This window comes from Podarcis melisellensis, assembly GCF_964234715.1.
Source record: "Podarcis melisellensis genome assembly, chromosome: 3".
In the NCBI taxonomy this organism is placed as follows: domain Eukaryota; kingdom Metazoa; phylum Chordata; class Lepidosauria; order Squamata; family Lacertidae; genus Podarcis; species Podarcis melisellensis.
In genome coordinates, this window is record NC_138530.1 from 80518584 (window position 1) to 80582608 (window position 64025).

Below are 64025 nucleotides of genomic sequence, written 5' to 3' on the forward strand. Positions count from 1 at the left end.
CAGCCACTTTCTCAAGACCATTTGCTGTGCAGTACTTATTGATTCATATTCCAGCCACCATTTCCCCACAGAACTGGTTGAAACTGGTTGAACAGCAAAGAAGATGGGCATATTTAGCTTGTGGAAGCGTCTTCACAATCAGCTATTTTTGTTCCACAGTACAGTTCAGTTAATTTACAGCAGGCACCCCCAACCTTCAGCCCTCCAGATGTTTTGGACTACAATTCCCATAATCCCTGACCACTGGTCCTATTAGCTAGGGATCATGGGAGTTGTAGGCCAAAACATCTGGAGGGCTGAAAGTTGGGGATGCCTGATCTACAGTATTCACATAATGTACAGATATTCTTTGGGAGATGGAAGTGGAGATGGAAATTAAGGAGGAAAAAACAACCCCAAATGTAACATTTTATTTTCTAGTTGCCTCCAATCACATCATTTTTGGATGGTTACCCAAAGAGGCCCTAAACCGCACAGCATGAGACTGTCTTTAAAAAGAAAATCACAGGGTTTGCTTACATTACCAAATATCATTTGATAACAACTCCTGAACAAAGTTCTACCCAAGTTATTCATAGAATTATGGAGTTGGAAGGGACCCAGTTATTTGTCTCCCATTTTTCAGACTAGAATGCCCCACACTAAAATGCCTTTACAATTTAACAAAGCCTGGAACTATATAGTCTAAATAGGAATGCAGGGATCTGTAGGGAAGAGTATTGTAGTCTCTGCCACCTAATGATGGGGGGAGCAATCCTCTGTGGGATGGGGGAGTAGGAATGATGGGCAGGTCATCTGTCACTTCCAAACCCTTGCCAGCTCACGCTGGCCAGGATGGGAGTAGGGCACTGCTTTCCATTTTTCTCACCTAGCAGATCTTTGCCTTTTAATTTCCTTCCCCCACAACTGAAACCAACAGGGAAAATAATTAACTGTGACAGCTCCAGGCTGGTAAAGGTAGCAGGCCCAACTTTGGGGGCTGTTACAGATGGACGGCCATCTGCCATGTATGATTGAGATTCCTGCATTGCAGGGGTAGGTCTAGATTATGGGTAGACAAACTAAGGCCCGGGGGCCAGATCCAGCCCAATCGCCTTCTAAATCCGGCTGTGGACGGTCCGGGAATCAGCATGTTTTTACGTGAGTAGAATGTGTCCTTTTATTTAAAGTGCATCTCTGGGTTATTTGTGGGGCATAGGAATTTGTTCATTTTTTTTTTCAAAATATAGTCCGCCCCCCACAAGGTCTGAGGGATAGTGGACCAGTCCCCTGCTGAAAAAGTTTGCAGACCCCTGGTCTAGATGGTCCTTGTGGTCCCTTACAACTCCACAATTCTGCGGTTCTATTGTTCAGCTGCCAAGGTCCACAGTTGTGCCACAACCACAGATATTTAGGTGGAACTGCACATCATACATTGTTTCTGTCCTTCCCAATCCAGCTTCAGCATGTTTTCAGAACCATTTCAATTATGTTTCCATTCTAATGTCTGTTGAAGGAGTTCAACAATGGGGGTGGGGGAATAAATCTCACTCTGTGGTTCTACCAGAGTAGACAACTCAAAGCTATTATTCACTCACTGATGAAAAATTGTTTAAATTCTTCACGAAAGCATGACAGTAATTGATCATTTGTCCTCGCCCACATTCGTAATGCATTGTACTGTTCCGCACTGTAACACAGTTTCTACATATGATTGGCAGAGCATCCAACCAGCTTCACTTTTTTTCTAACAGGTTCACACAAAATCGTTCACATATAAATCTTAATTCTGAAATACGGTCATGGGGATGGGCTACAAGAAGAGAAGGAGATGAAACATCTGGAGATGAAACGCCCCACATCCCCAGAGAGAATATAATGGACAGATAGAACAGATAGAGAAAAGCAAATACAAGATGATTTCCATCTCTCTACCTCCCTTTGGAGCACAATTGCTAGCCATCAGCTTAACAGAACATTTGTAGCTTCTCACAGATACAGTGGTGCCCCGCAAGACGAATGCCTCGCAAGACGGAAAACTCACTAGATGAAAGGGTTTTCCGTTTTATGAGCTGCTTCGCAAGACAAATTTCCCTATGGGCTTGCTTCGCAAGACGAAAACGTCTTGCAAGTTTGTTTCCTTTTTCTTAACACCGTTAATACAGTTGCGACTTGACTTCGAGGAGCAACTCATAGAACGCAGTGAACATAGTAGCCTTTTTTGAGGTTTTTAAAGACTTTGGTGATTTTTGAAGCTTTTCCAAAACTTCTTTTGCAGCCATTTGGTAAGTTAAGCTTTTAAAACTATTTTGGGGGGGGTTTGGATTTTGGGTTGGGGTGTTTGGAATTCAAGGACTTGGTGTTGGGGAGGGGTTTGCAAGAATCTGGAAGCTTGTGGTTTTTTCTGCATTTTTATGATTTTCTGTGACCATTGGGCCCCTCTGCTGTTTTTTTAAAAAAATTCTGGGTTTGAATTTTGAAATGCTCTTTACAGTATGTGTGACTTTAAAGAGCACTTAATAAACTCTTGTTGTACCCAATTTGGCTTTGTTTGGACATTTTTTGACCACAGGAACGCATTAATTGATTTTCAATGCATTCCTATGGGATTTCGTGCTTCGCAAGACGAAAAATTCGCTAGACGAAAAAATTTGTAGAACGAATTAATTTCGTCTTGCGAGGCACCACTGTACAGGGCAGGTCCATATCGTACATTTAAAGCAGTGTTAGAAAGCCAGGCAACAAATGGCACCTTAAACCTGGGTTACGTTCGCCACAACAGAATTTCTATTCACCAGAGGGTTGGACTGGATGACCCTGGGGTTCCCGTCCAACACTACGATTCTACAATCTCAACTACATTGCTTGACCATAGCTTGCTCTAACATCAATTCACATGTCCCAGTATGCAAGAAGGAGAAACACACACAGTGGAAATGGAAATGGTATTAACTATAGACTAACTGTGGTTGCCAACTTGGTGCCCAGAAATCTCTACTGAGTCATGATAGGAATGTTTTGCTCCTTACACAGGTCCTAACACCTGGGGCATTTTGAACACTGATTTAAAGCACTTAACTTTCCCAAAAAAATCCTGAGAGTTGTGATTTCCCCATTCATAGAGCATTATTTCCCAGTACCTTCAACAAACTGCAGTTTCTAAAATTCTTTGGGGAAAGTCATGGCTATAAATGTGTGTTGCTTGTGCTTTAAATATACTGTGTGAAACTTTCCATAAATCAGCAGCATCAATCCACAGGAAAAATAAAAGGAAAAAATCCAGAGCATTTTAAAAAAGAAAGAAAACAGCCCCCAACACTTTGTGCTTTCAGCTCCTTTTTAAATGCCATTTTGCTTGTACAACTTTTTCTGTCTGACAGAACATAAATGGGGGAGCAGGAGCTTCTCTCTCAAGAAAGAGCTGCAAAAGGAAAATGCCACTGAAAAAGCACTGGTGTACACAAAAGGCACAATATCATATGAGGTTTGAAGCAAGATAGAAATCTCAGAAATAACTGAATCAAGCAGAACAAGACATGGATCAGGCCACTTCATAAAAATACAGCACCTCTTCTACAGAGCCTCTGGTTATTTTCCTGTTGTTTCTGCTTTAATATTTCATATTCTTGACATTTGTTTCAAGGAACACCTTACCTTCAACAGTTCAATCAGCAACGAAAATGCTAAAAGCAGTCCCAGTGGTGACTTTCTGTACTACAGAAATCCCAAGAGTGAAATAACACACACAAAGATCCAACAATATGTTTTGCAGCCAATTCTGGAATTAGCAGTAAACTGGATGAGGAACAACAAACTGTCCAGACAAGACAGAGATACTGCTAGTGGGCCAGATTGCACCCTGCCTACATAATCTAGCTTTTATTTTGAGGGGAGCTATTTGATCCAGTCATATTTTTGGGTGTTCAAATTACACCTGGGACACAACGCTTTTCCCACCAGCTATGGCTGGTCCTGGACACAGCTAGCCAGGTGGCAGCTAGCCATGCTCTGATAACTTCCTATCTGCACTACTATAATACTAGATACATGGCGCTGCCCTTGAAACTTCAATTGGTGCAGTGTGTGTGTGTGTGTGTGTGTGTGTGTGTGTACACACTATTCCTCACCAATCTTAAAGCAACTGCATTGGCTTCCATTCTGTAACCTAAATGACTAGAAGACCCGGTTATCTGCACAAACCTGCCCATGTATTAAGATCTTCCTCCAAACTCCATGTCCAGGTTTCCCTAACTTCCTTCACAGGTAGATGGTACCAGTGATGTTCTCCCTAAGGAAGCTCACCTTGTGCCAACTCTGATGTCTTTCTGGCGCCTGATGGAGACCCTTTTATATGCTTGTGTTTTTAAAAAGCATTTTTTAAAAAACTCTTATCTTTTGTTCCCCTTCCCATTTTAGTAAAAAAGCTGCCGTTCTTCCAATTTGTCTTTAATTTTATCATGTTTCACTCTCTTTTTAGGGACTGAAAAGCTGTCTGCGAAAGGTTCTATAGCTAAATAAATATCCTTTCTACCAGCTGCCTCGACTAGAGAAATTGGTGATCAGCAGCCACAGCGGGTCATCAGCAAAAGTCTGTGGCTGCAAAGCAATCGCGGCGGCGATACCAGAGCGGGGAGGGAGGCAGAGAGAGAGAGAGAAAAAGAACCCCCTCCCCTCCTCCATTTACACGTTCCCAGCTGGGTATTGATTCTCCCAGTCACAGCTGCACTCCCGCTTCCAGGCAAACCGGACTCTTTATCTCACAGTCGTGGGTTCGAGCCCCGCGTTGGCAAAGAGAGTCCTGCATTGCAGGGGATGGGCTAGATGACGCTTGTGGTCCCTCCTAATTCTACGATTCTAGCACGGTTCCGATTCCAGACGGCACCTCCACCCCTGCCGCGTCTTTCTACGGAGATACGGAGCCACTGGTCAATTCCACACGGTCCCTTTACAATAAGGGCACGGAGCGATTCAACGCTTGGCGGCTGAGACACGCGCGCAGCGGTGGAATCGATCCGCCAACAGGGCTTGCTTCGGAGTAAAAACGTGGTTACGGTGCGGCTAAAGAGGAAGGAGAGCAGAGGGTCCCCTCCGAATTAAATAGTCTTCTGAACCCACCTGCAGCCATCCCATCAAAACATACACTCCCTTGAGTTTGCTAGGAGAGGAAGCCGCGGGAGAAATGCCCGAAGCTCGCCGTGTCCCGCCCCCCACTTCATAAATCCCCTTACCTGTCCAGGGCTCCTTCCTCCGCTCCAGACGAGCGGGCAAGCCGCTTTCATTCATAAGAAGAAGCGCGCCGCAGTGAAGCAAAGGCAGGAAAGCTCCTCCCCCTCAGCCAGCCTCGTGAATGAATGCTCTCAAGCTCCGCCCACGTCGGGAAAAAAAAGAAGGCTCTGGTCACGTGGCATCGAATTCCGAAAAGGACAGGGGCCATTGGAGGAGAAGTAGAGCGGGTGGTAGCCTATTGGATTTTACCTCTGCAAACTGTGGGTGGTGATTATATTGCAAACTATTTCTTATTTTAATCAAACCTGCCTCTAGAAAGCTAGCGCATCAGGGAGATAAGGTTTAATACCTCTCATTTGTTCTTGTTTATTTTATTCATATGCAGACCACTTTTTGCCTGCCCTTCACCTGGAAGGATCCAGCGTTGGTACAAACTGAAATTAACGCATGCAATCTCATAAATAAAAATAGCATCTGCGTTCTATCAGCTGCCCTGGCTGCCAGTGTATTTTCAGGCCCAATTCAAAGTGCTGGTGTTAATTTTCAAAGCCCTAATCAGGCCTGGGCTATTAGATGAGCCACTTGCACTCATACTATAATGCCCACGCACTGGGATCTCAGTCTGAGAGCTTTGCCGTGTGTCCAGCTCCTAGACCTTTGAGAGACAGGACCTTTTCTGTGGTAGCTTCATGCCTTTGGAACTCCTTCCTTGTAGAGCTGCATGTGGTTGCACTTCTGGGTTTCCAGAAGGTTAAAGACATTTCACTTGGCCTTCTTTGAGCAAATCTTGTCTCACGCACTGCCTGGAGGCTGAAATATGTGCTTCTGAAACAATTGTTTTCTCTGTGCCAATGTTTATTAAAAAGCATAGCTCATCTTAGAATGCATCTGATGAAGTAGATCCCAGTCCCCAGATCCTTATGCTATAATAAACATGTCACCCTTTAAGATCCCACAAGATTCCATAGCAACCAGTTGCAAGGGGTCTGGATGTACCTGTTGTGCACTGATTAATGTGAATGGATCTGTCTCCATGGTTTTACCTGGAAGCAAGAATTTGAGAAAAGAAGCTGAGCCCCTTTAATGATTGGTGGTGCTCCCTGAATGCTCAATTCACATTTAGGTTGGAGTGTCCTGGGCCTGTGCTCTGCAGTGCGTGTTGTTTGCAAAAGAGGCAGATTAAAGATCATTGGATAAAAGTTCAGTTATCCTTTGAGATCAACTAAACCATGATGTCCTTATTTCTTTTCGAAACCCGATGCCAAAGTTCCCTTTCAATTCCCAGCAGCAGTTTTTGGAGGGCTCTTAAGTACAGTGGGGCTATTGGGTTTCCTCACTACCATTACCTGATTGCTTGCTAGGAAAGGAGGCTACTGGTGGGTAAGTGATCTGGCTGAAAGTGTCTGCCATCCTTTGCCTCCTCTTGGCCAGAGGAAAAAGGCAGACAAGCAAGCTGTTGGCAAGGAGGAGGAGGAGAAGGAACAATGGAGAAAAAGGAAGCCATCAAACCGTAGATCAATCAACCTCAGTAGAATACAAAACATTCCAAAGGGACATTTTAAAACTAACGTGTGGCAGCAAAAGTTATGAGGTTGTTTTCATATTATTAAAACTATTTGCATTGCTAAAGATACCAAACTAAAAAAGAATACAGAAAAAGTTTTAAGACATTACAAAAGTGTTCTAAAGAGATGATAAAAGGTATGTTGAAAAAAACACAAGCATACGCTTATGCACACATTAAACAAACAAAAATTATGTTCTGTTATAGAGGGATTCATAGATAGGCCCATCAATGACGGTTTGCGTTTGGATTTATTTGTTAGCAGCCATAAGATTCTCCACAGAGCTCCGTCCTGAATGTAGCTGATCAAAATCCAACTAGTCATCGTCGTAGTTTTTCTAAATGTAAGTGTATAATGAATATATAATAATAATTACAAAGCAATACATTTCTTAGCTGGCAAGCAGTATTACAAAAAAAGACTCAGACTGCAAGAGAACAGGCTATGGGGGCATAGCTGTCAACTTTTCCCTTTTCTTGTGAGGAATCCTATTTGGAATAAGGGAATTTCCCTTAAAAAAAAGGGAAACGACAGCTATGTATGGGGGTCTCTTCTGCCCATTTCCCCCCAAATCTAAGCTTTACACCAAGCCACATGAAGTGATTAGACATGGCTTGCCCGAGATTTCAAAGCCTTTCCATGTATGTGGATAGGCCCTCTTTGTGAGAACAAAAGCTTTGGAAGAGCTATCTTGTTTAACACAATTACCCCGTGTAATCACGTAAGACTTAATTTCTCCATTGTTGGAACTCTCTTTTGTCAATTACCATCAGATCACTAGACCAGCAGTATTAAAGTGAGATTGACACTCAAAAGCTCCCAAGTGTCTCGGATCCAGTTATAAGAAAAACCATTAGAAATAACCTAAAATGGAACACGTCTAGCTATCATTTCTCATTTGCTGCAATCAATCATCAGCCAGACGTCAAACCAATTTGTTCTCTTTCTTTTTTGTCTCTCTGGAACCAAAAACTCAGAAACAAATCATACAAGATAACATCATCAGATAAAAAGTCCCTGTTTGTGCTGGATGTTACCTGTGTTAAAGAACACTTAATGGGTTATTATTACATGCTGCTTCAGTGAAGCGTTCGGTCAAAAGTGCAAAATGGAGTGGGTGGATGTAGACAGCCCTGAGGGGGATCTTTGCCACCAGGCCCTATAAAGTCTTGGTGTTGGCTGGTGAGAAAGTGCTGGCTGCTTAAGTGACTATGTCCTGGCCTGAAGTGCTTCCCTGGCTGTTTTGGATTATGTAGCACCTGCTTCTGACACCCAAACCTAGCTACTTGGAACCCATTCGTTGCTGAGGCCTAAAGATGTACAAAGGCAGAAAACCCAGCTTCATGGAAGCTGTGTGTACATTTTGGATTAGTGCATTGTTCAGTAAGGGATTTCTTTGAAGACTTGACGTGTGTTTCAGCTAGTATAAAATGCTGCCGCTAGACTGGGCTCGACATTTTAAATCAAATTCTTGTCAGTCCATTGGCAACCAGTCCACTTCTAAACACAATTTGAAGTGCTGTCCCCACCGCCTCCCAGCCCCGAGTAGGTCAAGACCAAATACCTCAAAGCGCTGTTGACTGCGCTTCAGCCTCTTGGATTGCCTGTGGGCAGCCTTCAACTGCTCTGTTGTTGAGATGAGAAAAGCCAAGGCAGAGATTTCTTAGTAGTGGGACCGTGTTTCTAGAATGCACTCCATAGAGATATTTGCTTTGATGTTGACTTCATATTTTCAGCACTCAGTAAAGATATCTGCATTTTTCCAGCGATGGGATGGAGAACCTGTGGCCCTTGAGATATTGCTAAACTACAGCTCCCATAGTCCTTTAGCATAATAGGCCATTCTGGCTAGGGCTGACTTGAGTTGCACTTCAATATTTGGAGAGACACATGTTCCTTCTCTCTGGCTCTGGGTCTTTTCCTTTTAATGTCTGGTGTATTGTGTGTTTTTTATATTCTGCTGGAAGCCACCCAGTGTGTCTGGAACAACCCAATCAGATGAGCGGGGTACTAGAAATTTATTTATTTATTTATTTATTTATTTATTTATTTATTTATTTATTTTTCCTGCTGTTTGTTTCTAGTCTTACACAATTCTAAATCTACCCGTTATCTTCTGCTGTTTTTAATATTTTATTATGGGTTGACTGTTTTTAGGCTATTACTTTCAGTTGTTAGATGCTCTGATAACCCTTTGTGACTGAAGAAGGGAAGTAAAAACAGGCTAGGGCATGTAGAACATCCCCCAACTTCGAACCCTGGCATCTCCAGGTAGGATGGGCGTGAACTCCAACCTGGAACCCTGATAGCCATTACAAACCGCTTGAAAAACAGGAATGGGTTGCCGGAAGCTACAGGAATAGCCTCCTGGCAGCTGCCTCAGTGCTGCTTGAGATGAGAGTGAAGGGAGTGGGAAAGATGATGGCAAGGTCTGAACTCTTTTACCTCACTGGTAAAGAAACTCTGGCATTATCACCAGTGGGCCCACCCAGTCCTGACCTCCCCACCCCTCATCCTCCCAGTAATGCTGCTGCTGGGATCCTGTTAAATATATGCATTAAATAAAGTAAGGTATTGGAGGCTGCCTCTCTGGATTTCTGTTCAGGTACAGCACATTACAGCTTGCTAGGCACATTCATCCTCCCAAGTGATTTTGAGGTAGCCACCCCCATCCCCACATGAATGACAATAGTTCAAAGCTGATTCTTCTGAAAAGCCAGTCAGTGCCTTCCTATGCACCTAGAATTTTATTATTGGGCCTATGAAGCAAATAAATTCTACTCCGGCTCCCTGAAGTCTTTGTCCATGCCTAGGCATCTGCACCATTTCACACTGTGCAGGAATTATTCACGAGCAGAACTCAGCTGCTTACGCAAGCAGAAAAGTTCCTGAATATTAAAACACACCAGTAACCATTTCAAAAGGGAAATTGTCCATTAAAACCAAATCCATAAACTGCTACATTTTCCCCAAAAGAGCCCAACAACTCTTTGCACCAGACACAATCCAATTTAATTCTACACAACTCCTTCTCCACTCCATCACAAGACTCTTATCACCTGCTGCAAAAGGGCTTTTTTTCATGATCCGTCACCTGTTTGTTTTGCGTAATATCCAGTATGATCACAAGTTCTGATTTTCTTAAAAGCTTGCACATTGCGTTCTGATGCTTTATTTGTTGTTGTTTAGTCGTTTAGTCGTGCCCGACTCTTCGTGACTCCATGGACCAGAGCATGCCAGGCACTCCTGTCTTCCACTGCCTCCCACAGTTTGGTCAGACTCATGTTTGTAGCTTCGAAGACACTATCCAACCATCTCGTCCTCGATGCTTTATTAGTTGATTCTAATAAAGGCAGAACGCTCCTGTTCCCAGCTGAAAGAGGAACACTTATTGTAGAGGATAACTGTATATGAGTGGAAAACAACAATGGCCTTTCCTTCATACATGCTTTAAGGTTTTTTACATTGTAGAGAAGAGACACATTTGGAAACCGAGTAGATTATGCTCTAAGGCTGAACTCTCTTGGTAAAAATGACATGTGCTCCCACCCACTAATAAACAAATCAGTACACTGAACACAGAGGGGCTTTCTTACTTGTAGTATTGGACTTCGGTTTAGCTAGCTAAGCAGGCATACGGCTATTAAAAGACAACAGAAAATGATATTATGCCCTAACCTAGCTCTACATGTCCTTCCATTTTTTTATTATTTTGCAAGCATTCATCCTCAGCCTTTTAAAGCATAAAGAAAAAAAATCATAGGGGGGAGAGAATGAAGACCGACTCCAGTGAACTGCGGAGGAAGGTTTACAGCTTGTGTACATCATCACAAATTACAAATGCCATTTCGCTAACCTTCCCACAGCATTTATTATGCTGTTGAGATCACTTGCTTCCAGCCAGCAACAGAAATAGGAACTGCCTTTGTTCAGGTTTTATTGAAGCTAGCGCAGCCCTCCGAAATTGCATGTGGTTTGGTCCCTACAAGTAATAATTATTTGCTTGAAGCATGTTGCCCTGGGCATTAGAGCTTGGGGGGTGGGGAGAGGACCTGTTCTGTCCTGGATGCCAAAACCAAGCATATTTCTTCCTACAGCAGCAGAGTAGGAGCTGTGCAGGTTGCTTAACTTAGAGCTGGCATTCAGAGGGAGCTCAGATGGTCCACTAGGACAACAATTGTAGAGCTGCACTGGAGGTGGCCTGATTTCTCCTCTTCTTAATTCCTCCACCCTTCCATGGCTTCTCAGGGACTCATCAACTTTCCCCATGTCATGGCACATGGGCTTTTCTGTGAGAGCATCATTTGTGGTTGCTTTTTAAAGGGCGGTGTAGCACTAGTGCGCAGAGTAAGGCTGTGTCGACATTACCGTTTGCTCCCACCACTGATGTTCAAAGCTGTGTACACATGACGTCAATCACAATCCATAGGGATCCTGCAGTTCCTTGAGAAATATTCCTTTCCCTCAAACCGGCTTCCATCTAATTTGAAAACTCAAGCCAGAGTTCTGCTGAGGTGCCTGAGCAGATGACTGTTTCCGTGAACAGGAGTTTGGGGTAATGCAACTTGAAATGCTAAGGTTGCCTAAGATTTGGGGTGGGTTTTTTAAAAGTTGGGTGAAACAAGTAAGGCTTTATCCTAAGTTTCACTGGTTGGCCAACAGACAGGAGGATGAAAGTCTGGAGAGGGAGGAAGGCAAGAGAAACCAGATGAGACAATAACAATGCCCTTGCACCTTCTGCTGGTAACTAATGAAAGACAGGCTGGTTTTCTTTGTTTTTAAACAGTAGTTCTTGAAGTAAATAATTTTCCATTTGTTGCCTTCTGTAATGGGGCAATCTCTTTACCAGAGTACTCTCTGCCGATTTTCTCCAACCTTTCTCTCCCAATTTTATTTAAAGGATAAATTAATGTTTCTTGTGTTCACACTTCTAATACTTTAGGAAGGTTTCACCAGGGGAAACTTCTAAACCAGTCAATAAATTATGAACTTTCTACTAACATTTTCCGGTCTGTTGATTCCCTATCATGCAATTTTAAAAGGCCCTCAAATTCCCTCTTGCAGGAACAGAAAACCCCTTTAAAATGCTCTCTCAATTATTCAAGGGTGGGGGGTGGAAACAAATATCATCTTGGAAGCTGCTGGCATCTAAAAAATAAATGTTTTAGCATATTGCCTGTTTCTGACACGGCCCTGTGAACAAGTCTATTCTGATTCTGTTCTAAGCGATGCTCTCACATGAAGATCAACCTGGTGTTGCTTCATTCAGTGCCGTTATCTGGTTTTGCCTGTTCCCATGAAGAGGAAGTTCTGATCAACCTTGCTTTCCAAGTGCAGAACAAAAAAACAGAACGGAACATGATTATTTTCCAGCGGTTTGCTTTCCCTTGGTTTAAGTATGCCCGTGTTACTATGGCAACACTCTTAACAGGGGACGCCACAGCTAGATGTTTTGCTTGTAGTAATTACACACACACACACACATACACACAAAGAGAGCATGATTCAGGATTTGGGACTGTCAGACATCGAGGATGGTAAGAAGAGATCTACTGAATCAGACAAAAGACCCATTCAGTGGCCAGGGAGATGCCTTCAGCAATCCCACAAGGAAAGCAAGCAGGCCCTTCTTAATCCTCTGTCTGTTTGCTCCTCAGCACTTGCTATTCAATGGTAGACTGCCTCTCACCGTGAAGATTTCCCTTAGCTGTTCAATGCTGACAGCCCTTGCCAATAACCTATTCCCCATTAATTTACCTAATGCCCTGTTAAAGATATTTAAACCAGTGTTCTCCCCCTACTGTACAGCAGCAAACTTCACAGGTTCATTACAGAGGCAAAGATAAACCCATCTTAAGCATTGACCTCAGAAAGGAAAAGCTAAAAGAAGATCACATACTTTCTACAATTCCTAAAAATATACAGAAATTGATATTAGGCATAGTAAGGCTGAGAATCCAAGCTTTCACTTTAAAAACAAACAAAACCAAGTTTATTACCTTTATGACAAGATGGAAAGCATGCAGGTAATGTATGATGAAGTGTCACAGATGAGTGGGAAAAGTTTAGCAAGATTTCTAATGATTAGGAAGCTGGGCCCTAAATAGCTCCTTTTGCCTGCACCATGATTGTTAGCATAATTAAGCAAAATCCCTGGTGCAGAAAGTAATGGTATGTACTTTTCATTGGGGCCGATAGGGCTGCCACTTCTGAACATCATACAATCCCAACAAGAGATATTTTTTCCTCTGTATTTACTCCCATCCAGGTATTATTATCAGAATTGAATATCTGTGATGATCCCTGGACTATCTGCTTTTTGTATCACTACAGCTAATCCGCTTATGTAGTTTACCAAGAGAAAGCAGTGATCGTTTATTCTCTTTACATGAGCAGAGCTTTGTTCCAAGTGATCCGAGATTATATGTGCACGTTTAATCAAGCAAGTCTCTTATGGGCTAACATACCTTCCACCAGAGGTAAATCATCACTACACACACACACACACACACACACACACACACACACACCTTTAAAAGACAAAAGTGAGCTAAGCTTCCTTTTGATTTTCTATTATATGTGGTATGCTGTGTCTCCATATTTAGGGTACAATTTCTTCAGCTCTAAAGCCAGATGCCATCACTTAAAATTCCAATGAAGGCATTTACCTTGGTGATTTTCAAGGTAGTGTCTTTAAATGATTGTTGCTTGTCTGAAAAGCAGAAAGAAGTTAATCTTGTAGACCTATGTTGAAAACTGCATATTGTATTAATACAGGTTGAGGCAGCAGTGTGACGCAGCAGCAAAAAAAGCTAATGCCATTATAGGCTGCATCAACAGAAGTATAATGGCCAGATCAAGGGAAATAATAGTACTGCTCAATTCTGCCTTGGTCAGACCACACATGGAGTACTGTGTCCAATTGTGGGCACCACAGTTTATGGAGGATATTGACAAGCTGAGATGTGTGCAGAGAGGGGTGACCAAGATGATCAAGGTCGGGAACAGTTAAGGGAGTTGGATGTTTACCCTGGATAAGAGGATGTTGTGAGGAGATACAATAGCCATCTTCAAATATCTAAAGAGCTGTCACATGAAAGATGGAGCAAGCTTGGTTTCCCCTGCTCCGGAGGGTAGGATCTGAACCAATGGCTTCAAGTGACAAGAACGGCGATTCCAACTAAACAGCAAGAAGAACTTTCTGGTGCTAAGAGCTCTTTCACAGTGGAACGGACTTCTTCAAGAGGTGGTGGACTCTCCTTCCTTGGAGGTTTCTAAGCAGAGGTTAAGTGGCCATCTGTCATGGATGTTTCAGCGGAGATTTCTGCATTGCAGGGGGTTGGGGCTCTACAATTCTATGCTTCTAGGTTAATAGTAGTTATGAGCATGGATAGCCACTTGAACTATGTGCTGATGATATTAAACTACCTGGGGAACGGGTGGGTGGAGGGTCAGTGGATGTTAGTGGGGAGGAGGCTGGTGTTTTTGAGTTCTGTACATTTTTGTGGTTGTTCTGAAATGCAATAAAATTATATTTAAAATAATAATGAACAAATTGATGTATTTAAACGCAACCATCTTGTTTTTATTAACATGATACAAAAAGTGATTTAGTATATAAAACCAATATTTTGCGTATAAATTATAAGAACACTCGTTATTTACAATACTACAGCGTTACGACACCTGTAAGATTGTTTTCCTGAGTTAACTGTATAACATATAACTTCATACTATATTGCTGAGACTTTGGAAAGTGGTGAAGTTATAATTTAAAATAAGGTCTCAAGTGCCTATATAGACATAGTAACCAGTGCAAAGGGATGCTACTAAATCGTACTTGATGGAGGACAGAGTTCATATCTGTGCAATACATACACGTGCTAGTTTACTTACCCCTTAAAATATTCTGGTTAAGTTTGATATAGTAACAAAAATAAATACAATTTCAAAACAGCAGAATATAAAAGAACCCACTCTCACCTAAATATGATAAGAGTTCAAGTAATCACATTAAAAAGAACAAGATATTCATGCATAATATTTTCTTGGATTTTTTTAAAAAACAATGTTTTTGAAGTGCACAACCTAGGGTCTTAATGCTGCATATTTAAGCTGTAAAACAGTGTATTTCTTTAGAGGAATACCCAAGATCTTGCAGAAACCTGGAATGAAACAAACACATATACACAAAATAATGTACAGAGGGAAAGCAAGAATATTAAAGTAGCATTACAATTTATTTATTTTTTTAAAATGTAGATTATTCCTATTATAAAACTGGGATTTGTTTGTTGATGCTACAAAACCTATGACCAACTTTCCCCCCTGGTGCTGTTGGGCCCGCCCTCACTTAAATATAGTGCACCCACCTCACAAAACACCAGTTCCACTAATTCCTACAAACTACCCCAGATTATCTTGTAGGGTACTTGTGTGAGGGAAAACGCAATAATTTCGAGTCTCAGGCAGGATTTGATCCAATAAACAAGAAAGATTTTATTAAACAAAGGAAGTTTATGACACAAAGTGGGTAAAACATAGGATACTTCAGATTATAATGCTATTTCACTTAAGTTCTTTCTCAGTTGTTGCACAGCTGTTGCCACTTAATACTTTGGTTCTTAAACAAGGTGGTATTTTCTGTCAGTTGCACCCTCCTTAGACAGCCCTACTCCTGAGGTACTCCAGGTAACAGACCCAAGGGATCACCACACCCCTCTTAACTGGTTTGAGAGACTTCTCTTTTGGTTGAAGAATCTCTCCCCTCCTGACTGGAATGAAACCTAAGTAGACTGTATCCTCACAGTTTCTACTTCTCCTGGCTCAGCCTCAGCCTCCCAGTTAATTCCTGGCTTATTACTCTTACAGGACACCACACACTGTCCTTCACACTAAGCTCAGAGTCTCCTTTCTCTAGCTTGTGATATATTCCTTAAAGTGGATGTTTCTACCCAGAACCAACTCTCTCTATCCTCTCACTCCCTACCTCCCACCCTATTCTCCCAACCTACAAACTGTCTCTCAAAATCCTCTCCTTTTCAACTCCCTCTCCTGGAACCCTGGCCAATCAGAGGCTGCCATCCGGTTACCGTTTGCTGGCAGGGGAAAAGAAAAAGAGAACACTTGGGGACAAAACCTGCCCAGCAAAACAAACTTTTCAGTCACACCAACCCACCCTTAAAATTAGCCCACAGAAAAGCAGTATTAAAACTAACAAGTGGTATCCAATTTTAGTCCGGGCAGATCCACTGAAAACAATGGATTATTCTACCCTAGGTGGCTCTCACCAAGTTTCCCACATATGTAAATTCTTTACTGCTTTATATTTGGAAATTTTTAAATAAAATATCAATTATAAAAATTAAGGGCGAGGAGAGCATATGAAGTATACAACATGTAACAGATCAATATTTCCTCTTTTACTTACTGTATTCCTTGCTCCATGAAAGGTGGTGGACCACAGATGCATATGAGCACCTTAGAATCACATTTACTTCTTTTCACAAATTGGGAAAGAAGAGAGGAAGAAATTTTTCCTTCTTTGCCTTTCCAGCCTTTCTTTGGCTCTGAGAGGACAAACTGAACCTCAAATCTGAAAGACAGAATGATTAAGTCACAGAATATGCACACTTTATTCAGCCATAAACTGGAACGAGCGAAAAATAAATAAAATTGGATATTATTTGTATGTCAGCATATCAGGTCTTGTATGGTTCTGCAACACGGAGTTTGATCTAGAGTGAAGGCTAAAATCTGTTCCCTTCTGGTCTTCATTGCATTTGGGAAGTATGAAAATTACAGTGACTTCAGGATTTCTCCTACTCTTATTTTAACAGTTCTCCTTTCTAACTGGCCTCTTTTATTGCATATTCATTAATAATGCTTTAATGTTCTGATTAAATTGTTATTGTGTATTTTAATTGTGTATGTATTTTTTCATTGATTTCATAGCCATTTGGAAACCATTTTGGCATAAGTGGCATGCAATAATGATAACAGTGATGATATTGTTCTGGAATTTAGGGGACGAAAATATTATGAACTACAGCAGCAGCTCTGAACAATGAAAGGCATATTGAGATGATGGGAAATCACCACTATAGGCAGAAACAAGATTTCTATATTTTCCGTCAAAATCAATTTCCTTGTGATTTTTTCCCCATTAAAATAATAAAGGAAGCCACTTCCCCCTACAGTGTGTAACTAACGTGGCAGATAAACAACTGAATAAAAGCTTTTTACATAGCCCCTTCTGTAACAAAAATAGTGAATGGTTTGGATATCAAGCAGTGATCTGATGTTGGTCCCGCAGAGATGAAGAACTTTGCTTTAAGCAAGATGAATAATTATTCAACACAACCGTACCCACAGCCCAAAGCACTTCATTAATATTTCAAAAAGTAATTTGGATGACTAACAAATGAATGCCTTGTACGCTACACTACTGCAAATTCAAACCAAGCTTAAATGCAAGACAAGGGGTGCAAGCAATGAATGATGTAAACAGGGGAGATGAGTAACAGGAGGTTTGTGAACTTTAGACAATATGATCATCACCGTATTAAATTCCTTTCTGTGTACCTCTCCCTACATAGAATATATATTGTTCAAAGCTAACCTGTACTGCCCAATAAAGGTGCATTTCTATGTATTTTGTGCTTGCAGGAATAACATACTTCTCTGCATTGCTAGAACTGAGCAGGCACCTACTGCAAGGGAAGTGGGGGGGGGGGGAGTCTCCATCCTTCTCAAGAACAATCAAGTTACCATCTTTCCCCCAATATCCAGTTCCAGGGTCTCCCCAGTTACCTTGCATCATTCAGGGCTAGTTGCTCCAGCTGATTTCTCCAAAGTATGTCATCTTCCGTCTTGTTGAAGAACATAAATTTCACTGCCCTTAAAAAGAAATTAGGGCTTCAATACTTAAAATCACAGCTGTTAGAAATATTGTACCCATGCAGGAGACACTGAATAATACAACAAGTATTCCTCAGTAAGAACTCCCAACAGCTTTTAACAATGCCACTTTGTGTAATTTAATAGCAGCGAAAGACTCATGTAAGTTTACTTATGTATAGTGGGGTTGGAAGAGATGATTCTGGCCCCTCTGTAGCCCTAATTTGCTTTGCCCTCCTTATCAAACTCACTCCAAGCATGCCATAGCTGTACTAAGACCACTGCTCACCTTTGTATTTACATAACATATCTGCCCTTTGTCTGGATGGGTTAGAACAAAAAATACAATCAAATATTATAATCACTTAAAAAGCATCCGTTAACTACATTATGCGGTCCAGGCATATTATATACCAGGAGTGTCCAACTGGTCGACCACGATCGATAGGTCGGTCCCTGGGTGATACTGGTCGATTGTGGTAGATCGCTTGCTCATTTCTGGCCCCTCCCCCCTCGCTATGTTGTGCATTTGTGCAGGATCGCTAAAACGGAAGATGGAGTTATCGCCGCCCAGCTCCGTTTTTGGTGCGCGTACTTTGGCATTCCCGAATTAAGGAGCGCAAATTCTGTGCCTCTCCTAAAAAAAACAACTCAACAACTTTGAGCTCCCCCACGCCCCGAAATGGGTAGATCACTACCATTTTTTCTCCCTGGGAGTAGATCGCAGTTTCTTGGGAGTTGGATGTCCCTGTTATATACAAGGGGTGTGACCAAAAAAATGCACATTTTTAGTTGGTGTTATAAAGCAGGCCTAGGGCTACCTATCATTTTGAAATTGCCCAGTATCTCTTTTTCTCCATTGTCTTAGTGGAGAAATCACATTAGTGCAGAAATCACTGATCCTCAATACACAAATTAAAGAAGAGGTCCCGTCTAGAAGGGTGATGGAAAAATTGGGATCCCACGATTATACAGAAACTCCTACATTCTATGAGGATGCTCTCATTTCAATGACATACTGGTAGTCACAGGAAATCCATGGTAGAAATGGAATCAGCTAGACCTCTGGCAGTTTAATTACCATGAAGAAATCAAACTGACCCCACATTAAAACCTGCTTGTAGGAAACTGTGCACATGTGATTTGAGAAACTTTACAACCACAACCAGGGAAGCCAACACTCTTGCCAAGTAACATTAGCAGAAGCCTTACAGTACAATCCTATACATGCCTACTCAAAATTAAGTCTGATTTCAATACGGATTGGTCCAGGGACAGTGGGTGTAAAACCCCACCTGCAGATATTGCTAAAATGAGGTAGTAAGAAATACTGCAACACAAACGTTATGAGCAATTTGTATTGCTCAAAAAGACTGTTTTGTTTCTATCATCAAATACCTGTGCAGTGATTTGAAACAATCTTGCTGCTAAGCACATAACCAGAGCAAGAACTACTTAAAATGACTTTTTCTTGTCATTTATAATGCTTGCACATAGTCATAAGCAGAGAAGATACCTGAGGCTGTTGCTACTGGTCAGAGCATAGCTGAGCAGCTTAACCATTGGGGTGAATCCTGTGCCTCCTGCCAATAAAAGCAGATCCTCTACATCTTCCATTTGCGATTTCATGAAGTTACCTTCAGGATTACTCACAGAAATATACTCCCCTGTAGAAGAAGAAGAAGAAGAAGAAGAAGAAGAAGAAGAAGAAGAAGAAGAAGAAGAAGAAGATGATGATGATACAGTGCAGTGAATCTTGGAGAGAATGAAATAAGGGCACTCTCAACATCCACCCATTAAAAGAAACCTAAGGGTGCATTAGCTCACATTTTATACAACTATAAAAGCAGTGGGCAGGATTCAACTTATGAGTCCTGTCCATGGAAGCCCTACACAAAGACCTCTGTTTGCACAACAGGGTTTGACTCAGGGCAGTTGGGAGAATCTCTGTAACAGCACCTTTGGGGGTAGGAGAGGAAAGAGGGTTGTTTTGTTTGGTAAGCCAAAATGCTTGCCCTGATGGAAGGGTTGCCTTAGTGAGGCATTGAATTTCTTCTAGTATAAAACAATCATTCATCAGGAAAAGATTGAAAAACAAAACACTTTAAAATATATATAAATTATATTTTATTAATTTTTCAAGAAAACAAACTATATTTTTGAAATGAATGGTTTGCAACCAGATTTTTTATAGACCACCGTACGATGCTTAACAGTTTTCCCCCTTTTTTCCATTTTCTATTAAATGTATTTTCATATCATTAAAAAAAATAAAAATGGAATCTTTCACAAGATTTATAGCAACAAACACTGTTTTAGAATATCCCAAAAGAGCGCGAGAAAAAGAAAGAAAGCAAACACTTACCTATTTGTAGGGCATCAAGTACTGGTGTGAATAGTCCACTTGGGTAAATTTTGATTATGAAAAATATATGCAACTGATCATCATGACAGGGGTTTTTGAATGTAGACACCAAGAAAGATGGCACTGGTGTATATGGCTTCACTATCTCTGTGCCTGAGGAGAAGAAGAAGAAAATTCAACATTTAGTATTCACAGAAACAATCCCTTTTAGTAGAGTCAACCGTCAATGTCAAATCACATTTTCTTACAAATAATGCAATTACTTCCTGCTAAATGTGGAAGTCATATGGACCAGAAGCCCTAACCCCTTTTCTAGATAAACTGAGTGTTCAACATACCTGACCACGTGTGTATAAATGGGCTGAACAAAGAAGTTTTGAATACCATCTGAGCGACTTTTTAAAAAGAAAAAGCATCTTACTGGTATTTATGAAAAGAAGTCATGCTGTGAGCTGACTTAGTAATTATGAGCTGATGGGCTGAGTTTCAGCGCTGATGTATTTTATCCTGGTACTTGTAACAAATGCAGCTTTTAAGGTTGGCTATTATCTTTGTCTAGTTGCTAAAACCTATTTTTTTAGACTGTGGAAAGGCACAATGCTCAACGAAAATAGAATATCACCTTTCTTTCCGTTCAGAACTGCTTGCCATTTTCTCCTTGTAGCTTCTCCACTCGCACACTTCAATCCAGCGGGAGCCACTGATAACAGAGTTGGGGGAGCTATTTTTGTTGATTCCCCCTTCCCACAGTAATCCCTCCTGAACACCCCCAATGCATTCTGGAGGTTGGGGGACCCTCTCAAATAGTGTGGTAGGTGGCATGGGGGGATGTCTGTAGGAGAAATAAGGAATTTGCAAAAATGGCTTCTTCCCCTCTTCTGCATAATAAAGCCCTCTATGAGCAGAGGAACACAACTGGGTATTATCCTATTTTATGCAAGATTAACTGGCTGGACATTGCAAGTTCTTTCTGGTGAGGTGTAAAGTAGTGGACATCTTCATACATAAAACACTGCTAAATGAACCTTTATAAAATAGAGTTTTAATTCCACAGTATATGGTTCCCTTTCAACATTTGAGACATCCGAGCATTACCTATTTAATTAGGGTGGAACGTGTTTTTCATTTAAGAAGGTAAGTGATAAACTTGTGTGATCATTTGTGTGCCTTTCCTTTTTAAAACAACACCACCACAACAGAATTAGAATATATTCTAGGAAATAACAAAGGATCTTTCTTTGCATTACCTGTAATAGTTTGTCTGAGGTAAACATGGTGCCCAACAGGGACCAGGAGATGAGTTCCCAGCGGTAATGCTAAACAGAAGAGTTGGGTGTCATGACTGACATTTGTCTTTGACAGCAATCTGCATTTTCTGTAATACAGACCTTAAAAATACAGAAACGGTAATTAATTCAATTCAGGCCACTCAAATGTTCACATTCCATGAATCTAAAGAGATACAGTACTTCTGTGTGCATAACTCTTCTTCCATGACTGGAACAAAATCCTCAGATCCTCAAACCAAAGTCATGCAAAATATCTACTCATGCCTTTATCACTTGAAAAGTCAACAACTTATGCTTCAACCATTAGTGGTATTAAAATTAGTTATTAATACAGCAACAACAGATTCCTGCTAATATGACAATTTCAGCTATCATATCTGGTCCCATGTAAAGGCTATGGCATTTCTGAATCATTGCATTTTTTGTTTCCAAATACATCAAATAAGAATCGGAAACATAACTGAGATACTTTGCACTCTGCATAATTTTTTTAGGCAGCTGAGGAGAAGAGGGGATATAGAGAGGTTTTATTATCATGGACAGTACATTTTGCAGGTACAATGAAAACACAAAGCCATCATATTATACACAGCTATACACAATGCTTTTGCTAAAACTATAATACATCCTTAAACATAGTCATTCTGACTATGCTGCAGACCTTGAACAGCAATCTGATTTTGTCTCCTAAAGTCTGGGTGTGCTGAAAAACAGTCATGAGTATGGCAGCAAAACTAATTACCTCTCTCTGTGCGTTTGACAAAGGAGTTATGACTTTCCAATGGCTGTCCAAGTTTTTTCCAAGACAGAATTTCTTTCTTATTCAGGACAAATTCCACCTTTCCCACTTTTTCAGAGACCTGTACTAAAAATACACAGAGTGTTGTTCTATACTAATACATACATGTCATTTTGTACAAAAAATGTAATTACAGCGTTCACAACCTGCCTCTGTTCAATTTATTATTAAAGAGAGAGGGAGGGAGTAAAGCCCTTGGGAGACCCACTGAAAGAAATGGTCTTTCGTTTCAATGAGTCTTCTCCGCGGATGGTAGTTGGATATTCTCCAGACACAATAAAATTGCAGGGCAGCAGCTGAAAGAATGAAACACAGCTACTTTGCTGAAATTAAACAGATTTGGTCTAGTCAGTGCCTGAACTCCTTATGTACCAATATTGCCATGAGCTGCTTGATAGAGAGAGATGGAATAGAAATATAAGCAGTAATAGTCAGAATGTGAAAAGCATTTGATTAAATACCACATTTTGCAGTTTTTATCTGAATGAGAGGATAGCAGATGCATGCTCAACAAGACATTTTTACATATGGCAAGCAAGCAAATAAATAAATAAATAAGGGACAAATTATATTCAAAGGACAACAGATCGTTGTTACAGGACCCAACATAGAGTAGCCTGAATCAAAAATAACAGCAATATAAGGAAGCTTTTGGCTGGTTCCTTCTTAACAGCAGCGCTCATGCAGAATGACAAACTGTTTCTAAAGTAAAGTGAATTTCAAAAGTAGTTTGCAATATGGCACAGGGGTCTTTAATGCAACATTAAAGGGTTTTTTAAAAAAATCAACAGAAAACACTTGTATGAGCAGAAAAGCATTTCTTTCAAACTGTTCATTGGTAAAAAAAACTCTCAAGAGACTCAAAAGACATTAAGATACAGTCAATCAAGAATCTTGACAGCTATGAAATGCATTACAATGAATAAGATAACTAACATAAAATGTAAGCTTTGCAAAGAAGCTGATGCAAGATGATACTCTCAGTTCTTAAGTTAACATGCTGCTACAGTAAGCTAAACCAGTTTAACTTCAATGGTGCACCATGTGCATCTAACATTGTTTTCATATAGGCATGCATCAAATTGTGGTGAACCATGCACAGCGCACTAAGATTATAGTCCAATCATATGAATTGCTATGCCAACAAATACTAAGGCTCTGAAGTCTTGATTAGCACAAGAGTTAACATGATATTAGAACAGGGAAAGTATTTCACATGACGGCACTCTACTATAGATTAGCCTTATTTAAGTTTCTCAACCAGTCATCTGGAAGGTAGGGGCAACTCTCAACTTACGCTTCTGCGGATGGCACTTAAAGTAAAAAATGGCATATAGTCAAAACACACTGGGTTCAACAGCAGGTGGGATTCCAGATGCCCATCCCCCTTTTACCCCTTTTTAACTTTTTGGCCATGAGCAAAAAGCTGAATGCGCGTAAGTTAAATGTACGCAAGTTGCGAGTTACCTGTACTTAATATACAGCACAATAAATACATAGAAATACAAGAAATATGTTACATTTCTTGCATGATGTAAGATTTCGGAAACAGCACTAGTAGTAATATTACTGAAAAAAGTGATCAGATACTGAATATACTAACAAGTCAGAGCAAAAAAGGCACTGTAAGAGGATGTACTTGCTTACCTTTCATATCTTCATGAACTGCATAACTCAGTTCTAAAACAGAAGTATATATTCTGATTTAATAAAAACCAAGTGTCTACATTGATTATTATGAGTATCAATAATCATTAAATGTACAGGTGTCGGGAAAATGCAAAGCTTTAGAGCTTTGGATTTCATCATTTAAATAAAGTTATGAGGTTCTCTACAATGGAAAACCCAAATAATTAGCTATACCACAAAGTTCCATTACATTAATATATAGGCATGGCTTGGCAGTACATATTCAAGTCTTGGATGTGCATGCTCCCTTCTCCCCCTTTCCTTGCCAGGCGGCAATTCCCTCCCTTTGCACTAAGCATAGTTTGCTTTGAAACTGAAATTGGAAATACGCAACAGAATATTTTGGTTTGGTGGCAAATAGGAAGTGAGAGAAGAAACTGCAGCACCAGAGGGAAGGAGGAATTGCATGTTTGTAGTGGCAAATTATTGCTTGCTGTTATACTTCAATTGAGCCTCATAATGCAACCGATTTACTAATCACCTTATAAACCACTGTCTCAGGCTGATTTACACATAAATTAAAAACAGAAAAACAACAGATACATTTAAAACAAAACTAAAACTTTTACAAATGGAGACTCGTGATAAAACTAGTCATAAATCAAGGATCCACGTATCTGGTGTGTGCACACAGCTGGAGCTTCAAAGCTCAATTTTAGAAAGTGTGCATTACATGCACAGTGTCTCCAACATTTCCAGTAGAGGCTGGGGAAAGCTTGGAAAGCCTCTATCACTCAGTAGAGACGATTCTGAGCTAGATGGAGCATCCTACACTTGCACTCAGTTGCTCTGTTTTACCAAGTTCAATATCTGACAATTTAATGGTGCCCTTTAATGGTGCCCAAAGTCTATCACTTGAATTTTCTGCTGGAGAGGAAAGATGCTTTTAAAAATGAACACTAGCTACTCTTAAGGAACAGAACAACTGCATGCAGGAATGAAACTCCAACTGAATGCACAAGTCTCTCCCTCAACATATTTCACATCTTTGGAGTCTAGCCTTAACATAGAGATACCAGCCTTTCCCAACCCTGTGCTCTCTAAGCATTGTTGGACTACAACTCCCATCAACCCTGACCTCCAGCTATGCCTACCAAGTACAAAACATTCATGGGGTGCCATGGCTTGAGTACAATACACTCTTATCACTGCGGGATTTTAATGCAGCTGAGCTGCATTTACATATGAGTGTATATGTGCATCCATTACATGTATATAATTACATGTGCACCTCTGCAATGAAGAATTTGCCAGTAAAGTCCTTACCGAGATGTAAAAGATACGAGTAGTCTTTCACAATCAGCTCTCCTCTCAGTTTGCGTTCTTGAAGATCAGCTATCACCAATTCACTGTTCATATCCTTACAGAGGAAGGAAAATGAAGGTTTTTCAAAGTGGTTGTTAAAATTGAAGTGTTTTTTATTATAATAGTGCACCATCAATGCGCAAAGCACTTTACAAAGTAACAAGAGTTCTCCACAGTGGAGAGTTTTCAATCTGAACCTATCAAGAGGAGCCAAGAAAGAAGACAGGAAGGAGGAGGTGGTGAGGGTAAATGGTTGAAGAAGGCACTTCACTTCCACATACTTAAGCTTGGTTTTGGTACAGAAGGAGGGCAGAGGGAGGAGGAGGAGGAGGAGGAAGAAGAAGAAGAAGTAGAAGAAGAAGAAGAAGAAGAAGAGGAGGAGGAGGAGGAGGAGGAGGAGGAGGAGGAGGAGGAGGAGGAGGAGAAGAAGAAGAAGAAGAAGAAGAAGAAGAAGAAGAAGAAGAAGAAGAAGAAGAAGAAGAAGAAGAAGAAGAAGAAGAGTAGTAGTAGTAGTAGTAGTAGTAGTTTGGATTTGATATCCCGCTTTATCACTACCCGAAGGAGTCTCAAAGCGGCTAACATTCTCCCTTCCCTTCCTCCCCCACAACAAACACTCTGTGAGGTGAGTGGGGCTGAGAAGCTTCAGAGAAGTGTGACTGGCCCAAGGTCACCCAGCAGCTGCATGTGGAGGAGCGGGGAAATGAACCCGGTTCACCAGATTACGAGACAACCGCTCTTAACCACTACACCGCAGTGGCAAGTGAGACCATAGAGGTGTTCTTGGAGGCAGTTTCAAGCATATGGAGAAGCAAGAAACAACTCTGGACAGCTGTTCATGAGGGAGCTGGAGGAGCAAAGCCAAGGTGACTTGAGTTCAAATTCCCAAGCTAGCCACGAAATGTACAGAGTGGCCTTGATCTAGTCACTATTTCTCAGTCTATCCTACCTCACAGGGTTGTTATGAGGATGAAATGTGGGGGGAGAACAAGTACGTTGCTTTGAGCTCTTTGGGGCAAAGACTGGATACAAATGGAGCTACTAAATGATATATTGGAAAAACAAGTATAGAGTTTTCAAAATTCTTTAATATAAAAAGCAATTCTCTACCTTTTGTTTAGTGTATATGACCACGGTGATGGAACCATCTGTCTGGAACCAATCATAACTGAAATATTAGGGGGGAAAACCTATTAATCTTTTTGAAACAATGCATGTATATATCTGCCTCTGTCTTCATTTGTTTGCTGAAGAAATATGCCTAAAAGCACTTGAAAACATTCCACTAACTAACGAAGCTTGTGAGCAAAACTCTGGCAGTCGCACCAAAAGATTGATATTAACTTAGTTTACTTTAATCTGAAAGGCACCATCACATAGAACAAACGTTGAGTTACTTTGTTTTGTTTATAATTTGAAATTACTGTAGTAGAATTTAGCTGCCCATTTCCCACTCCACCAAGTGGTGGAGTGGGAAATGTACCAAGAATCCCAGCCCCCTAGAAATTACTGAATTGTTATTCATGACATTAAATAGTGTAACAATGGTCACAGTACTGCAGCTATTTCATGGAACTGTCTAGAGGGGTTCACCTAAGAGCTGCTAGTTGTTAGTGAAGCTTATGTAAAATAGAGCTTTACAAAGATTTTATAAAAATGATAATGCTGTCTTAGAATAGTACCTGGGAACTACTTCTTTGGAATAATTATCCGGGACTTTCTTTTTAGAAAACAGACCTGCAAAAAAGAAAAAGAGAGAGAAAGAAATGATATACATATATAGGGACCTATAAAAAGCAAATATTCATTAGGTAAACAAATTGACTTAAATCCACGGTTCCCATGGGCAGAACTCCACGCATGGGCTGCTCCTGTGGAGGAATGGCAAAGGATATTTTCACTGACCCCTGCACAGCCGGAGGAAGTGATGGGGGGGGTGGCCTGGGGAGAACAGACAATTGCTTCCCTTCCTCCTTCTACAGTGGCAGCCTTCACTGGATCGGTCCCATTAGAAAGTGGAAGGAGTTTATAGAAGGGATAATCTGCATCCACCCCCAAGTATGCAGATATAACCTTAGTTTCATGCCATTTTATCAGCATGAGACATGTATAAGCCCAACCAACGTCTCAGCAGGTTACAATAATATATGAGGAGAACATGCATGTTGATCTGAGCTTCTTGGACAAAGGGCAATATAAAAACATAGTAATAATAACTTTTTCAAATAAAGAACACTGTCTACCTGGGACATATCAGGCACTTGCTGAAATTAGTTCAGAACATTCAGTTCAGAGTTGATTGTCCTTAGGTACCTGGAAGCACTCAAGTTCAGGATACAACGTTCATGCCTCCACAAGTTTAAATTGTCTGAGGCACAGAAACACCCCAATCCAAGAGAAGGGAGGGGAAAGAGGCAGCCATGTATCACTTGTCAAAGAGCAAAGCGTAACAGATGGGATCCTGGTTTAAATTCATTTGTTTTGAGCTCAGATGAGGTTTCTGTCAGGGTGCCTAACATGCTAGTGTGATGCAATTTTAAAATGTATAAACAGTTTTAGTAAATACAGTGCGCACACACACACACGTGCGCACACACACACACACACACAGAACTTGTATTAAAAACACAAAGAAACCAGGTACCATATAAGACTGCGGAAGAGTTTCACAGTTGCTAGCAGCTGCACACACCTTTGAACATAGCCTGAACATGACATTGCTCAAACTTTCACAACGTCAAATTCCACAGAACAGCATTTGGATGTGTTTCCGCTGTTTACCTCAAATTCATTTGTTTAAGAATATTCATATACTGCTTCATATTTTAAAGTATCTAAAGTACCTGCAGCGCTGATTATACCACATAATTAGAGCCATTATCCATCTGATCACACAAGGGCCCTGCCTTGAGTCTGCTGCATGTGAAAGCAAAACGAATCTAGACAGCTCTCAACTAAGTACAATTCAGAGTACTGTGAAAACAGCCTTTGAGTCTGTTTTTTAGTGGTGTGGGTGGGGGGAAAGTGTCCTGCAAAGCACTCAGCTTCACCCCATAGCCAGCAGCTTGTTGTTATAAGCATCTCACCTCACTTCCAGAATACCTGCTGCCTTTGGGCCTGCCCCAGTCGCCAGTTAGAAGAGCACTACTTTCCCCTTCATCCAAACAAGACACTGCAGCAGAAGACTATGCATAAAACTGGAGTAATCCATACTTTAATGAAATTTTATTTGGAAGTAGGGGGTGGATAACTTTTTTCTCCCCAGTCCAATGACTGCAATTCAAAAATGGAAAACCATGAGGGACACATGCCTGACTATGGCCAAAGTGGTCTCTGAATGCGCAACTGCTGTTGCATGCAGGCACTTTACTCACCACAAACTCTTGTTTCAAAACACACACATAAAAATTGTTAATCCAGGCATGCATCTTCCACAAACTGCAACTCCCTATCCCAGCACTAGGATAACCTCTCCTCTTAGCCCAACATGGAGATGGGAGAGATTTCCAGCTCAGAGAAAGGACTATTTCCATCCAAAACACAGCAGTCTTCTACTCTTGGTGGAAGCCAGCCTCATGCGGGGAAGTGGGCCGCATTTAAAGGCTTGGCAAATCAGATCCAACTCATAGGTTGTAGGGTTCACCACTCCCAGTGTAAAGGATCAAAATGAATGCTGGATCCACTGCACATAGTTATATGGTGCAAGAGACAGTAATACTCCCACCCAGCCATGAGTTTTGCAATGTTATGAGACCCAACAAAAGAACAGAGACAACTAGTAACTCAAATCCAAAGAAAGTCACACAAAGTCCATAGACATAAATTTATGTCAATGTCCTGTTGCTTTTCATGGGTCTTCTCAGATTTCCCAAGGAAATCTTTCCCAAAAGGTTGGGAAACTCTCAAAAAGTGTGTGAGTTGGGGAGACATGGGGCATTTCAGAGAGGAGGGGAAACTGATGAAAATCTGCTAGTGGAAGCTACCACTAGATGGAACGCGCTTCTGTGAACAGAATGGACATGTAGGATTTAAGTCAAATACCGTTAAAAGGTGAGGATAAGGGATCCAGATAGCCAGATGAAAATCCACACACCCCAATACCACTAGGCATTCTGTCTAAATTCTACCATCTAAATATAGCTCTTGTTATTTGAAAAGATGTCCTTCACTTGGTAATGGAAATATCATTCAAGAATGCTGACCTTAAGGTTCCCAGGTGTCTAATGCAAGTCTGAACAGAAAATGAGTCAAACAAAGCCAAAGAAAGAAAGAAAGAAAGAAAGAAAGAAAGAAAGAAAGAAAGAAAGAAAGAACTGGAATACTGCTGATGATTTGAAACAGTGAAAGTATACCTGTTCCACTATGTGGTAGCAGTTTCTAAACCTTACCAGTAACTATAATAAAATATTAAATGGTTAAAACTGGAATATTTTCCATTAACCATCTCTTCAGGATGAGGAAACTCGGTATTATTCAAGACCTATGATCCAAAATAAGTAGAATCAAAGTTTGCTATACCTATAGAAACACAACAGAAAAACAAAATCTGCCCTCTTAATGAATTGTCAATAATACACTATGAAGACTTCCCAGGGGAAGAGATTTTTAGAATGCCCTTTAGAAACTCTCTGTAAACAATGCTTAGCATTTCTTTTATTGATTAAAATTGATCTTTTCCTGCTTGCCTAAAGAAAATATATTTAGAATTATACTATTATACTATAACTATGTTACAGGGTTGCTGTAGATTTTTAGTAATTCCTTCATTCATTTTTTCTCCTATATTTACATGTTATAGTGTTCTAAGAGTTCAGGAATATCATACTGCTTACGGGGACCACATACACTGAAACTGTTACTACTGGAAATTCACAGACTTTCTTGAAGTTAACAACAACAACAAAAAACAATCCAGTTTAATGCAGCAAGACTGAATTTTCAAGCCTCGACAATTTATTTCCCAACTTCCTAAATGCTGCAAGTGACCTTTATATTAAAGTCTAAACTAGATTCAACACAGGAAACATGGGACACAATAGAAAACTCAGTGAAAATATCAACTGTCTGCTATAGCACAGGGGGGAAAGTACTGTGTGACCACATTCCAATTGCATTTGAAAGATAATATTTCCGCTTAATAAGCCAAGGTACGATCAAGCATTTTGCCCAAGCCTTTTCCCTCTTATCTGGAAAAAGAAGAGAACAGGTGGCATCCAACTAACATGTCCTGTCGGCGCAAGGATTTCCTATAGTGCAACAGAACATCCCACCCACCAGAGCAGATTTGGGGAGAACATAGGGCATGTGCAGGGGGACAAGGGAGAAAGTTCTGTTGTCCAAGTGCAAATCCTTGTGCTAACCGGATGCATTAGTTAGCTACACAAGTAGGTCTTGCCCCAATGATTCATTTGCAAGGACTGAAGGTCCCCGCCTTCCCGCCAGCCTATAAAGCTCCTCCTCTCCATGGTCTTTCTGAAGCAGTCACAGACTGCATCTGCATACAACCACTTTCTGCTCTTCCCTTTCCATTTCTCTAGGAGAAATGGGCTGTAGGAGACCAGGAGAGAGGGCAGCTGGTCGCAGGAGGAGGGGGATTCTCCTTGGATTTTCACCAGCCTGCCTCATTGCTGCCTCTTGGTCCCCCTCTTTTCCAGCCTCCGCTTCTCCCACAGAGTTTGAACCGCTCTCTGACACAGCTCACTAAACCCTGTTACCTCTTTTGCCTCCGACTGCTCCTCCTCCCTCTCACCACTAATTGTCACCCCACCACCAACCTCCCTGGCTCTCAGCCTTCTTCCCCTGGGGGTTCCCTGGAGGGTTCTCCAGCTAGTGCCTCCCACCACTCCTCTGCCTCCAGCCAGTCCATGACATGGTCACATATTCAGACCCCATTGGCACAACTGCTTTGGCCCTCTACTTTTACATCTCAATACAGTGGTACCTCGAACACTTCAGGTTACAAACACTTTGGGTTACAGACTCCGCTAACGTGGAAGGAGTACCTTTGGTTAAGAACTTTACCTCAGGATGAGAACAGAAATCACGCCATTAGCTAAAGTGGTACCTCAGGTTAAGAACGGTTTCAGGTTAAGAACAGGCCTCCATAACGAATCAAGTTCGTAACCAGAGGTTCCACTGTACAGTATATACAACACAGAATATTATGCTCGATAAGCTTCTTATCACAATAAAGCTTTCCCCCCAGTTTCATCATAAACTTACACTGCCCTTTAGTGTTGCAATATTAGATTATTTCTTACATCCACCCTCACAAGGCAAATTCTCAACATTTCGCTTTCACAGATGGAGAGCACAGCCTGGGGAAAACTGATTTTCCCAAAGTCCCATAATAAAAAACGGCTCTAAGTCTAATGCAATATACAGGGAAAGATTTGGCCCTTGTGGATTTCTCTGCATACCAATTCTTCTCCGGTTCTGCCACTATGCTAATGAACTCAATGAATGGTGGCAACAGAAAATTGGTTTCATGGCAGGCTTTTTAATTATAGTTTTGTTCCTGTTCTATTCATAAATTACAAGCAGAGAATATACCTGCTTTTTAGGTGAAGGCATGGTAGATTATCTTTATAAAGAAAGACAGATGAGGGGGAGTTGAGTCAGAGGGCTTATTTACACAAGGTAGATGACTCAGTGTTGTTTTGCTGCTCTTCATATCCGCCCACGCTTATTTGCAATGAATTTCTGATTCAGGCCATTTTTACATGTCCAGTACAGTGACTCTAGTATTGTTCAGATATATTTATCGGCTAATGAAGCATATTATTGAAGCAGACTTTGATGGTGACTTATTCAGCTCAGTCACCCATTAACCCTTTCAAACAAAAAACAAACGTGTTACTCCATGATAGCTACTGATAATATGGTATTAATTTTTAGCCAAATATAATTCTTGGTCCATATGTTCTACAGGTATTTCTCCAAAGCAACAATTTAACAGCCTTTCCTCCTTATTCTCAGCAGATACAATAAGCTGTTATTCCTTCCTATAGCTCGGTGGATCGCTTTATATGATCAGAATTATGCTGATACAGGAAGGGGTGGGGAGTAAGAGAGGGAGAGAAGAACCAGTTTACTGCCTTTTTAATACTTCTCCACAATACTCTTAAAAACTAGATTCTGTATTTTGGAAGAAGCATTTTACTCTTAACAACAAGAAGTGACATGAATTGTGGCAGGGCTAGCACTGTAGAGCCTCACTGGGGTGGGAGAGTAGGAAAACTTCACCTCGAATTTTGGTTCTGAAATGTATTTTGTTCACAACTGCAGACATCCTTTTGTTAGCAGCAGTCAACCCTGTAGGAATCAAACCTAAAAACAGACTTAAAGAATAAAGAAATCTAAATTCTAGTTTCAGTTAAGAAACTCACTGCTCAGTTAAGTAGCCGACTTCTGATTAGGACATAAGCGACAGAAACACAGAAACTTTTTCATCATCTCTTCAGAATCATCTTTTAAATTGTTTGGTATGTGTCAAATCTAGATCAATCAACTGTAGCAAGAAGCAATGGGTAGGTGTTGTATGTTTCCTCTCCACTCTCTTCCTCTGGTGCAACCACAAGGAGATTAGAAGCTTTTGTTTCTGTTTCCAATTAACAGCAGTCTGTTACTATGTCCATTCTCTGAGAAACAGTGATTAGTCTTAAGTATGGTTTAAACCAGGCATAGGCAAACTCGGCCCTCCAGATGTTTTGGGACTACAACTCCCATCATCCCTAGCTAACAGGACCATTGGTCCCAAAACACCTGGGGGGCTGAGTTTACCTATGCCTGGTTTAAACTAACTTCAAACCGTGGTTTGTAATCCCAATTTGCTAGTCTAAGCCAGGTATCCCCAAACTCGGCCCTCCATATGTTTTTGGGACTACAACTCCCATCATCCCTAGCTAACAGGACCAGTGGTCAGGGATGATGGGAACTGTAGTCTCAAAACACCTGGAGGGCCGAGTTTGGGGGTGCCTGGTCTAAGCCATAGGAAAGACTAACAACATTTTGAATTCAGACATAACACGCTACAATTAGTTGAAAACTGAAATTAAAGCTTCTAATATGCACCTCATGACGCTGGAAGAGCAAATGCATTAGCCCAATGCTTGAGCACTATGGTTTCATGTAACATCTCAACTCAGCCAAAAGACTTCTGTAAACACAATTTCTTCAACACTATGAAAAATTTGACCCGATGTCTAAGCACCACATATATGCATAGCAATTTGCTCCAACTTGTTCTTCCCGAAACTCCTGCCACCATCTTTGAGCAGGCTTCAATATAAGACAATAATATGAAAGCAGAAAGCAAGAAGAACTCAAGACCTGTGCTGTTAATAAGGGCACACAGGAACAGAGATTTCATCAAGCTCCTGCAAGTTTTCCAACAACAAAAACTCCTGAACTATTATTGGCAACAGATCCGAGGAGCAATTTTCTTCCCCTACTTCTTCTAAAGTAGCCCAATGCTCCATCTTCTCTACTTCATTTTCTGCTGTGCCATATTATTTCTGACAGTAACACATGACAGTACAGGCAGCTTAGATAGAGAGTTGTTGGAGTGAAAGTGGGATGGTCCTTCGCTTAGTCAGAAAAAGATATCTATATGAAGTTCCACCAGTGATCTGCATGTCTCTGATTTGTATGTCTCTGTGTTGTTGTTTTTAAAATGCATGCGATACTGTTTGCACAAATACTTACCATTTAAGATTCTGTTTTCTTCAGATACAATGGGGCAAGATTCTGCAAGTATGCAAGAAGAATGCTGTGATCATGAGAGCAAAAAACTCCCACAAGTTATGCTACAATATGCAATCATTCTGGGCAAAACAAAACGAAACAAAAAAACTGAGGAAAAATAAAGAAGGCTCATCAAAGCTGAAGAGAAGAAAAATAAAGCATGCAAAAGAATAAAGATCAGTAAACTGAAGAGAAGAATATATCCAAGTGTAAATAAATGCAATTATTTGATGGGCTACTGGCATATATGATGAAAAAGTTAGTACAACCTTAGGAATTATATATTTAAAGCCACGGTTTCCCCAGTCTGGATACATTAACTGCATAACATATAAAAGTGACAAATTGAAAACTGGATTTCTTAGAAATGCTGCAAACCATGTTTAGCATTATGCTCCCAACATGTAGGATGCTGTACTGCTAATGACACAACTATCTGCTATATTTTCGGATAATGAAACAATCTCTATGAAAACCACATGGAACTGCCTCATTATGCTACATCATTTATGTGTAGAGACTAGAATGATTTTTCCCCCCCTGCATGCCACTGTGCAATGTTTGTGGTAGTGTGAATAAAAGCCATCCAGCTGCTATGGCAAGCCACTGTTTGCCACATGGCAGCACTTGCTGCAAGAAGCAGCTTAAAGCACATTTCATTTAGCGCCCATTTATGTGCACCACCCCTAGGACTTGCTGCACCGGTGCTGCTTCAAATGGAATGCATTATAACCCTCTCAGTGGCAGTACTCATGGCCTAGGACCCTCGTACTTATGGGACCACCTCTCCCGGTATGCCCCACGGAGATCCTCAAGGTCCACAAACAGCAACACCCTAGTGGTTCCGGGCCCTAGGGAAGTTAGATTAGCTTCAACCAGAGCCAGGGCCTTTTCAACTCTGGCTCCGGCCTGGTGGAACACTCTGCCTCATGAGACCAGGGCCCTGCAGGATCTGATTTCTTTCCGCAGGGCCTGTAAGACAGAGCTGTTCCGCCTGGCCTTTCGCTTGGAGCCAATTTGATTCCCTCCCCCTCTTTCTTTTTTCTTTTCCTTTCTCCTCCTGCGATGAGGCTACATTTTAATATTTTAATGTTTCAATATTTTAATGTTGTATTTTAATTTTGTTTTTAAGTTGTATTCATTCAACTTGTTTTTATTATTGCTTGTTAGCCCGGCCTTGGCTGGGTAGGGCGGGGTATAAATAAAAATTAATTATTATTATTATTATTATTATTATTATTATTATTACTACTACTACTACTCTGGACAAGTCATCTTTGCCCCTTTCACCTGCAAGCAAACTGCAGGAAACGCTAGACTAAAGTTTACAACCTGTAACTAACAGTGCATTTTAATGTTGTCATTCCTAAGTCGGGCCTTTGAAAATGTATAGTACTTTGTATAGAGCTGATGTCTTATCAGCAGACATTTTTAGGAATGGAATGATCTCTATATGGAATACTGAAAGCTTGGGATACTTTGCCCTACTCTTTAAACTTTGGCTACAGCACATTCATTTACATGTTATTTTTTCATAAAGGAAAAAAAAATAGATACTTTTCAAATATAGTATCAGGTCCCGACAACTGGGGATAAATGAACTGTTTAACTGCTACTTTGTTCTCAAATAATTCAGATAGTCTTCACTCTAAATGTAAATGTACCAAAAATGCCAACAAACAGCAAACTATGGCCACAAACACAGCTTGCTCGAGTCTCTAGCTGTGCTTTAGGCTTGTGGGTTTTTTGGTGTTTGTTTGTTTTTTCAAATTGCGATCATCTCTGCCACATAAAGACCACCTCTGCTTTTTAATATTTTTAATGGATTTCAAAAGCAGTGGTGAGTGGCAGGCTCTCATTTTTTCAAGAAGCACCACAAGTCCCATGGGATGCATATGTAAGCCCCAGAGATTGCCTAATGAAGGACCTCTGGAGATTATATCCAAAATTTCCCCCTTAAGATTATTGCTTCTTGTCGTTGTTAGTATTTGTTCTTAGAGCTAGGAAAGACAAACAGCTAAATTACTGTACAATGAACTATCTTAAGTAGAAGAAATACTGTAACTATTAATTTAGCTTTGTATATGAAGCTGACTTTTGAAAGGCTGTATTGGAAGGTGATACTCAGTATAATTTAAAAGTGCCAAATAAAATGAAAGGATATTGATCTATGTCTATTACACTGAAAAGGAAATTTTCGTAGTTCTCCTTTATAAGACATTCTAAAGAGCCTCCATTTCCTCGCTGAATCCAGGAGTTCGATATCATTATAGAGTGTGCAACAGAAATTAGAGGAAGAAAACAAGCTTTCAGCATCACACAAGTCAGCAAGAAGTCATGAAGAAGCTACTACCCTGGAGCAAACAGAAGACGTAGAGCAAAAGCTGGCAGAGCTTATGGGAGGCAGGAGATAATGATCATTCACAACCTCAAAATTGCCTATGATGCCCAATTCTTTAATGCTATTTTAATCACATAAAAGTTATAAACCTGCACCAAGACCATTTGTTTTAAAACCCTGTTCTTGTACTTAAAAGATGCCTTAGCCAATCTGGATTCTACAGATTCTGCTCAACTAGAAGACTACTCTTGGTTACGTTTCTACACAGCAGCATCCTAGTATAACTCACAGTGTCAGCTACATAGCAACAATAAAACCCAGTCTCCTGAGCTCTCTGTTGTGTTGACACAGCAAGCAAATTAAAACAAGAAGCTAGAACATCGCCTTTTAAAGCTGAACCAACACTTGGCAAGCATTAAAAATAAATTTTAACAAAACTGTGCTACTCAGGAGTATGTATTGAGGGAAGGGAACCATGGCTCTGCAGAGGTAACACAATGAACTAGTTTTGCACATCCAAGAATTCAATCTAACAAACGCTCCTTATCATAAGCAAGCCTCAGTTAAATGAATGGGTCTTTAATAACAGGCAGATCATGAGCGCACTAATTTGCCCATGGATTATCATTGCATCCAAACTCAGGTGCTTAACTGGTCAATGCTAAGGGCCTCAACAAAAGACAATTTAGGTGTGCACATACACTGTAAAGTGTAATGCAGCAATGTGTTTGAAAATTCAGGTATCACAGAGGAAGCCAGAATTGGCTACGTCTCTCTGTCAAGTTACACTAGCAAGGGAAATTGATTTTGGTATGGAATGTGTCAATGAACCTTACTCCAACATAAATGGGATTAGGATTGCACCTAGTTTTTTTTTAAAAAAAACCTTATTAAACAAATTATTATTAAACACACACACACAGCGTATACCTTTCAAAGCAGCAAAAGGTTTGAGTGCCATTCTTCCAACCATACACTCTTTCAGCATCGATTCATAATTAACCCAGCGATGAACCTGCATGTAGAAGAAACCAGGACTATTTTAGAGGATTCGGGCACTTACAATAACACTTGCTTCTAAGCAACTGTAAAGGTATAGTAAAAAAAATAATGAAAACTTGTTACATAGAACTTCTGAATGAAAACAAACAGAAGCAGAGGTAGGTCCTGATCCACCATGGAGACAGAGGTACTAAAGTGGCATAATATGCTTTTCATTTTTAAGAAATGTAAACTCAAATAGGAACAATGAAACTAACACATGGAGTAGCACTTAAGCTTCTGATTTAGCTATTTAAGAGGGCACCTTGCTGAAGTTGTACCCAATTGCTCAACAAGTGCATTATATAAATGAATTTTCAGTTTATTTTGGGAGTGGACTCTCTTTCCTTTCCTCTCACCTGGCCAAGAGGAACACAACGGAAGCTTTTACTTCAAAATAACACATCTTACAACTCAAAACATCAAAAAGTTGTTGTTTATCACGATACACACATTATACACAATTCATTTTAAAATATAGTAAATTACAGAATAGTGTCTTCTTCAAGCAACAGAATGCTTTATAGTGTGCAGCTTTCGGATTAAGTTTTGATGAACTGAATATGACCTGTAGTCTCTTTACCTGATCAAATAGCTCTGTGCCATCAGCTCCTGCTGCTTTCATCAACTCATCTTCGCCACCAGGGTGATATTCCATATATGGTGTGATATTATACACGAGACCTACAATTTTCGTAAAAAGAATTTTTAAAAATCCAATTAAAACATGCAGCATGCCCTCTATGAAAAAAAAAATTAAAAATCTATCTATCTATCAATCTATCTATCTATCTATCTATCTACATTGCTCTTTTATTATTTTGGCAACACTGAAACAGGAAATTGTACAATGAAAGTGGTTATATTCACAAAAAGACAGGAATGCCATGCTAGGTAAACCTAAGGCACAATATTAAAGCACATGTGAGAGCTTATGTTCTGGTGACTAGGCATCTGAGAGTCCAGAATCTGGAGTCACATCTATCCTTGCTTCAGAGGAAGTGGTAGATCCAAGCATACATCCCTTTCCTATGTGCATGGTTACCCTTTCCCCTAATCAATGGAGATGTAGTCACATTGGGAAGAGCTCTGTGCATGCACCGCAACATGCAAGGAACCAGGAAAATACATATATTTACTTTTGCAGCCAACTACTGAATCGGAATGATCACAGGTAAAATATTATATCCAGTGCTGTAAACTGTTCTACGGTTGTAGATGTTATAAGAATTTTAAGGTCATATATATATATATTCATAAATGTATAAACCACATGTCTGAAACCGCTCAGAACAAAGTCCAGAAACCATTTTGTCTCTCCCAAATGACCTCAAATATTTCTCTGCAAGGTGAAAGGAAAAGGTGAGCCTCCCCATTGTCTCTTTGCTCACAAATCCTGTCTCAAGGGCACATTTAAGATATGAATGGGGTGAGCCTGTGACCTGGATTCAGGGATTGAGTAGTTATTATAACAAACGAGTGGCCAGGATGCCCAGGTAATCCAATCAGGTAACCTGGCAGACAGGATAAAAACAACTCACTCAGATTTCTGTTGTAGTCCGTCCCTTCTCTGATGTATGTATGATCTATTTGGGGTAGTGGTCTTGGGCTACACCCCTTCTGTGATGTATGTATGGTGTATGGAGCCATGGTTTTGAACTACAGGGTGGGCAATTCAAAAGTCTATATAAGGGCTTGCACACCTTTGTCCTGGGTCATCCTCCTCTCTCCTGCATGTGGGGGGAGCATCCTGTTGCAACAGCTTTAATAAAGATCAGGCTTACTAGCTGCTTTGCTTCTCAAGATTCTCTGGTTGGCCTCTTATTTTCTCCTACTGATGAAGAACCTACAAAGGACTCTATAAGGGCTCTTGTGGACCTCATAAGGGAAAGGGAACAGTTTTTGTTTACAACATAGACAAGGGATCCACTCTAAGAAAAGTATTTGCTGATAAATCAGAACTGTGGTGTTCTCTCTCATTACACAGACTTGCAAACTTGCAAAGCTAGAGAGCTACAACAAATCTACTAGGTTTCAAAAATGTTCCAAGACTGTGTGTGTATAACACTGTCTATTTAGCAGTAGCACAAGATAATAATAATAATGGACTAACTAACTGCACCCCCGCAAGAGATGGGAGTTGCCCCCCCAATCCCATATCGTCCCGTCCCAGCCACAGGACCTCTGTCTTCGAAGGATTTAGCTTCAACCGGCTCCCACGTAACCATCCAGCCACAGCTTCCAAACATCTGGTCAGTGTGTCTGGGGCCGAGTCAGGATGGCCATCCATCAACAGATAGAGTTGGGTGTCATCGGCATACTGATGGCAACCCAGCCCAAAACTCCGGACAAGATGGGCGAGGGGGCGCATAAAGATGTTGAAAAGCATCGGGGAGAGTATCGCACCCTAAGGTACTCCACACACCACGAAGTGGCACAATGACAAATCCCTCCCAAGCGCCACCCTCTGTCCCCGACCAGAGAGAAACAAGCGCAGCCATTGAAGGACTGTGCCCTGGATCCCCACGTTGGCAAGGCAGTGGTCCAGGAGTTCGTGATCGACCATGTCGAAAGCTGCTGACAGATCTAGAAGAATCAGCAGCCCTGACCCACCTCGATCCAGCTGTCTACGAAGATCATCTGTTAGGGCAACCAGAGCCGTCTCGGTCCCATGACCAGCGCGAAAGCCGGACTGGAATGGATCCAGAGCCGATGTTTCATCCAGAAACCCACCAAGCTGTTCAGCAACCACTCTCTCAATCACCTTACCCAGGAACGGAAGATTTGAAACCGGGCGGTAATTGGATAGATCTAAAGGATCTAATGATGTTTTCTTTAAGAGCGGGTGCACCACTGCCTCCCAGTTCCCCTGGGAATGTCCCCGTGCCAGGATACAGAGAATAATGCTTTAGGGATTCATGGACCACTTGTCCAAACATCTTAGCTCAATACAGATGTCACATAACAAAGCCTTTCATCCAATATGCACTCAGAATGCCATCTAGTGTAAAGTGCTGAGCACTGCATATCGGAAAAGGTATGTTAACTCTGAAAGCAGATTCAGTCACTTTTTTGTTGATAGGTATCTTTGCAGAGCGTCCTGGGCAGACAGGTGAATTTATAACATCACTGATAAAAAATCAGAAGCGGGTATTTCACCACTCAGAATGGCGTGAGTGCCATTTTAAAGGCTATCACAATGTAGCTGATGTCATAGAAAGGATCCAAATTTGTTCATAATGCATGGCAGTGCTTTTCTTTCTCAAATCATGCGACCCACAGAAAATGTAGGTGATGCCAGCAAGTCAATACATACAAATTTATATAAGGTGTGCTTCCCACTATCACTTGAACAAGATTTTAATTACAGATAGGTAGCCGTGTTGGTCTGGCATAGTCGAAACAAAATAAAATAAATAAAATAAAATAAATTCCTTCCAACTAACTTAGTTATTGGTATAAGCTGATAGCAATAACTAACTTAGTTGGTCTCTAAGGTGCTACGCTTCTGGAATGATTTTTTTTTAAAAAATAATTTTTAATTTTTATTTTATTTTGTTTTGACAAGATTTTAAGACTTTTTTTGGGGGGAGCATGTCAGTTGTACAGTGGCATTTAACAGGTGTGTGTAAATACATATATTACTGTAATTAATGGTACTCTTCATAGCAAGGCAACTCAGTGATTATTTTGGTATATTAGATTCCTTATTCATGTTTCAACCAAGACCTACAACAAGCAATTTTGCCTTTGCATTTAGTGCTTTCCTAAAGCACAAAGCAATTATAGCTATTACCATGCATTACATCTGTGCAGCTTGGCAAAATACAATCTACTATAGATAAATGTTTCATATTTTCCGGAGCATTAAAACTACAGCTGAGAGAGGAATGAGTTCCAAGCTGGCCAATGCCAGCAATATACTCCACCTGGAGGTATTTTTTAAAATGAAAAGCAGCACTCAAGAGCACAAAAATAAACAGTGAAAATGGAACAAAGATGTTTACAATGTTTGCCAGACTCTGTTTGTCAAGTCCAAGGCCAACAAGGGGGAAAACACACTGGAAGAAAAGTAGAGGTTAGTACAAGGGAACACATATTGTATTAGGTCTTCCAGAGAAATCTAACAATGTATTACCTTGAATTCATGGACCCTAGCTCTATCAACAGCAATTCACTATGATGCCAAATATAATGTAGAGTCAACATGTACAAAAGCTCTACTTTCAGAGGCATCAAGCCTGTCTCTACTAGAAGCAGAATGCTGGCCCTTGGTTTTCTCCTGCAAGGCAATTAATTTGTCCCACAAACCTCGCAGAAGCATTCTGTAAGCACAGTCTGTGTGTCATTTGGCTCTCAGCCTATTAGTGTACTGGTCAGGACGCAACCAGGAATGAAAAGTACAGTCCAGGGAGTCAAATGATCTTACAGAGAAATACAGGAAGCTGCCTTATACCAAGTCAGTCCCCTGGGTCCATCTAGCTCAGCATTGTCTACAGACTCTACACTGATTGGCCATGACTCTCCAGGTTTTCAGACAAGGTTATCTCCCTGATCTACCTAGAGATGCTGGGGAAATGAACTTGGGACGTTCTGCAGGCAAAGCAAATGCTCTTCCATTGAGCTATGGCCCTCTCCAAATATTATTCTTCCATTTGAGGAAAAACAGGTGTTTGGTGGTTCATATCCTGTTTGTCTCTTTCTAGCATAAAAAAGCAAGGACTCAAACCTGAACCAAAACTTTTTTTCCTGAACCTGAACAGAATTAAGTCCATTTGACTGCTGATCTCAGGATTCTTATAAGACAGGACGGACAGTCCAACTTTTCATATCAAGAGGGCCACAAGAGTACTTTGAGACGGAGCCTGCGAGCTGCACACTGCCTTGTTGTGTGGGGGAGCAAGGCCAAAAATTCACACACACCAGCCTTCATGCTGCCTTCCTGAAGCCAGCTAAGCAAGGTGCTAGACTTTGGAAAGGAGGCATAAGGCTCTGGAAGAGTCCTAGAGCCCCTCCCACAGCTGGGAAAATGCTAACTGGGCTTTGGGAAGGCAGCAGGAGGACTCTAGAATCCGGTCAGAGCCCCCATGCCTCCTTCCCAAAGGCCAGCACCTCCTCTCCTGGCGTTGAGAAGGCAGTGTGAGGGCTGTGGAGGGTGTAATCAAATGTTGCCACAGTCACCAAAAGAGGCTCGAGGGCCACATGCAGTCCTTGGGTTGTATGCTGAACCACCCTGTAATAGGAGAAAGAGAACCTAGGCCTTGGAGCACACATACCATCTGCTCCTGTCAGAACGATCAATGGTCTGAGAAAACCGCTGCGGCAGATCCTGCCCCACCTTCTCTTGGACAACCCTGAGGGAGCCCAGGAAAGGAAGAACACATACCATCAGCTCACAGTTGGCCTGAAATGACTTTGTGACTCTTCATTTTAAATAACGTATTTGTTTTGATGCTTTAAAATAGTAAACTGCCTAGGGTGCTTTGGCAGAAAGGGAATTGCAGTCCAACAACCTCTGGTCTATTGTCTTTACTAAAGGGGCATCCATCCCCCACGTCCCCTAGTGGGCATTAAATTTCAAAAGCACTCTCTGCACCCCCATTGAGAATTCCACAAATCTGTTTCTACTTTGCTTATGACAGAGGATATACATTTGCAGTGTATTTCCAGTAAATGAAAGGCAAGGATAACTCTTTGGAAAGTGAGTGAGGGAAAAAAAGAATATGCTCAAAGCAAAATTTTGGACAATACAGTTACATGTGTTCACTTGCTTCTATCTAAATGCTAAATAGCATTGTTATTAACTAATCTCATTACCTAAGCTCTAATAAAACTTTTAAACCACTTACGCATATTTATTTTGTTATATTTCTTTCCTCTATATAAGAGTGGCTGGGGAAACCCAGCCAGATGGGCAGCATAGCTGTCAAGTTACAGATCTGAAAATAAGGGACCAGCAGCCAGAATAAGGGATTTTAGTCAACTAGCTGAAATACGAAGTTAAAAGGGACCGGATAATTTGGGAGAGCAGTGCCGGTTTTTAGCTCTTCGTTTCCAGAGATTGCTGCTCAAGACACCAGCTGATGAAACACTGCAATTAAATAACTACAAGCAGCAACCACTTTTCGCGCAAAACAAAGTCCAAGCTACGAAGATGCTGCTGCAGTTCTGTATCTTTTCTCTCGTGCTCCATCTGCAGCTCTCAGTTCCATCAGGTGGGGCAGGAGGAATTGGGGGGGGGGGGGGAATAGCGCCCGAAGTAAACCCACAGATCAGACCATATATGTTAGTCTACCACTACAAATCTATGGGAGAAGCGCTTGCGGTCCTTCCCTTGTAGCCCTTGGAAAACCTGCCCGTGCCTCCGCCTCCACCTCTTCCTTCTTTCTCTGAACTGCTTTCTCTATGGTTGCCCTCGCTCTCCTCTAACGGCACCTCAGCAATTCATAGGCAATGCCAGGCTGCCCATCTCATCCGGGTCCTTCGGCGACACAGCCACAGTACGGCCTAGCGGGAGCAGCGGCAACGGGCAGAGGGGAGGCCCCAGGCAGAGACGGTCAGTTTGGCGGCCGCGAGGATGGTGGCGGAAGGGCCCAAGGCTCCCGCCAGTCCCAGCAGGGAGGGGCTCCCAGGAGCTCAGGCTGGTGAGAGGAGGCCGGAGGGGGGCGGGCCAGACAGCCAAGCAACACAGTTGGAGCCTCCCTCCTCCCTGGCTGGCAGGGAGGGAGGGAGGGAGAGGAGAGGCTTCCTTTGAAACTCGGGAAATTTAAGGGACATCCATCAATAAGGGACAGCAGCAAGACATGGCGCTGGGATAAGGGACTGTCCCTCCAAATAAGGGACGCTTGACAGCTATGATGGGCAGGGTATAAATAAATTATTTATTATTATTATTATTATTATTATTATTATTATTATTGCATAAAAACTTTGGGGGGAAATAAGTAGCAATAGCACATTCATAAGAAATGTCAACAGAGTAGCCTACCTCTTATGCATATCCAACAGTCAGTCCTCTTATTATGCTTAGCAAGCTCTTCTTCAGTCACCTCTATTAATCTTCCTTTTAGACCGGTTAGATCTTTCCCACTTTTAGTTAATCGAATCCAGTCCATAAGACTTCGGCCTGGTTTCAAAGGTACCTAGAAAGGAAGATAAGTTTGTGGAGGAAGATAAGTTTATTAAATAATTAGCAACAAAAAGCAGAAGTAGATTGGTTTCTTACCATCCTTTATGGTGAACAGCAAAAAACCTCGTTTAATTCTGGCACACAAAGACAAAGCTATGCAAAGCAGAAGAAAATAACCTTCAAACAGAGCCATAGCAGACAATGGTGAGGAAAGTTAGCATGCAGGACTGCTTCTGAGGTAAATAAGAATATGTAATCTAATAATCAGAAAAACTGGGGGAGGGAAATTCAATTTATTCCAGCCAAGTTCTCCTATCCAAACACATTTCCCTGAACAGACTCTTGGAATGGGGTATAGTTTAAGGTTTTTTCAGGCTGTGTGTGTTGCTGTTATTAATATTATTATAATTATATTATATTATATATTATTATTATTATGTATAATTATATTATATATTATAATTATAATATTATTATAATATATTATAATTATTATAGTGTTATTAATATTCACTTTCTGTATTTTAGATCTTATAATTTATGTGGAAATTGTTTAACTTGGTTGTGTACTTTTGATATTTTAGTTATTATTTATGGCTATTTTTGTTATGTTCATAATTAGGGATTTTTTCATGTTGTTAGCTGTCTTGAGCATGACTTGAACTATGGAAATGTGGCATAAAAATAAATGTATGTAACCAAGCCCCACGAACATTATAGCTAATGGTCTAGGCTCTTGAATTAATTTTTTTTATCACAATTTCATATCCCGGCTTGTCTGTAAGCCAGTAACTATAGTTTCCTGGTTTTGATGTAGTGGGAAGTTACGGTTACCATAACTGTGGCTTTGTGCCATATTTCACCGCTCATGGGAAGGGAGGAGTAAAGTAACTACTTAATAAGCCAATATTTTATAACATAAATGCAGTCATTGTGCATTTAAGTGCTCTAAGTGCACAATTTAGGCTTGGTCTTTACTTCTATATGAAATTAAACCAGAGACAACATTGGGCCAGGCAGTGGGAGGAGAGAGAGAAGATATACAAACTAGAAAGACAAGCATACAGCAAATCTCTTTGTCAAGGAGACTATGCTTTAAATGCAATTGAGAACATGTAACACAGGGGATTTTGAGGGAGGCTATTGTTTCCCCTATTAATTGCCTGGCGTGCTCTGGTGCATGAGGTCACGAAGAGTCGGACACGACTAAACGACTAAACAAACAAACAAACAAACAAACATTGTTTCCCCAACAGAATTTCTATCTCCCTACAATAGGGAGATACTTATGCTGGAAAATATGCAACTTGTGTATGCATGAGGAACACAACATTGCATCAGTTCCTGCTTTTCCTGCATCTTTAAACTTCTCCTTAGATCTTCAATATGGGCAGAGCTTCACTCCAATTACTACTGTTATTTGTGACACACTGAACAGCTGCGTGGTTTTTAAAGTGCACATTCTTCTCTAAAGCTCAAGCAGCACTGCCTACAAAAGAGCTGTACCATGAAAAATTCATTGACTATACTTGTTGAGGACTCTACAATTTCCACAGCCCATCACATTACTCAACAGGAATCAGCTGACATACCAACAGTGTTGCCACATGGCTTCAGCCTTATACTACCACATGACAGCCCACTAGTTTCATAATCACAACAATCAGCTTGAAGACACTTCGAAACGAATCTTCCTTTATGCAAATGTTCCCCATACCCTGCCGCTATTATAGTTTTAACCAAACACCACACTGGACTTAAGTTGAGTCCCAAACACATGAAAAGAATAGGATGCACAGAAGCACCTACAGTGGTACCTCAGGTTAAGTACTTAATTCGTTCTGGAGGTGTGTTCTTAACCTGAAACTGTTCTTAACCTGAAGCACCACTTTAGCTAATGGGGCCTCCGGCTGCCGCCGCGCTGCCGGAGCACAATTTCTGTTCTCATCCTGAAGCAAAGTTCTTAACCTGAAGCACTATTTCTGGGTTAGCGGAGTCTGTAACCTGAAGCGTATGTAACCTGACGTACCACTGTCTTTCCACAGCCCTAAAGAACAAAAAAGTCAGACACTGCCTGACAGCTATTAGGGCTTACAGGATAATGAGCGTTTTCTGAAAGCAAGCTTGAACCCTGGAGCTCCCTTCTCTTTTAGAAACTACGTGCCCCATAATTACACAACGGTCCTCAGAAAAGAGGAAACAGCCAGATGCATCTGTGTTGCCTGCAAAACACACACACACACAACACAAGAAAAGGCAGCACGAACTGCTCTTAACCTAAAAGCACCTCTGAACCTCATTCCCTCAAGGACTGACACCATCCTCTCGCCGGGCAGAACTTTAGGAGCTGCGTAACAGACAGAAACCAAACAGGTACAGCTTTTCTCTCTTCCTTCATCTCCGGGCCAGGAAAGGCTTCACCTGCCGAGTTTCCGCCTGTAACACCCATCTGGGTTCCAGATCTCTACCCACAACGAGCAAATGAAGCGTTAACCCCCATTCCGCCTCTGCAGGTGCCAATGCGCAAGGCGACCCCTCTCACACCGCCAGCTTGCCCTGGGACCCAGTGGCAAGGAGTACCACAGACCCCCCCCCCGACCCCAGTTCCCGCCGCACCTTGCTGCGCCCTCCCGTGGCCACCCGCTGCTGGGAGGCTGGGGCAGGGAAAGCTTGAGAGGGGACGTTGAGCATCCTGCCGGCCGCAGGACAGCCGCCCCAGCCGCCTCCTCTTCTTCAGAAACTGCAAGCGGACCGAAAGAGCCGCTTCCGGGTCCGGCCCGGCGCCGAAGCAGCAAGTAGCGTAGCTGAAAGGCAGGCGGGGACTTAAAAGGCCGTACTGCGCAGGCGTGAGGTTGTACCGGGGCGGGGCGGGTGGTTGGAGCTCTCTCCACCGACGAGAGCGCGTGCCTAGGCCCCACCCACCAGAGTTGACTGACGGCGGCACCGCAAAAACCCACGGCGGGGGCGGGATCTTCCGCCCACGTGGTCCAGAGACGCTCCTAGCTTGCCGCTTTAACCGCGTGGCTGTGTTTTGTTTCGCGCACTCGCTGCGCGGGGATTTGTCCCTTTAAAATGTTCGCATCCTGCTTTTCGAGTGGCGCTTGCTCCAAGTGGCGGCAGAGGATCGTACAACCAAAACATCAATAATAATAACAACAATAATAATTCTAAGTATTATTATTATTATTATTATTATCATCATCATCATAGCTGTCAACTTTTCCCTTTTTTAAAGGGAAATTCCCTTATTCCGAATAGGATTCCTCATAAGAAAAGGGAAAAGTTGACAGCTATAATTATTACTAATAATAGTAATGCGAAGTATTAAAATAGATGTCAGTTTTGCATGCCTGGGTATTCCTGCCTCAACAAAAAAGTATTCAGTACAGTAAAGGTCGCCTGCCTAATCTCTCAGCCTAATCTACCTCACAGGGTTGTTGTGAGGTTGAAATGGAAAGGACCACTTACACCACCTCACCCATCCCACCCCCATTCCTGCATTAAGCAGGAAGTTCTAATGAGGGCTTCTACACGTGTATAGCAACCCTACTCACGTTTGCATTGCCTATAAAGGCATAATGCCTTAATACAGTTACTGTGGATCTCCATGAGCGTAGCCAGGATTTTTTTGGGGGGGGGGGGTGCAGAACCAAAGTTTGCTATGTATGCTATGCCCATGTTGATCTCACTATTTGATAGAGTACAGTTCTGAACTGTTTAGCCCACAACAGTCCCTTCGAAGTCAATGGAGTTACTTCCGTGGATGAGTAAGCAATTTATGCTGTAGAAAAGTGCTCAGAATTCAGTACATATTATGCTCTTTAGAAAATCTATGTGCACCAATGATTTAGCACTTTTTAATAAAACCTACTTTTCTTACCTGGAAAGTGTCTCTGTGTATGGAGATCATACCATGCAACAACATATTACTACTGCCTGTAAACACACTATTTATTTTGTAGATTTATATTCCACTTTTCAGAGAAACTTTCTTACAAGGCAGCTCACAATAATGTATAAAAACAATCATAACAACGAAATGAAGAAATACAAAAAGAAAGCCTAACTAAAAAAATTGTTTTCACACAGGATACACAAATAAACTAATAAGTGTTCCTGAGTAAAAATGTCTTCAGAGTTCACTTAAAGGAGAAAGATTTCCATTACTAAAGCTGAAATTCTATGCAGCTTACTACAAACACACAAGAGCAGTATATGTGCTTGTGTGATTTTCATATACAATGTCCTACACATGGATCTCACTTTGTTTCCCTATAGGAGCAATTTCTATATATGAACTACTTTATATTCTGAGTGGTTCCAGTTTTACACACATGGAACATAGTTTGAGTTTATGAAGTGTAAATCAGCATTGAGTCAATCCAGTTTATCAAGTCAGATACATTTTGTACTCCAGTTGAGTCTGGTTTAACTCTTTATGGAGATTTCAGTAATCAAAAATAAGGCAATGTTTACTCAAAAGCAAGCCCCATTGTATTCAGTGAGGCATGACATCAGGTAGGATAACGAGATGCAAAAGAGGACGGGGTTTTCCCCACCTTTAATAGTTGTGCAGAATAGGAAATTTCAGCACCTTGCATGATAAACTACATCTGAAATTCTCTATTCTACACAACTATTGAAGGTGATGGAGCTCTATCCAAGTACAGTAGCTGTACATAGGATTACAGCCCTACAGCGCAATCCTATACTTGTCTATTCAGAAGTAGGTCTCGCTGAGTTCAATGGGACTTCCAGGTTAGGATTGCAGGCTTAGATCCTTTGTTGACTTAAGAATGGAATCATTTAAGAATGAGTTGCCTCTGTCATTTTCTAAGGGCAGCTTCCAGAATGACAATGTTTTCATATGTGATGTGTGACATGCAACACGAAAACACAAATTCACATTTCTCCCTCATGCAGGTTTGCATGCTTCTCTTTTTTAACCTTGAAAAACAATACAAGGCTGAAATTCTTACATGAACATTAGTTCCACTGAAATCAATAGGGCTTCTACTTCTGAATATGTTCAGAATCAGGGTATAGGGCATAATTATTTTTTTTAAGTTTCTTTTTAAGGGATATATATCTGGACATATATCCAGATTCCAATATACTTCTGTCCGCTTCCACAATGCATCCAACCATTTCTGCAGCTGTAATTCTAATTGATTCTGCTGCCCTATGGTACTACCAGCATAAAAGAGTTGCTATTTTCAGAGGAACAGAGGAGTGTAGCAGGCATAAAATAAAACAAAACTCAATACTGTTTCTATAAAAATGTAAAATGCTTGCTTTTAATGAAAAATAACTTACATATAAATTAGCTGAAAATACTATGATAGCATATTGATATCAATATTAAATTAAGGAATGAATATGAACAGTGGTAATAACATTCATTATAATTAAGAATCCAGTTCTGCTCCAGAATCATGTTCCGAGTCATCACTATCTTCCTCATTCTCTGAATCTTCATAGAAGGAAATTGTGGCTTGGACAGGAAAGTTCTTCAGAAGTGCTTCAGCTTCTTGATACAAGTAGTCAAAGCACCTTGATTTGGGCCAGAATAACCTAAAAACACACAGAGACAACCTGTTCGGTTAATTTAATATTTAAGGGATTCGTTTCAGTTTAGTTGACCTAGGGTTAATGTGAAATAACTCTTGCTGAAAATTACTTCTTTAGGTTTTAGAGTACATGCGTAAGAGGTAATTGGTGGAAATTGGATACTTCACCTTAAGCAAGTGGAACTTTTTTCGGCTTACATGGTGGGTACAATTGGATGCAAACCAGAGTTAGGAGCTATAATATGTGGCTGCATTCTGATATTCCATTTACTAGAGCTACAAAAGTTCAGCAGGAAATGGAAGTTTAATGTGAAAACAGGCTCTACTTATGCCTAAATGTAATTAGGAGCACTTCACACCTAAAGTTTCCCTACAATTAAATATTAAATGATGCTGCAAAACTTTCTGAATGGTTAGGTACTGGTAATAGCTCTGCTCTTGTACTGCAAAAGGCGTAAATGTACTACATTCTTAGAGATGACACAGAACTTTGGTTCCGCAGCAGCTGCTTAGTGGGCCCATCACTTCAGTCTGCAACCCAGTTCCCCACCCTTGTGAAAATTTCTTGTCCTTGGTCAGAATACTTAAACATACATTTTGCATAACTCTATAATTAGTAAAACAGAAGCTATGTAAGCCCTCAAATACAATTATTGTTGTACAAGGTCAAACAGATACCTCTGACAACTCAAACACCAGATATGATTTGATAGCATCTGATGTGAAATTTAACGATGCGGGTCTGAATTGCTCCTGGGCACATATAGTAAGCAGGACATACACACATACAAGAAAGGATAGCTTTGCACTGGAACCTTTGCCATGATGCTTGATACTGACATCTCTGCATAGTATATTTTCCCGTTACCCCGGGTGAAAAAGCCAGAAACAGTTATACAACTGAGAGGGTGGGGATGTACAATCTGGTAGAGAGTTTTTCAAACTCGTCTCATCCTGCCACACAAACTATGTAGTCCACAGTTCTCTGGTGCAGCAAATGAACTCACCCAGGACTGCAGGGTCGGGAGAGAGAAGAACATCTTTCATGTGGAATTGTAATATACACCATAGGAATCATGGTCTTCAGTAGGTGGGCCATGTGTTATTCTATGACCACCAGGGAAGGCAGGTGTGCAATACAGGCAGCAGCCTCATAAAGCCTTGTGGGTCAGAGGGACAGTGCAATGATGTAGCTGCTGCCTGAAATTAACAAAAAGTGTCCACTGTTCTGCACCATAACCATTTCCACCTGTTGGTATTCTTCCCACTAGGCAGCTGTTAATGATGCAGGAGCCCTGCTAGGAAAAAATAGTGAAGATGGCCCTAACAGAGACTGTAAAGAATAATATTAATGCTTACACCTTACCTAACTGGATGTATATACTGTGTGAGTTTTGCTGAGTCTGTCTCAGAAGAGCTGCACAACTAGGAGTAATAAACAGGAGACACAGATCAAAAACAGAATGATTAACAGTATCCAGAAAGGGCAGTTTCAAAAGTAATATAAAAACTATTCCTGAGCATGGAAAATTTGTGGAACGTAAGGAAGCTGGTTTCATTTTAGCCATCTGTGGTCCATCAGATGTTGCTGAACTACAACTCCCATCATATCTGACCACTGGCCAGGCTAGCTGTGGGTGGATGAGAGTTGGGAATTCAACAACATCTGAAAGGACCACAGGTTCCCAAGCCCTGCCTGACAGGTAAGACATGCATATTCAGGCATCACTTGTGAAAGAAACGTAAAGCAACATTCCTGATATCAAAGAAGAGTGTCATCCTGTTTAATTATTGACTTGGCATTTTTAAATGACCAAAGCTTTATAATGCATTTATAATGGATCCATATTTGTATTACTTGGTTGTATTTGCTGTATTTCGATTTTACAGTTTCTGTAACCTGCTTAAAGTAAAGGTAAAGGGGCCCCTGACCATTAGGTCCAGTCGTGGCTGACTCTGGGGTTGCGGCGCTCATCTCGATTTATTGGCCGAGGGAGCCGGCGTACAGCTTCTGGGTCATGTGGCCAGCATGACTAAGCCGCTTCTGGCGAACTAGGGCAGCGCATGGAAACGCCGTTTACCTTCCCGCCGGAGTGGTACCTATTTATCTACTTGCACTTTGACGTGCTTTCAAACTGCTAGGTTGGCAGGAGTTGGGACTGAGCAACGGGAGCTCACCCCATCGCAGGGATTAGAACCACCGACCTTCTGATCAGCAAGTCCTAGACTCTGTGGTTTAACCCACAGCGCCACCCGCGTTCCTATCTGTAACCTGCTTAGGGATTTGTAATTTTGCCAAAAACGTATATAACTTTTCTAATTAATTAATTAAAGCATGCCATCAAAATAAGTATGACGTTGCCCTCACTATTGCCAGCTTGGGCTCTTTGGGGAGGAAGGGTAGGGTATAAATTGAAGCAGCAGCAGCAACAAAGACATATAAATAATGTCAAATCCCAATATGACTTCCTTGGAGGTTTTTAAGCAGAAGTTGGCTGGCCATCTGTCATGGATGCGTTGGCTGAGATTCCTGCATTGCAGGGGGTTGGACTAGATGACCCTCGGGATCCCTTCCGACTCTACAAATCTATGACTTTTCCCGGAATTGTGTTTAACTGACAGCCTGAAAAGGAGAGGACGACTTTCCCATTCTCGCTCCTGCACACCCACAAAGTTAACGATCCAAGGACCAGCTTAGTCAGGAGAACACAGCTCGCCACTCCAGCCGCCCCACGTGGGATTGTTGCCGCTTTAATCAGAACGGACACACTCACCGCCCTGTAGTTTCGCCTGCGCTGCCTTTCTGCATCTTTCCGGGTGGGAATCCAAGGTCTCCAGAATCCTCCGGACCTGTAGAATCAATAGAACGGAATACAGCTTTGCGTTAACTGGGCGACACAAAAAAGCGGTCGGTTGTTGGAAAGGAGGGTGGAAGAAAGGAAAGAAAAACACTCGAAGCCTATGATTTCTGGAGCTGGCTGGCCGGCTAGCGGGTCTGGAGGAAAGCGCGGGTTACCTCGCTTGTCCTCTGCAGCAGATCCGGGCGTTGTGCGCGCCAGGTGGAGAAGCACAGAGGCGCAGCCGAGAGCTGTCCATGCTGCGTCGCTGGCAGCAGTCGAGGCAGCCCAAGTGGCGCAGACGCCGCTGGCGCACCGCTTCCTCTTCCTCCTCCTCTCCTTGTCGTTGTGTCTCCCCTCCGGGGGCTTAGCCTGGCCTGGGTTCTGGTGCGGCTGCCGCCCGAGGGGTTTTTATAGCACTCGCCGCGCAGGGTCCCAGCCGCTTTCTCTCATTTGCCGGAGAGGTAAACAAAAAGGCTGCGCGTGAAAGGCGCGTCAGGGTAAACAAGGAGCGTGGACGCGTGCGAGCTCCAAATGGCCCAGGGAGAGGTTTGGCGAGGGAGTGTGAATCGCACTTGAGCAGACACATGGCTGTGTTGTCCTTCAGAGGGGAGAGCCCACGCTTGGGCTCGGGCTGCGAAGTGTCCAGCGTGAGAAAGCCAGCGTGTGTGTATCTGTGTCCGAGTGTGCTCAGTTTTGCTGGGAGAAATGCCGCTTCCCATGTTGGAAAATTCCTGCAACTGTATTTTTACTTGATTCGAATATTTAGTTCTCTCTTTCCCAAAAATCGTGTCCAAAACAACTTGTAATGATGAAACAATCAGATCCAACGCAGGGAAAAAACAATAGAATTGAACAATAAAAAACAAATATATAAATTTCATTCTCTCTCTCTCTCTCTCTCTCTCACACACACACACACACTGGCGTAGCCAGGATTTTGGGGGGGGGCAGGACTTTTGTTAGGGGGCAGAACCAACCAATTTGTCAGTTAAGTATTTCTATTTTTTTACTTTATGGGGAGGGGCAGCTGTCCCTTCCTGCCCCCCTTGGCTACACACTGACACATGTATGTATATAACAATTTTATATACAAATATAACAATTTAAAATACAACAGCAAGAACAATGAGCTGAAACAAAACACCTGAAATACCTAAAGGCATCCATAGAACACCATAGAAGAAATGACCGAAAGTTTAAACGGAGCACTATCTAGTTTATACATGTTTTCCAGAAATTGCCCACTCCATGTTTATTTTTCACAAAGAAGGCCTCCCCACATGGCCTCCGCATGGCCTCCAGGAAGGAGCACTTGGATCCTGGCCACATTGCATGGGAAGTACATGTGCCAGCACCACAAGCTTTGTGCCACTTACAAAATCATGGATGTTGCTTTAGCTCCTAAAGCTGGTCTGTGGTGTTGCAATAGAAGGCTAGAGTCAAAAGCTTACAGATTTGAAAGCACATTCCATGGGAGTCAAGTGTTTTCCATCAGGGTGCCAATTACATAGACCTAGTTTGTGTTGTTTATGATGCATTTGGCTCCAATTTTCCACATTTATTGGGTCACTAGGAATATTTCATCAGTTCGGGGGTGGCTTATGTTACCTTTGAATTGGAGCTGTTGATTAGCTGCAGGAGGGTTTATGAGCTAAGCACACAGTAAAACAAAATACCACTCAAGGCAAGAGCAGGGGTGATCTATACTGAGGGAAAAGAGTGTTAAAGATTTGAATAGTGGACTGGGAAACTGGTATTGCATGATAATATGCAGAGGAACTTTAGGAATATTTTATTCATAAGAAAAGTAATACTATTTGAAGTGGTAGTTGTCACTTCAATTATTTAAAGCAGGCTGAATGGTGCACACAATGTGTGCACACCTATAGAATGCCTATAGGTGTTATGGGAAGAAGTAAGAATGCACAGTGAAAAGCTGTGTACCAGATATTAGTATGGTCATAAGCCAAGCAAATAGCAACTCTCCCCCTGCCAAGGTAGAACAATATCATATAGTTAATGCACAGTGTTTTTTATGGTCTTAAAATGATCATTATTATGACTGGTAGGGCATATGTGAAGGAAGGGCTTGTATATTACAGGGTCCCCTCTGCAAGTTTAGTGTATGTGTGGTTACTGTTCCATGTGCAGAATGTACAGAGACACATCTGCCAAGATAGGCTTGTCCATGTAATAGATTTCCATAGGAAGTCTAGCCTCCTGGTGAAGTGATAACCTGGGTGATGAGCCATTCAGTAGTCCACATTGTTGCATGTCAATCCAATCTCTGAGCGGTGCAAAATTCCAGGGTTTCCAGGCATGCTTACCCAGGGTTTGTGTTTCCTTCAGGAATGCAGCACAGTGAAGACTGTGGTGTCTTTATGATAGATGGTTTATTTACATACATATGTACAATGTGAGACTACACTGGAGGGTTCATCAACACCCCAAGAGGGTTTTGCTTCCCCCAACATCAGAGCCTTGGATTCAAACAGAAATCATACATTGCTCTCAAATGTTGCTCTGACTCTCTCTCTCCAGTTTGCTGCTTTAGTTCTGGTCCACAGCACTGCAAAAAACTCTATTCCAGCTTTGTCTGTTGAGGAAGAGGCTCCACCCATTTGCTTTCTCACACTGAGCTCGTTAATCCCGTAATGGTTCATCACCCAGGTTATCACCTCACCAGGAGGCTAGGCTGGCTATTTCAAGAATTAGAAGCCTTGATTAAATTCTAACACTTGCTGGATCCAGGGATTAGAGGGGTCTGCCATATACATAGCTCAGCACCCCAAACTCATAGAGTGCACATGCAGCAGCAGAACTTCAGTTAAATGAATCATTGCTTGGAGCGCACGTTGGTTTGTAAAGTATTCAGACTGAGACTTGGTATAAAATTAAAAGTTTATATTTATTAAAGGAAGAACATTTTTGATATACCTAACTAGCTAGTAGGGATGCGGGTGGCGCTGTGGGTTAAACCACAGAGCCCAGGGCTTGCCGATCAGAAGGTCGGCGGTTTGAATCCCCGTGACGGAGTGAGCTCCCGTTGCTCGGTCCCTCCTCCTGCCAAACTAGCAGTTCGAAAGCACACAGTGCAAGTAGATAAATAGGTACCACTCCGGCGGGAAGGTAAACGGTGTTTCCGTGCGTTGCTGGCCACATGACCCGGAAGCTGTATGCTGGCTCCCTCGGCCAATAAAGCGAGATGAGCGCCGCAACCCCAGAGTCGGTCACAACTGGACCTAATAGTCAGGGGTCCCTTTACGATTAACTAGCTAGTTGCAGTGGCATAGCATGGGTTGTCAGCACCCAGGGCAAGGCAAGTAATTTGTGCCCCCTAACTCGTGGATTTGCGCCCCCTAACCCTAACCCCCAGATGTTGCGCCCGGTTCGGCCGGCCCCCCCTGCACCCCCCACACTACGCCACTGGCTAGTTGGAGAAACAAAGACGTTCTACTTGCCTTTTTGTTCTTAGAAGGTAGATCAAAATGGCCTTTCACTTTTAGGTCCTGTAAAAGTGTGAGGATGAACAAGTTGTAAACAGGATGCAAATTAAGATGTATCAGTCTAAACTGAGCAACAAGTCAGCATAGAGATAAATATAGAGGGATAGTCTAGGAATCCTGAAGTTCATCAAGGTATGCGTGCAAACCCCATGCAAACCTCACTCATTAAGCTGAGTTGCACCCGAATTTCCAACAGGAAAGTCATTACTGACAGCAATTTCCACTTTGATGACACAGAAGATGCATAGTTTGGTGTGAAAAGATATTGAGAAGGCAGCAGATGCAGTTGGCATACGTCTGCTCCAGCCGTTCTCCAAAATGGCCTGCAACCATCCTCTTGCAGCACTTATCCCATCAAACATGACTCCTCTATTCATAAAAAGTACATCAAACTACAAGTTTGGGGGTGTTTTAATACCAGCCCATTCCATTCTACTCCATTCCATTCACTGCATTCCATTGCTATACAGTATTGCCAATAAGAACCAAAATATGTGGAATAAGGAAGGAAATAAGCCTTGAGCTACCACAAATGACATACGTGCACCTCCCAGGGAGTGTCCTCCCTGAGATGGCCCCGAATCACATCTGTCCCAGTGCTTTGTTTACGCACAAACACTGCCAAGGATTGTGCCCTATAGCCATTAATAGGCAACAGTTATAGAACAGAATAAGATAGTGGAGTTGTGCACTCCCAAATAATCTTGGAGTCACTACAAATGACACACCCACTCCTGCAGGACAGTATCCTCTGGAAGTTGATGTTGAATCACATCTAACACACTGCTTAGTTTAGGTGCAGGTCATGTGCCTCCAATGCAACAATAGTTAAAACTATTTACTATGAGTAAGATGAGTAACTAGGGATGCACATCCCCAAATAAGCTTCGTACCATTACAGATCATACAGTCATATCTTGGAGAGTGTTGTCCACGAGGTGACAGTGAATTGTGACCTGTCCAACACTTTGGGTGCAAGACACTGACAAAATGTGCTTAAAGGTAGAAGAAATAAGTGGGGATGTGCAGCTCACAGTAACCTTTCTGGTACCTCAAATGATGCACCCAAATGTTGAGGAGAGTATGGCCTATGAGAAGCCATACAATCATGTCTGACCCAATGCAGGGTAGGTGCACATGATGCTGACAGGTGTGTGTGCCCCAGCCAATATTAAGACAAGATTTCGATAAATGAATAATGAACTGGGGGTAAACTTTGGACCACCCCAAATTTTATCTCTAAGAATGAATTCATATATATAGGCAATTGTTGCAACAATCAATGGAGTTGGGGCTATCCAATATCAAACTGAAGGGCAGATTATTTAAGACTTCACTGCCACTGTATTCCCAGGTGTAACACTTTCCTTTTCTCCCTTAAGAGTAAATGGCATCCATAAACTTATATGGAAGAAACAAAAGGGGTGAATGTAGGGTTGTGGTTGACTATTTAAAGTGGTATATTACTGCTTTCAACGCCTGGTGCAGATGAAGCCAAGGCCACTCTGCAGTTTGACAAAATGTTGGGAATTATATACCGCAGATTCCGGCGTATAAGACAACTTTTTAACCCCGGAAAATCCTCTAAAAAGTCGGGGGTCGACTTATACGCTGGGTATGGGCTCGCTGGGCAGCAGCAGGCTCTGCGCCGGGAGGAAGCTGCCCAGCGATGCTAAGCCGGTTTCGCTGGGCAGCTGCCTCCCAGCGCAGAGCCCACTGCCCACTGCTGCTGCCCAGCAAAGCTGCCATGTATAAGACTGGGCGTATAAGTCGACCCCCCAAATTGGCACCTGCCAATTTGGGGGGTCGTCTTATACGCCCAGTCGCCTAATACGGTACTTTATGAGTGTTAAAATATCTATTTGTGGTATTACAACTTACAACAGTTCTGCTATCGTACCCAATACTGATGATCACACACACACACACACACACACACACACACACACAGCCAAATATATAAAAAGTATAAATTTTGCTTATCCGCCTCTTTGTGTACATATGCTGCAGTTAATGTCCAAAGTTAAATGAATATTGATTCTGACAATTCTAGACATGTTTTGTAAATGTCTAAAGAAAGATAGATATAGATACTAGATATATGCACACATTTAGGAGACTGTCAATTTGGACATTTAGGGGATTAATTTGGAATTGAGCTATTTTTGAACATTTGGCTTAATATATTAATTGCAGCTTTATCACTTAAGTAACCAGGCATTTGGACTGAATCCATCTTAAGAAATGTTTTCATTGTCCACAGTGCAACACTGGGAGATAATGCCGTATAACATGGACACACAAGAGTAAGCACTGGGATCTGGGCAAACCTGAGTGTGTTAATCCAAACAAGAAGGGTGTTCACAGATGGCTCAGGGTGAGATTTGGCAGGGTGGTGCTAATGACACTTTTACATGGGAATATCTGGATGGAAAACATTCCACTCTTCATTTTTACCTCTGAGTGAACAAAGTTTGAACAGAGCTCTTGCTATCACTGGAACAATGCTGCATTGTGGACCTTCTATTTGTAAACAATAAGCAGAATTATATCTCTATTTTACATATGCAATGTTAAGGGCTTAGTGTGTGTTACAGATCTTACTTTTACAGCCAGGATTCTGTTCTGCTTCACTACGGATGACAGAAAAACACCCAAGGTAATTAGTTTGTCACCTCTTTATCACTAATGACTTTCTGAGGTTGAGAACCTCTTATTACAGGAGATTCCACGGTCTTGAAAACTTGAAGACAGAACCAGTCCACAGGATTTTATTTTTTTAATGTGATGTAGTCAATCTGCGTTGACTCATCCAATACATATTAGCTAGGTGTTGAGTTGGACTTCTGAATATTTAGCATAGGATGAGCTGCAATATGGACACACACTCGGGGCTGCTACAAACATGTCAAAATTCCAACAGAGAAAGCTCTTCTGTGTAGGAAATTGCATTACTGCATGAACTGAACATTAGTGTGATTGCATAAAGCAGTTCACCGCTGGGAAATAAAATGTTACTGAAATTATGGGGAATGGGGCCTGATGTAACTGTTATCATAGATTCATTTCACAACTAGTGACTCTGCATATACCTAGAATGCTGGTCAGGTAGATAATTTCTCTGGGAATAATCTCTGATGGGTGCAACTGCTACGTGTCCTCCAAAATACTTTTGCACATTGAAAAGTTTAATACTGCAATCACTACTAATTGCACCAGCAGTACCATCAGCCAAGAAAAAGAGAAATAACACTGTTAAGAAAAGCAATTCAAACAGCGCATTTTAGTAATCATCTCAATAGTAGTTTTTATCATTTTTGGTGTTTCAATCCAATGGTAAGACTTCATATTTAGACTGCAGTTCTATGAACACTTCTTTAAGAAAAAAAACCTTTTGGAATTTAATGCAAGGTACTTCTGAGTATATGCCTATGATGGGCTGCATATTTCTGAGTACTGAGGAACTGTGAACATCATTCATATGAACAAAACAATGTGGTTATTCCAACTGTAAACAAGGAAATATTTTTTTTAATCAAAATATACTGATTTTCTATTTTGATATGAGGAAGGGTTTGGGATTATCTATTGAAAGTAATGAATCCTTTTAGAAGAAACACTACTACTAAAAAAAAAAAAAAATTCTCAGCAAGCTAATTTTACTATATAAAAAAGGTAAAAGGACCCCTGACCATTAGGTCCAGTTGTGACCGACTCTGGGGTTGCAGCGCTCATCTCACTTTATTGGTCGAGGGAGCCAGCATACAGCTTCCGGGTCATGTGGCCAGCATGACTAAGCCGCTTCTGGCGAACCAGAGCAGCACACGGAAACGCCGTTTACCTTCCTGCCAGAGCGGTACCTATTTATCTACTTGCATTTGGACGTGCTTTCGAACTGATAGGTTGGCAGGAGCAGAGACCGAGCAACGGGAGCTCACCCCGTTGCGGGGATTCAAACCGTCGACCTTCTGATCGGCAAGTCCTACGCTTTGTGGTTTAACCCACAGTGCCACCCGTGTCCCAATTTTACTGTATAAGCAGAAGGAAAATGTTTGTACTGAAAAAAATGAGTTCTGTTGTTCCATTAGCAAAACTATTTTTTAAAGGGCTTGTTAGCTCCGAAACAAATCTCATGTGTATGTTCATTTATTACATTTTAGAAAATGTAATTATGCAATGCTACAATCCCATACATGCAGAATTTAGTAAGAATGTCACAGCATATGCCCATGATTGTCCATTCAGAAGTAAGGAAACCTGCAAGCCAGTTCAGATCTTCTTTGCTTACATCCTACTAACATTTGAAATGGGTTTGGCTGGGATGCAGGAAAAGACATCTTGCGTGGCCATGCCCACACCTTGGAACACCCAGCCAATGGAGGCCCATGTCACTTCTCAGATGGCCCTTCTGCCCCTGTGCAAAGACATTTATTTTCCAGCAGGCATTTGGCCTGTCAAGGTGTTAATTTTAATCTCCCTGATTTGTTAACTGGAAGTGTTTTATTGGCTTCCTCTTTTTCACATTTATTTCATTTTATTTGTCTAATGACCTTCTGTCCTTCCAGAAAATTTCTCGTGAGGCAGCAAAGATTAATATGTGAGTTAAACCAACACATAGGGTAACATCTAGGGTGCCTATCTGCTAGCACAACATACTTGTGCTATGTGCAACAAGGAGCTCCCCATCCTCTCTGCTTATAGCTTTCTGTATACCCCCAAAATCTGCTTTGGGGTGGTAGGGGTGGTGGACCCTCTAAAGAAAATGGGATGCTGCAGGATGCTGCAGGGGGAAGAAAGGGAGGGAACGTTTCCCTGTGCCAATGACGTCTGCTTGTACAATGTGGATATCTCCCATAATAATAAAACACAGAAAATCAGTACAAAATGCCTATAAGAAGAATATCAAGTACCAACAAAAAACACCCAAGTAGGCAGCTCCAAGATTACAAAGATATAGCTAACCCAAACATGTTGATAATAAGATTGCAAGCTGCCTTGAGCGTGTCTTTTTAATAGATAAATATGCTTGTAAAAGAAAATATAGCCCTGCTGAGTTCAGTGGGATGTACTCTGGCTGTAAGTGAGTTAAGATGGCAGCATCAATTTGAGAGGCAGTGTGAGTCAAAACAGGTTCCCACCTCTTAAGCAGTACCACTTCAGCTCACTAAAAATTAACACCTCTCTCTTAACTCTGAACAAACAAGGAGCTTCCTTCATTGCAGACAAACCTTTCAGAATACAACTGAAAATGGCAGCTGAGCTCTCCTTCCATTGTCCTCCAATTCAATGACTATGAAACATTTCTAACCAGGCAGTGTTGATTGCACTTCTTATTTGGGAAAACTGTGTTCTGCCTCTTATCACTACAAAAAGTACTTTTTGTATTTTCTTATGGTGGAATCTTACAAATGATGATGATGATATCTTAGTAATTGAACTAATAGGTCACATAATTTAAGGCAGTTTCCATGCATCAAAAATATACAGATTTAAAAACCAATAAAACAAGTACTGTACTGTAGATAACAGACCATTAAAAACAAACTAACTAAAGTAGACAAGACAAAAAATGAAACACACAGAGGAGACCAGTAATTATAAAGCATCCACACACACACACACACACACACACACACACACACACACACAAACACACACACACCCTAAAGCAGCCAGCAAAATTGTCATGGCAGGCTGCCAGGAAAATCAGAGCATTGATGTCTGGGCCAGATGACAAAAGTCCATTCACCACATGGAAAAGCTCTGTGCACACTTTCTTCACTGTTATCATTGCCACATAATAGGTGCAATAATGCATGTTCGGTCAGATTTGCACTACCTACCCTTTTCCCCGTTTCATCGCATGCAGGTCACTAAAGGACCAAGGTGACCTACACACTCCACAGCGTTGGCAAAGGACGTGTATGTTGTGTGTGCAAACTTTTTGCTTAACTGGAATGTAGTATGCTGTGCAAAGGGTCACATCCCTTGCTCCATGCTCTTTTGTGACTTGTTAAGGTATTGGGTACAATCCTAGTCATCAATTCTAGTCGCAAACCATCAGCAGATTCTACCCCGATAGAAGAGTCTTGGTGGAAGTCTTTGTCCAGAAGCCATAGAGCTTCTAGCGGTAGCTTTAGGATAGCCACCTCTGTAGATCAGCATCTTGGGGGGCCATAATTCTTGGCATGACTCTGAAATGGTTTCAGCCCTCTGGCAGGAGACTGGAACAGATACACATCCAATGCCCGAGCCAAAGTTCTACCTACGTTTTTGGCCATTTTTAATGCAGATCATTGTCTGTTTGAGTTCATCTCATCACCCCTTAATTCAACCACTGCCAGGGTGAGGGTGACACTGTGACTGGGACCACAAAGAGTCACATCCCTTGCTCCATGCTCTTTTGTGACTTGTCATACTCACTTTTGCCTCCAGCTCCACAGCTCTCGAAAATTGCCCACAATAGTATGCTGCGCTTGGGCTGGAAAGAGTTACTCCTCTGCCCCACCCCTCTAAGCCATGAAGAGATTAAAAATGCTAAAGTGAAATGTTTATGCGGAAGCTTATCACAAAGGCACAAAGGAACTTATATAATTCATTTCTACCTCTATTTCAAATCGGAACCAGTAAAGGCGGTGAAGGTCCTGTGTGAGTGTCTGGAGGCAGTTGGAGGATGGATGGCAGCTAATGGATTGAGGTTGAATCCTGACAAGACAGAAGTACTGTTTTAGGGGGACGGGGGTGGATGGGTGTGCCCCTGAAGGACCAGGTGTGCAACCTGGGAGTCATTTTGGACTCACAGCTTTCCATGGAGGCACAGGTCAATTCTGTGTCCAGGGCAGCTGTCTACCAGCTCCATCTGGTACGCAGGCTGAGACCCTACATGCCCACAGACTGTCTCGCCAGAGTGGTGCATGCTCTGGTTATCTCTCACTTGGACTACTGCAATGCGCTCTATGTGGGCCTACCTTTGAAGGTGACCCGGAAACTACAACTAATCCAGAATGCGGCAGCTAGACTGGTGACTGGGAGTGGCCACCAAGACCACAAAAAAACGGTCTTGAAAGACCTACACTGGCTCCCAGTACGTTTCCAAGCACAATTCAAAGTGTTGGTGCTGACCTTTAAAGCCCTAAATGGCCTTGGCCCAGTATACCTGAAGGAGCGTCTCCATACCCATCATTCAACCCAGACACTGAGGTCCAGCACTGAGGGCCTTCTGGCAGTTCCCTCATTTTGAGAAGCAAAGCTACAGGGAACCAGGCAGAGGGCCTTCTTGGTAGTGGTGCCCGCCCTGTGGAACGCCCTCCCATCAGATGTCAAAGAAATAAACAACTATATGACATTTAGAAAACATCTGAAGGCAGCCCTGTTTAGGGAAGTTTTTAATGACTAATGTTTTAATGTATTTTAATCTTTTGTTGGAAGTCACCCAGAGTGGCTGGGGAAATAAATATATTATATTATATTATTATTATTATTATTATTATTATTATTATTATTATTATTATTATTTTGTAAAGGGGGGGAGACTCACTTCCATCAGTATGCCATTCCAATATTGCTACCATTTTGTTGACCAAGAATAACACGGTGGGAGTGGGGGGTGGAGAATAGATAAAGATATGTCACTTTGTTAATTAGGCATGGTAGGCATCATGCGGTTCTGCATCAATATGCTAACTGGTTAGAAGCATACATCAGAATCATCACCACCATACCACTGTCGACCCTTCTCAA

The 64025-nt window shown here is 41.6% G+C and overlaps 2 protein-coding genes across 4 annotated transcripts; both read right to left on the reverse strand.

Annotated features, from left to right (window-relative positions):
• Positions 1 to 14331: 14331 nt before the first annotated feature.
• LOC309366364 (cytochrome b5 reductase 4-like) lies at positions 14332 to 47192 on the reverse strand. 3 transcript variants are annotated; one of them, XM_081904902.1, is made up of 16 exons: positions 46986 to 47192; positions 44229 to 44382; positions 37824 to 37924; positions 37130 to 37214; positions 33820 to 33861; positions 26796 to 26850; positions 26224 to 26281; positions 25078 to 25171; positions 23770 to 23802; positions 22066 to 22188; positions 21282 to 21350; positions 20035 to 20187; positions 19186 to 19336; positions 17583 to 17669; positions 16201 to 16365; positions 14332 to 14935 (listed from the first exon to the last, which is right to left on the reverse strand). In XM_081904902.1, exons 1-16 carry the CDS (start codon positions 47058 to 47060, stop codon positions 14881 to 14883), a joined length of 1500 nt encoding a protein of 499 aa, XP_081761028.1. In that variant the 5' UTR covers positions 47061 to 47192; the 3' UTR covers positions 14332 to 14880. The 3 variants fall into 3 exon arrangements, with proteins under 3 accessions (XP_081761028.1, XP_081761026.1, XP_081761027.1); XM_081904900.1 differs by having other exon boundaries at positions 21282 to 21422; positions 46986 to 47188; XM_081904901.1 differs by lacking the exon at positions 33820 to 33861 and having other exon boundaries at positions 21282 to 21422; positions 46986 to 47188.
• A 2446-nt stretch (positions 47193 to 49638) lies between these two features.
• On the reverse strand, positions 49639 to 53439 carry RIPPLY2 (ripply transcriptional repressor 2). Its single transcript, XM_081904948.1, has 4 exons — positions 52956 to 53439; positions 52714 to 52789; positions 51306 to 51364; positions 49639 to 49943 (listed from the first exon to the last, which is right to left on the reverse strand). The coding sequence occupies exons 1-4, from the start codon at positions 53033 to 53035 to the stop codon at positions 49778 to 49780; spliced, it is 381 nt and encodes a 126-aa protein (XP_081761074.1). The 5' UTR covers positions 53036 to 53439; the 3' UTR covers positions 49639 to 49777.
• Positions 53440 to 64025: the final 10586 nt, after the last annotated feature.

Coding starts and splice junctions, on each gene's coding strand:
- RIPPLY2 (XM_081904948.1), bottom strand. CDS start 53,035: ATGGACAGCTCTCGGCTGCGCCTCTGTGCTTCTCCACCTGGCGCGCAC. Junction 52,790..52,955: donor TGCTGCAGAGGACAAGCGAG/GTAACCCGCGCT, acceptor TTGATTCTACAG/GTCCGGAGGATTCTGGAGAC. Junction 49,944..51,305: donor CAGTATATACATCCAGTTAG/GTAAGGTGTAAG, acceptor GTGTGTTTTTAG/GTTATTCTGGCCCAAATCAA.
- LOC309366364 (XM_081904900.1), bottom strand. CDS start 47,060: ATGCTCAACGTCCCCTCTCAAGCTTTCCCTGCCCCAGCCTCCCAGCAG. Junction 26,851..33,819: donor AGAAAACAGAATCTTAAATG/GTAAGTATTTGT, acceptor TCTTTTTTGCAG/GTCTGTTTTCTAAAAAGAAA. Junction 19,337..20,034: donor ACTTGATGCCCTACAAATAG/GTAAGTGTTTGC, acceptor CTTCTTCTACAG/GGGAGTATATTTCTGTGAGT.